Raw genomic sequence first — 72,089 nt, forward strand, 5'->3', positions numbered from 1 at the left:
ACAGTTACACCAGCCAGTTTTGCCTTTTTGTTGACCAAACAGGTGGAACGTCCACATGCAAAATGTGTTTTGTCAACTGTGGGCAAAACTCAGCACTTTTGTCGGCAGTGTTCTGCCTCTCAGCCCTGTGGCCATAACGCTGCTGTCAAAAGCTGTGTGGACACCCTAGTGGGGCCTTCTCTTGACAGGGCACCCAGAACAATGGGCAGCCCTGCCTGCCGTGCTTCTGGGTGCCTGTTTTGTCCAAAGGTTAGCGGGGTAGTCTGGCTGCTCTGTCAACAGAGTGGAGCGCTCTTCCGATTGGCTTTTGTGTGTGGCCGCACGCTGTGGACAGCAGTTTTGTAGGGAAATCCCTTCTGACAGTGACTTTTGTGAACAAATCACTGTAATGCAAGGTTTTCCAAACTGGGGGCATTTTCCAAATTCCACGGGGGGGCAGTGCAAGGCAACCCAGCCCCACCATCAGTCCCACCACCTGAAGAAAGAGCCAGCCTTTGCTTCCGGATTTCAGCCCCTGCCATTTTACATGGGTGACCCAGCGCAGCTGCTATAAAAAGCAGGCAGCCGGTAAAGACCCCTGTGGCGCTAGCTAACTCCTGCAGAGGTGAGTGTGGGTTAAGTGGGGAGGAGGGGGGGAGGGAGTTAGATGTGGGGGTGCCCCACTCAGGTGAGGGGGGATGGGGTAAGAGCGGGAGACTGGTGCTGCCTGGCTTTGTGAAAGGGGAGGGGCTTGGGTGAGTGGCTTGTGGGACTCACAGGGCTTGGGTGGCCTGCCCTAGCATCGCAGGGTTCAGATGGCTTGGGCTGGCAGCTGGCCCTGGCAGCACAGGGCTCGGGCAGCCAGCAGGTGGGCGAGCAGCTGGCCCCGGTGGCTGGCGCTGGTGGCGCAGGGCTCGGGCAGACAGTTCTGGTAGCGCAGGTCTCGGGCTGGTGGGCAGCTGGCACAGGCAGCTCCGGCAGCTGCCACAGAGCTCAGGCGAGAAAAACTATTTGTGCTTATTTTTAATTCGAAGTAACATTTCTATATCAAGTTTTTGTGTTTATTTTTAATTACAAATTGAATCTTTTGTTAAAGGGTTGGATGATGGTAAAGAAGAGGTGGGGGGACATGAGGGTTTCTCAAAAATAGAAAGGGCTGAGAAGTTTGGGAACCACTGCGTAGTGTAACCATAGCCACAGAAGAAAGAGACATACACAAAAATAGGATTTCCAGATCTAGCAGATTGTAACAATAAAAAATGATAAAGCTACAAGAGGTATTTTGTCCCAAGCATAGCTGAGTTGTGCATAGTTATATTCATAACTAATTTTCCATAGAGCATGGGAGGGGTCCACCAGACGCCCTGCCACCACGAAGTGACCAGCGCAGCTTGTAACTAGAAATGCACAATTAAAAATCTCTGTCAGGTTTTGCTGATATCCAGTGTAAAATCTTTTGGGACGAGCACAATGAGATTGTCCTTGTGAAAGTTATTTTCAAAGAAGTCTGGCTTTCTTTACAACCGGGAAACTTCCATTGTCCAAATTTCATTTATCTCAAATGTGCCAGATTTTTTGCCAAAGTCAAATGAAATTTGATTTTTTTTCAATTTTCCCCTTTCTCGTTCTTTTTTTTCCCCACTGAATGCAAGCGAACAAATAGTGTGTCGATATTTCCCAACACACTGTTCTGCTCTTTTTCTCCTTTACACTTCCAGCATTTAAAAGTGTCCTCAAGTTTGAGAAAAAAAAAAGTCAGAGTAGGGCAAATAGGCCTTGGGCCTTGTCTGCACTTGGAAGTGTTGGTGGAATAGATATACCACTGGGCTGTGTCAACACGAGCCCACTCCTTTCGGAAGGGGCATGTTAATGAGGGAGTTTGAAAGATGCTAATAAGGTGCTGCCATGAATATGCAGTGTCTCATTTGCATAATGACGGCCACAGCGATTCGAAAGTGCCACATATGGGAAGAAGGAGCTTTTGAAGACTGGGGGGGTCGTTTCAAAAGGCCCCCGGCTACATGAGCGGTGTGCCATTCAAAAGCAGCCCCCGGCTACATGAGCAGTGTGCCATTCAAAAGCAGCCCCTGGCTACATGAGCGGTGTGCCATTCAAAAGCAGCCCCCGGCTACATGAGCGGTGTGCCATTCAAAAGCAGCACTGTCGAATCACCGCAGCCACTCGTATGCTAATGAGGTGCTGGGTATTCATGGCAGCACCTCATTAGCATCTGCCGAACTCCCTCATTAACATTCCCCTTCCAAAAGGAGGGGGCTCGTGTAGACACAGCCTTGGTGCTATGCTAGCAAACTCCATCAGTTGAGATACAGCTTAGAACTCTTTTCTGGTGTAGCTTAAACTAGCTTTCAGAATGGCTATAGGGGCAAAAGAGTTTTTAAAGAAATGCAGCTGGTTTAGGGCTATTATACAATTGTGTCAGTAAAGGCTGTGAAGGTTGGGGGAATCACACCCCTAGGTTGGCCAAACTCCCACATTTCACACTTTTAAAGTTTTGTAAGCAGGCTTCATAAAATGTATTTCTGCCTCGGTAAACACACATTGCTCACTGCAATCGCTGTTTAACTAATGGTGTGTAGGGTGATGCATGGATTCCAAGGAGCCAAAGTCAAAGCATATCACCCTATTTTTAGTATTAATATTCATGAAGCCGTTCAGAGGACATTTGTAAGCAGTTGCTGAACACCTGGGTCCCCTACTGTACTAAATGAGTCATTGACATGTGGAAAATGAAAGTCTTACAATGTCAGCAAGTCATGAGCAGAGAGACAGAGAGATTCAACCAGACTACGGGACTCCAACTGTAAGGTTAAAATGTATGACATTTACGAAGTGGAGGAGAGGGCAAAACAGAAGAGAAGAAAGAGTGGCAAATGAATATAACAAGAGGAATTGCCTGTAAAAAATTGTGCTTAACTAATGTCATAGCTTGTAGGTGAGGGGATGTCCTCTTTTTGCAGAGCTACTGTGCAGTGGGCATCACCTGAACTAATTGGAAATATTAAATTAGTGAATTTAGAGAGTAAAGTTGATGTCATCAGTACCACTTTAAGGAGACTGGCCTGGTATGGCCTAATCATCTACAATGTAAACTCACCTGTTAGTGACATTTTAGCAGGTAAACTGCCTAACATGTCACAAATTAGGAAGGCAATTTACCTAGAGGGACTAGTTGGCAGTTAAACCAGTCTACTTTAATGTAATCTCTGAGGGACAAGAACAGGATGTTTCTCTATTTTTACTGAGCCAAGTGTTCAGAGAATCTTCAGCCACTAAAAAATATATAAAAGAACATACAAATCTCCAAGCCATGGGAGATATCAGTTTTTCTTAAACTACGTAGCATGTTGGCAACAGGAATGAACTGCAATTAGGAAAGACAATAATTCAGTTAAATAATATGTTCGGCTTGCAAAGTGGCTTTAAAGCGCTGTGGGCTAAATTCTGATTTCTGACTCCTCTGTTAATCCAGAGTAACAGGACACAGAAGTCAGTGGAATCACCCTAGATTTACACCAGCGTGTTAAAATCACTGTGATACAGGAGGATTTTTTAGCGCTTCTGTTTTGTTTTCAAGCATTGCATTGAAAACCACTGAATGGCCTTACTGGGTCAGACAAAAGGTCCATCTGGGTCAGTAGCCTGTCTTCCAATAGTGGCCAATGCAGGTGGCCCAGAGGAAGTGAACAGAGTAGGTAATTATCAGGTGATCCCTCCTCTGTCATCCATTTCCAGCCTCTGACAAACATAGGCGAGGGACACCATTCCTACCCCTCCTGGCCAATAAATATTGATGGACCTAACCTCCATGAATTTATCTAGTTCTTTTTTGAACCCTGTTCAGTCCTGGTCTTCACAACCTCCTCTGGCAAGGAGTTACACATGTTGACTGTGTGCTGCCTGAAGAAATACTTCCTTTTGTTTGTTTTAAACCTACTGCCCATTAATTTCATTTGATGGCCCCTAGTTCATACGTTAGGGAACAAGTAAATAACTTCCTTATTCATTTTTTCCACACCAGTCATGGTGTTATACAACTCTATCATACCCTCTCTTAGGTCTCTCCTCTCTAAACTGAAAAGTCCCAGTCTTTTAAATCTTTTTTCATATGCCACCCAAATCAAACCCCTAATCAATTTTGTTGCCCTTTTTCTGAACTTTTTCAAACGCCAATATATTGTATTTGAGATGAGGTGACCATCTGTCCACCATATTCAAGATGTGGGCACACCATAGATTTATAAAAGGCTGTAAGAAAATCTGTCTTATTCTCTATCCCCTTTTAAATGATTCACCACATTCTGTTTGCTTTTTTGATTAAGTGGATGTTTTCATTGACTGGATGTTTTCAGAGAACTAGCCACAATGACTCCAAGATCTCTCTCTTGAGTGGTTGGTTATAGCTAAATTAGTCCCCATCATTTTGCATGTACAGCTGGTATTATTTTTTCCAAATGTGCATTATTTTACATTTATCAACTTTAAAATTCATTTGGCATTTTGTTGCCTGATCACCTAGGTTTGTGAGAACCTTTTGAAGCGCTTCACCATCTACTTTGTTCTTCTCTTGAGCAGTTTAGTATCATCTGCCAGTTTCGCTACCTCACTACCCATTTCTCCAGATTATTTGTAAATATGCTGAATACGATTGGTCCCAGTATAGACCCTTGGGGGACACCACTAGTTACCTCTCTCCATTCTGAAAACTTACCATTTATTCCTATGCTTGGTTTCCTGTCTTCTAGCCAGTTATCAGTCCATGAAAGCACCTTCCCTCTTATCCCACGACAACTTACTTTACTTACACTGCTTTGCCACCATTAACTGAAAATGGGGGGAAACCTGAAATAAAATTAATTATATTGGTAGGAAATAGGGTGGGAGCAATTGGCCATAACATTAAGGTGCATAAATTAACAAGTAAACACATACTAAAGAAATAAAGTGGTGATTTGTAGTTTCATTATTAGTGAACAATCAGTGTCGGCACATAAAGATTTCTTGCCATCTGCAAGTAACAGCTGAGCTGCCCCAAGCAGTGAAGCATGAAGCCTCGTATCCCTGGTATATTTTTGGCTCACCTCATTTAGCCATGGGTACTTGTGTGCTCTCTACAAATGTTGAATCCTTCCTTGAATTTTGCTTGGCACTTTGTCAGTTCCACAGGAGGGAGTATTTATTTTTATTCATTTTAAGTGTGTTGACTCTCACTTGAATTGTCTTTTGTATTATCAGAAAGCATATAGAGAAGAGCAAGTGACATTCTCCATGTTTGTTGTTATTTTCCCAGATCCCTATTCTTCCTCTCCACCCATGGAAGATTTTTCATGCCTCTAAGTAATTTTCATTGCCTTTCTCCAGACTTTCTGCTATAACCTTTTTCAATGGGGTTGACCGGACCAGGACCCTATTCCAGGTGAGGGTTTGCCTTTCATTTATATAATGCTATTATTACACTTGTGCTATTGTTCTCCAACTGTTTCTTAACACAGTCTAACAACTTGTTTGCTTTCTGGTCCACCTTTGAGTACTGAACAGAGATTTCCACTGAACTGTCAACAACAATGACAAAGCCTATTCCCAGAGACGCTCCTGTTATTTTAGAACACATCAATTGTATGAATAGTTCAAATTAGACTTTGTGACCTGTCTAGCCGTAGAGATCAGAATCTGGGTCTGTGAGTGTAACCATTTTTACTGTAAAGCTTCAGTTCTTCACGATGCTTGTTGACGCGATCCTTCACAAATTACATGGAAGTGACACCTGTGTCATTCAAATGACAATTCATCTTGTGCAAAGAAACTTGGGAAAACATTAAAGGAGAAAAAAAGGAAGCAATAAAACAGGAAACTAAATGGAAACAAGTTAACTTCTGCCAGGCTGTGGGTGCCATGCGTTTCTCTCTTCTTCCTCTTGGGACTAAATATATGGTTCCAAAGGTCCAGCAATTTATCTGAGTACTTAGAAGAAGATGACCTAGAGTGACGAACTCTTTTCAGAACTGGATGCCGATTCACTGCAGAGTGTGATCGGCTCTGACCCACCTGTCACAGTGAAGACAAACTGAAGCATTGGAGCAGAAGGAACTTCTACTTGGCCTTCAAAGGGAGCCCTATAAGGCATGTCTACATTGCAGTTAGACACCTTTGGTTGGCCCATGCCAGCTGACTTGGGCTAAAGCCTGTTTGTCATATAGATGTTTGGGCTTGTGCTGCAGCCCAAGCTCTGGGACCTTCTCACCTTAAAGACTCCCAAAGCCCAGGCTCCAGCAAACCTGTATATCTGCACTGCAATTAAACAGCATTTTAACCTGACCCCTGTAAGCCTCAGTCAGCTGGCGTGGGCCACTGATGGGCTTTTAGGTGCAGCATTAACAAACCTATAGAGATTTCTTAGCAGTAATCTTGCCTAAAGGGCATAGCTAGAGAAGGGACATAATCTTCTTGCTAAAAGAATATGGGACAAAGGTATTCTGGGCTCTCTTCTTATCTGGATGGGAGGGATGAATCATTCGGAGCTCAGACTGTGAACAAAAGTTAAAGGAATTAAAGTGATCTGAGCCTTAAAGTTTGGTTTTAGGACTGGCTGAAGACCACAATAGGGTTGAAGGGGTGAAGCTTCTTGTATCCAATCCAACTCACTTTCATTGTGGTCCTCTGAGTTACGAATCTGATCCAAAGCTCCAAGAGGTTAATGGCAATCTTTCCCTTGACTTCGGTGGGCTTTGGATCCTATCCTTCTTCGCCACCTACTTGGCTTCGTTTGCTACATTTTGCAGAATGCAAAGTCTACAAGGAAAGTAACAAAATGTTTTGTTCCCTTTTCCATGGCTTTTCCTCAGTTATGGAGAAGGCAAAACAATGGTAAAGCCAAGGGATTTTTCTGACATTTTTCAAGTGCCTCCTCCAGAGGACAAGGCTCATGAAGAGAAATGGAAGAAAATGTACCTATTAAATGGAGTGGGAATCAGCAGTATGATTTTTGAAGGATTCTGGGAATTACAGCCACCATTATAAGAGTTAAGGAATAATGAAGAAAGATTGAGCTATAGAGAAACAATTTGTCTAGTGTTCAGGTAGGTGTGCAAAGATACTGCATTCCCTGAATACAGGGGAGACTGCTTCAGAAACGAAATGCAAGTGCAGGGTTATGGGGGTGAAATGCAGAGAAAAGTGGCTGAGCCTTGAGTAACTAGTTTGTTTCTAAAATTCTGTTGCCAGCCTGGCATTGGTGCAGTGAGTTAATTTCCCAGTCACTCATCACCTGATACCTAAGTTTGTATTCATCTGAGGTTGCCTATGAAATTAGCCTTGGTGACACTCAAATCTTCAGCACATTTATCCACATTAAAAAAAACAGGGCACTATTTATCATGATTAGCAGCCTCAGCAGAGGCTGAAATGGCCAGTAACACAGGAGGACAGAGGTGTAGCACCAGAACTACTGGCTTGATCCAAAGGATACTGAAATCAACAGACAGACTCCCATCGAGTTCCTAGCTGTGAGGCTAGAAAAGGCGATTCTGGACTCATATCCTGACCTCTGCTCAGCATAGGCTAAAACACTCAGCCAGTCATTTCTGCAGCACTCCCATAATTTCAGAAGGTATTTGATTTACATATTCAGAGAGTCTAACGTCAATGGGGCTGTTGTGATCATCTGATCTGATCTCGTGTATACCATGGGCCTTAGAACTTCCTAGAGCAGAGCTTTTCGTAAAACATGCCATATTAATTCATTGCCAGCAATGGAGAATCCGCCAGCACTTAAGTTCCCTATAAGCTACCTATTTACACTTCAGGAGTGTGCAGGACAGGGATGTGTGGTAGCTGAGGGAGGGCCGATTCATCCCCACCTCTGGTCTCCATATAGCCTGCCCTCCAACCTGCTGTGGTCTGGCCACCAGCCCCCAGCTAGGCCCCTGACATGAGTGGCCTGCAATGGCCAGGGCAGTCCAGGTGGCCCAGCCCCAGCTCTGGCTTTGCCATGCCCAGGGTGGCCCAGCCCAACACTAGCCCTGACTCTGAGCAGATCCCAATCCTACCGGGGCAGCTTAGGTGGTTCAGCCCTAGCCCAGGGCCCTGATCCTGCTGCAGCAGCCCACCCCAGTCCTGACCCTGCTGTGGCCAGGGAAGCTCAGCCCTGGAGCTGTCATGGCAGGGAGATGCTCACTTCTCCCCAGCCCTCCCTAGCCCAGGTGCTGCTGTGAGAAGAGATTGATGGTGGAGTCCTCTCTCCTTGCAGTAGCCATGGAGACCCTCCTTTCATCCCAAACCCCTCCTGAACCTGGCCCCACTCCATAGCCTGTACCCACCCCCCAGCTGGAGCCCATACACTCCAGCACCCCAACCCTCTGTCCCAGCCCTGAGCCATAACTGCACCCCAGAGCCTGCACCACCAGCTGGAGCGCTCATAGCCTGGCACCCAAATCATCTGCCCTAGGCCTGAGCCCCTTCCAACACTATGCATCCCTTGTCCCCGCTGCTGCCCCATGAATTTTATTACATACACCATTATGAAGGTGATGTGATATCTCACTGCCCTATTGGTACCCATAACAAAGGTCATTCCACTCAGGGGTGGAAGCTTAGAGTGAACACTGATCAAGTCCCTCAGTTAGTTGACCCAATATTTAATTACTCTTCCTGATAAAACAATGAGCTGTCCCATGGCACCTTGTAAACCTCTGTTAGTCCTTTAGGTGCCATAGGACTCCTTGTTGCTTTGGCTGATGCAGACTGACACAGCTATGCCTTTGAACCTTCTGACCGCTAAAAATGTGCACCTCGTCTGCAGTCTGACTTTGTATCCGTTCAGTTTCCAGCCATTGGTTCATGTTCTCCCTTCCTCGGTGAGACCAAAGAGCCCAGTTTTCAACATTTAGATATTTACAAAGTATAAATTACGTCACTTCTTAACATTCCTTTTGTTAAACTACATAGACTGAGGTCTCTGATCTACCATTATAATGCTTGTTCTCTGATCCTCTAATTATTCTTGTGGCTCTTCCCTGGACGCTCTCCAATTTAGCAGTGTCTGCCTGGAATTGCGGGCACCAGGCCACAGTGCTTCAGCAGCACTGCCTCCAGGGCCAAAGGCAGAGGTAACATCACCTCTCTACACCTACTTGAGATTTGCCTATTTCTGCGGATGAGGATAGCAATAATCCAGCTCTTTTGACTTCAGCTTCATGCTGGGAACTCATGGCCCCCTCATTATCCCCCATGATGTCTGAATTGTTTTCAGCACTTCCCGGGATAGAATTCCCCACCTTATATGCATGGCCTGCGTTCTTTGTTTTGAGAGGTACACATTTACACTGTGGCATTAAAATGCATGTTGTTTGTTTGAGATAAGTGTAGTAAGACGAAGGCCTAAAATATAAGCCACAGGCCTTGTATGAGGCCTGAAACCTAGGCAACAGTGGTCAAGACTTTGCTAATGTAAAGCATAGTTAAGCTGTGAGAAAGAGGCAGGCCCTGCTCGCTGAATTTGGCAAGAACAGGGCTTGAATTACAGAAGTACACATTCCCAAGAGGTACTAAGCACAGGCCATGAATACATAGGCTGTGTCTACACTAGCTCCCAACTTCGAAGGGTGCATGGTAAGTAGGGTGTCAGGAGATTACTAATGAAATGCTGTGGTACATATGCAGCAATTCATTAAGGTAATTCTCCCCCGTGGCAACTTTGAAGAGCAAACTTCAAAGTGCCGGCTTGCATGTAGCCACAGCTAACCCATGGGTACTTCAAAGTGCCTGGGCTACTTTGAAGTCCCTTTACTCCTCAAAATTTTGCCTAGGTTTCAGGCCTCATACAAGGCCTGTGGCTTACATTTTAGGCCTTCATCTTACTACACTGGTCTCAAACAAACAATATGCATTTTAAGGCCACAAAATTTTGAGGAGTAAAGGGACTTCGAAGTAGCCCAGGTACTTCAAAGTGCCCACGGGTTAGCCGCACTTACACGCAAACCAGCATTTTGAAGTTTGCCACTTTGAAGTTGCTGCAGGGGAGAATTAGCTTAATGAAGTGCTGCATATGCACCGCAGCACTTCATTAATAATCTCCCGACACCCTATTTACCATGCTCCCTTCGAAGTTGGGAGCTAGTGTAGATGGACAGTCATAGTGGTTTGGGGAGCATTCATGCAATCTACTTATGTCTGGGGTTCCACATGCTGTGCTGAGTTATAGCAGTCCCTGGATTTAACTGACTACACAGGCTGGAGAATTAAGGGTGCACAGTGTTCCCCAGTTCCAAGTTGCACCCCATTTATCACAGTTAAACAGAAGCTACTAACATTAGACATTTTTAAATGCTCATCGAAGAGTTTTAAAAGAACTGACTGAGGAGGTTGCTGAGTTATTACTTGTCAATAAGGCTTATACCTTGAGGGAAATTTCAGAAGATTGGAAAAAATGTTATGCTATTTTTTAAAAAGTGCAAATGAGATGACTCTGTTAATTAGAGACAGTCAGGTTGACTTTGGGCCCTAGGACTTCCATAGGACTTGATTAGTAACAAACTTTAGGAGAGTAATGAAATTAACGCAAAACAACACGCTTTTTGGAAAATAGATCCCATCAAACTAATTTAATATCTCTTTTTGAGCAGATTACAAGTTTGGGTGATGACGGTAATTGTGTTGCTGTAATACATTTAGAGTTCTGTAAGGCATTTGACTTGGATCAACATGATATTTCTATAGAGAAAAGCACAAGATACCTCCTCCAAGGTCTCCAGCCTGGAACCCCTGTATTGTGCCATCCAACCCTAGTCAAAAGCCTGACCAGAGTAATTTTATTACCTTTGTCACTAGCAAATGTACAGCATATTTCAGTAGTAGCCAAACAGCAAAATCTCATAATTTCACACACATACGGATGCTATTCATATTTTGACAGAACAAGAGGTTTCAGCAGACCATGACTCATGCTTGTATCACAACCATATATGAAAAATGAATATGGGGATTACAGCCTGCCACTCTGAGGTAAAGTCTGCCACATTTACAGCCTCCAGATATGATACTAGACTGTGAAGTGTGTTATCACCATATGATGCTGCTCCATCATCTGTTTCCTCCCAAAGACAGTACAAAAATATGTATCAAACAGCTCTGTCTATTTTGCATTATGATTTAGTCATCTACTTCTAGAAACTAGTTCCAGCAAATGGTATTCTTTACTTTATGTGCTTAGTGTTTTGCACAGTTAAAGAGCTTCTGCACTGAACCTCAGAGATGGTTGGATTTTGATGGTGGATGCGAGCTTCTCTAAAGGAGTGTGCTGATTCAAGGTTGTGAGAGGCTTTGAGATCTTTTTTGAGGGGAAGATACATTAAAAAGGTAAGTCATTAATCATTAGGGACCACTTCTTGTACCTAAGGCTATGTTGCCACTAGATATAGCAGTCAAGGGCTGATATGCAATTTTAGCTACACCAATTGTGTAGCTAAAATCGACTTTTCAGTTGTTGACTTGCGAGGCTGCCTTCACCGAAGGTTGACAGAAGCATTCCTCCCTTCAACCTTCCTTAATCCTCGTGGCTTGTGAGGAGTTATGGGGTCAACGTTGACCCTGGAAGGTGCCATTTAGCGGGTCGATCTTCCATGATAATGTAGATGTAGCCTTATACATGATGAATAGCATCTTACTTCCAACTGACATCAAAGTGAATAAGTCGACCATAATTTAGCCCTGTCTTTTAAACTCTTCAGCATGGGATGTTTGGGCTAGAAAACATGAGCACGTGCTTTTCCTGCTCAGTAGCAAGTAATATTCAGTCTGGAAGTTTCTTACCATTTCTTACCAAGTTTGTTTCAGCCTTGTAAGGAGCTGCTACCACCTGGAGGACCTGAAGCTTATTAGCTGCTGCCCAGAGCTGTTTCTGTAAAGAACATCATATTCTGATGATGAGACTTGAATTTATTTCCTTTACTGGAAAAACAGTACGTATCAAAAATGAAATGCTTGCAAATAAAATGCCAGCAAGGAACTAATCTCTCTCGCTGTCTTTTAATCAGTTGGTTCATTTAATGACACCAAATGCTTTTTAACCAAGGGGGATCAGGATTTGATATCTGTAAATGCTCTGAGGCTTGAGTCGGTTCATGGTGTGTTATGTCCCAAAGCAGCAGGAGGAGAGTAGCAACTTACTTTACAAGCTTACTAGAGGACACAAAAATTGAGCAAGTTTTACAGTTTGACTCACGTCCATGGCTGCCATCCACAACACACCTCTTCTCTAAGTTTCCAGATAATGAATGGTAATCTTCACCATTAATTCTCTGGCACAATGCTGTTGATTTGAGAGAAATGAAAGTTATTCAGGAAAAGAAATTCAGCATCACACGAACGTAAGAATGAGAGATCATTAAAAAAGGATAATGGAGCTGGTGCCATTAGTGGAGAAGTAGATACAGAGTTAGATTGTCACTTGCCAATTACATCTTAACTCTGCCATGAAGCCACTGAGAGCTCCATGCCAGTCCCAAGCCTTTATGAAGGAGGAGGGTTGGTCAGATGTGTTTCAATGCGCTGACCATCAAACAACAATACGAATGAAATCTGATGCAAGTACAACCAAATGTTAAAAGATGCTGGCTCGGACGTCGCATGGATAAACAAGGTCCGCGATACCAATCGAGCGATCGGGGTTGGGTTGATTAGTTGGCTACTGAAAGAAAATTACACCTAACACATATGCTGTCAATTGGAACATGGAACGTCCAAACGCTGTGAGCAATTGCAAAATTAGAGCTGCTTCGGAAGGAAATGGAGAGATATCGATGTGATATACTTGGACTGGCAGAGATGCGTTGGATGGGATCAGGAGACATATGCGGCTGCAAAGTCATTTGGTCAGGAAACAAAACAAAGCATGAAGCAGGAGTTGGATTCCTTCTTAGCAAAACAGCTAGAAGAGCATTATTAGGATACTAACCGGTGAGTGCAAGAATGATGGTTGCATGATTCGAAGCAAAACCATTCAAAATCTCAGTCATTCAGGTGTATGCACCCACGTCAGACAGTACAGAGGAAGAGACTAAGCTATTTTATAAAGACTTGGCAAAGACGGTAGAGGAGATACCGAAGAAAGATGTGTTGATCATCGGAGGAGATTGGAATGCGAACGTTGGAACAGATAATGAAGGTTGGGAGAGAGTCATGGGAAGGTTTGGATATGGAGAAAGAACGAATGAGGTGAGAAACTGTCAGAGTTTGCCACAGAGCATGAGATGGTGATTTGCAACACAAGATTCCAACAAAAGAACTGTAGGAAGTGGACATGGCGATCGAATGACAGGAAGTCCAGGAACATGATAGATATAATTTTGATAAGAAGATGGATAACATCAGTACAGCAGTGCTGAACTTTCCAAGGAGCGGATATAGAATCAGACCACAGTCTACCGATCGCAAATATCAAGATAAAACTCAAAAGAAGATGTAAGACACAGTTAAAGAAAAGAAGAGATGTGGCGAAACTATATGAGGAAGAAACAGGGAATGCGTACAGAACACCGCTCGAAGAGAAGATTAAGAATATCACCGCAGAGAAAGACCTAGATAATAGAGTCACAGGGATAGACATTGCTATAGAAGAAGTGATGGAGCAGACTGTTCCAGAAGAAGAAAAGATCAATAAGAAGTGGGTTACCCAGAAGACACTGAAGTTGGTTCAAGAGAAAAGAGCATTGAAGATCAGAAGAGATGTTTCTGAGATGGCAGAACAGCAATATAGGATGAAATGCAATGAGGTAAGGAAAGCAGCCAGAAAGGATAAGGAGAAATGGTTAGAGAAGCAATGTGAAGATACTGAGAGGTATTACGGCAAAGGTAAGACCAGGGAGGTGTGTAAGACAATTAGGAATACTAACAGGAAATGGCAACCAAAGCAGATGGTGATCAAAGATGAGAATGAAGAAGTGCTCATGAACAGGGAGAAGATTGTGCAGCGATGGACGAGATATTGCACTGATCTATACAAAGCACCGTTGTACCCAAGTGTCTCAGAGAGACTGATTGAAGAATTGAAAGAGATATCTCCCCCGAGCATCGAGACCGAGACAGATATTTCAAAGGAGGAAGTAGAAAAAGCAGTGAAACGACTAAAGAACAATAAGAACCTGGGAGATGATAAGATCATGGGAGAAATGATCAAATATGGCAGAGAAAGCATGATTCAGGAAATACACCGACTATGTAATATAGCATGGAAAGCAGGGAAGGCACCTAAGGAATGGACAAGATCTGTGCTCGTGACAAGACCCAAGAGAGGAAGTGTATTGGAGTGCAAGAACTACAGAACGATTGCCCTAACAAGTCGTCTCGGTAAGGTGCTGATGATGATACTGACTGAGAGATTAAGATCGCAGATAGAACATATAGAAGACGAGCAAGCAGGGTTCAGAAAAGATAGATGTACCATACAGCAGACATTGGCACTAAGACTGATAGTGGAGAAAGCTCGACGAAAAAACAAGAACGTATACACTTGCTTCGTCAATTTTCAAAAGGCATTTTACAGTATAGATCAGAAAGTGACTTGGGTGCTGTTGGAGTCATATGGAGTGGATAGCAGACTAACACGGTTTTTGAAAGATATCAATGATAATGCGGAGGCAGCGGTGAGAACATGCGGGGAGTTGGGAAGTTGGTTTAAAACAAGTAGAGGTACGAGAAAAGGAGATCCAATATCAACAAGTATCTTCATCGCACATCTGGAGAGAGCGATGGACAAGATCAAGGAAGAGGTGGAAGGGATATCTGTGCACAGGAAAAGAATTAACAACTTGAGGTTTGCGGATGATATAGGTATCATTGAGGAAGATAAGGAGAAGCTAGTGAAAACAGTGCGGTTGTTAAAAGAAGAAGGGAAGCAGTACGCATTGATTATGAACATCGATAAAACAAAAACAATGGTATTTGGAGATAAGAAAATAGGAAGGAAGATCTGTGTGGATGGTATTGAACTAGAAAATGTAAAGAAGTTCACATATCTGGGGAGCAACACAACATATGACCTAGACTGTACGAAGGAAATAGCGACTAAATAGTGAAAGCAAGAGCGAGTTTGAAGGCAATGGACAAGATCTGTAAAAGCAAAGCAATTAGCTTAAGCATGAAGCTGGGCGTCTTGAAAATGTATGCATTCAGCAGCATGTTGTACAGATTTGTGAGACGTGGGTGATAATGAAAGATTTGAAAAGAAGAATATTGGCATTCGAAAGGAGTTGTTATAGAAAGATTCTGAGAATAGGATGGATGCAGAAGGTCACCAGTGAGGAACTATATAGGAAGATACAGCCAAAAGAGAACCTGCTGAAGAAGGTTATAAAATGGAAGCTACAACTATTTGGACATATTTGTAGAATGAACGGCGAACGAAAAATCAAGACCCTGGTATTCGGCATAATGGACGGTTCGAATAGGAGAGGCAGACCCCACAGAGAATGGATAGATGACGTAGTAGATTGATGCAGAGCTAGTCTACAGAAACTAAGCCACTCTGCTCTGGATAGGGAAAGATGGAAGGAAATAGTGAGAGGGGCATCGGACACCAGCGGGCGCTGAGCACATGGTTATTGATGATGATGATGATGAATTACATCTTCCTGTCCAGCCTATACCACTAAACCCCTAAGGAACGATCCCCACTGGGAAAGATCCAGAGCCAAAGCCCAGTTTGTTCCTGACCTGCTCCAGGGAACACTGAGTACCTCCTTACCCTCTACATGCACAGGCCACCTAACTCCTGCATAGCCCAAATGAAAATCTAGCTCATCATTTATGCTGTTGAAGCCAAGGGATATTCTGATTAACTTTCACCCACCTGCCCAGTCCGGATGTAGCCATGGGGCTGAATCTGACCCAAGTGTCACCTCACATTCCACATTAATTGTATGTCTTTTCCAGTATTTCACACAAAGAATTCCAGAGCTCTTAGAGTTTGGGACACTTGACCAGTGTCAGGATGATACTGATATTTAAAAGCAAATGAGTTTATAATGGAGTTGACCACTTGAAAATAACATTTCAAGCCATGAATCAGAAGGCCTGGCAGATAGCATTGTAAAAAGCAATACAGCCAAGACAGCACATTCTCTATAGTGCTATTGCTAATATATATTAAATGAGAACAAAGTAACCTTTTCACTTGAGCAGCTTCCATTCTTCTCTTTAGTGTGATAAAATAATTCCACTTTTTGACAATCTCCAACTGAATCATAATGACACATCATTAGGGTGACAGGGCAGAACTCTAAGATGCTGTGATTCTGCTTTTACGAAGCTTTAACAAGGCAGGGTGCTAATGAATTTGAATGATATTAAAATTTGTTTTAAAAGAGGGAGTTTTTTAATTGTATAAAAATAGTTGTAATTATCAAGCATCATATTATTAGGTCAGATTCTCCTGTCCCCCATAATAATGTTAGGATTATAACCTGTGTGCCCTCTATTTTTCCCATCCCTGAGTGGAATAAATTTTCTGTGCACCGAGGCATGTTCAGGTGTGCACCGTCAATAGAAACACATGCTGCTAAGCAGATGGGCATCACCTGAATCTCTCCTGGGTGGCGACTCAAGCCATATAAATATTTTAGTATAAGCTTAACTTTGAATGTTGTGATGCTGTATTTCTTTGCTGTAATCTGAAAAAAAAATTGCAAGGCACCACAGTTTATTTTTCAACCATTGTACATGAAGTCACCAATAGAAATACTGGTGCAGCAAACAGCATTGGCAAGGTGCATGGGGGGGGGGAAAGACTTTTTATGTGAATTTCAACTTTATGAATACTAGGTTTTTGCACAGGCTGAGTTGTTACCAGTTTTATATTAACCATAAACTGAAGATAACTAACCCTGCATACAATAGCTCTGAGTTTACTACACCTCAGTCTCCACTGCATCATGTAGGAGTCTAAGCAAGGATTTGCCATGTTAACTGAATGTTCATCCTCAGGCCAGCTGTCAGGGGACCTTCTAGCTGCTGAGCCACACAACATGGGACAGATACAGGGGATAGAGATGTTTGAATATTTTTTATCCACACCTTTTTTTTTCCGAGAGGTGCAGGAAAAAAAGAAGTTTTTTTGGGCCACTTGGAAAGTTTTGCCTGAAAACATCTGGTTTGGTCGCCATTTTCACCCTAAATGAGACACTCAAAATTTTCAAAAAAATTTTCCAATTTTCAGTCTTTCAGTCTAGAAGAGCTCATTATCTCCTGTGTGTGACAGGCCGTACAATTTCATCCAGTTATCCCTGTGGTAGCCTCAACAAGCTGTCTTTGGCTCAAGCATAAACAGAGTGCCACCCAATCTTGGGCTGAAGATGGCAATGGATGCAGAAGAGAAGGTTACTTACTTTAACTATGGTTCTTTGAGATGGGATGAAGATGTCTAGTCTACTTAGTTGTGTGCGCTCTCAGCACACTGGAGACAGAGACTTTTGCCTGGTAGTACCTGCAGAGGGGTAGCCTTTATGCTCAGGCACCCTGACAGGGGGATGGGCAGTTGCATGGAGGCCTAGTGTTTCTAAAGGACTCAGATCCCCAGCTGCCACTTGGAGAGTATTGTGCTATGGGCCAGGTGGCACTAAGGGCTGACAGCCTTAGGCCGCACCCCTTCTGCCCTTAGCCATACCCCTTCCAGAGGAGCAGAGCTGCTGTCCCTCTCCCTCACCCCCCAGCACTCCTGCTTCTCCACCTCACACACAACTGGGGGCGCGGAATGAGGAGCGACCTCAGGGCTCCCTGCATCCGGGGCACCTTCCCCACCTGAGCTCCATCAGAGGAGGGCAGACAGCAGTGGCTCCGGCTGCTTACTGCACTGTGCCCACTTGCCCAGGATGGTCCCAGGGAGCAGCTGGGTGTGGTGCTAAGAGGCACAACAGTTTGGTGCCACACTCCTTCGAAGTGGCTGCTGACGCCACTAGCCTCAGAACGTCCTCGGCTAACAGTGAGGACAGAATGGAAAGGCAAAGCAGGTCTGCCAGAGCCCAGTATACAGGCACAGCGGTTACAGTCAGTACCAGCATTGTCCTTGCTGGTACCAGACTCAACGGATGTGTGGAGGCTGGAACCAGAATCAACAGCACAGAGGTTCTGACCTTCCTGCTGGGTACAGGGAGAGGGTTAGAAATATCTGTGCCATCCTGCATACTACAGCCAGTCCCAAGTTGTTCTGCGCTTTTCCTTGGGTAGGCAGAGGAGCTGCCCCAGGACCTGGAGTAGTCCTGACTGGTCTCATGAGAAGACTATCACGTCTGGCTCTTCACAGAACACTTGCCCCTGGGTGATTTTCAATCCAAGGGGAGCCTCATTAATGACTTAGGCTGCATGGACTGTTGAAGCAGGGGATGAATTGCCTGTATAAAACCCTAAGACATGATTGAGAGCTGTAAGACAGCCAGGGCCAGGTATGTGTTAGTTAAAAAATGATCTTTGTGAGGACTCAGAGCATAAAACAAAGCCCAATTGGAAATTAGCAGAGCACATTTTTCCTTAGTGCACTAATTCTTGTTTATGTTTTTGGAAGCCATCACCATAAAATTTACAATCCGATTACAACACCCAGCCTGAAAGAATGGTTTGCTGTGCTATTCTTTCCCATCACTGCAAAAAAGAACGAATTAATGGTGTGTGATTTGGCTTTTTCGTACGACTACGTCCCAGTGTTGCCAGATCATTTATAAAAGATGTATTAAATCAATTGTTAGTAGAGGTTTTGCAACAGAAATAGGACATAGACTAAACAGGACAAATTGATCAATAATGCCCTCCCTTGAATATACATGAAATAACACAATAATAAAGACATTTCATTGTGTATTTAGCTATACTATACACAGAAAGGTGGGGCTGGCTCATGGCTGAAGTGCTGGCCTGGTATTCCAGGGAGCTGGGCTTGATTTCTGGCTCTGCTACAGGCACCTTCTGTGCCCTTGGGCAAGTCATTTAATCCTGTGCATTTGTTCCCTACCTATGAAATAAGGAGAATGTTTCCTTACAGGCTTGTCTATTTAGATTGTTATCTCTTCATGCCAGAAACACCTTTGCAGCTTTCCTGAGAGGTAGGTAAGTCTGACTTTATCCCTGCTCTGCTACAGCATCAAGTGTAGGGTCCAAGAGGGGTGACACAGCAACCTGCTTAGGCTAGGGCTGCAAAAACCTTAATTGCTCCACGAAGCTGCTCCATTACTGACACAGCTGCTATGGGTCATTGCAGACCAGAGACGATGTAGGCATGTCCTGACCAGGGCCGCAGTTAGCCCCTCTACTGGGGGATGGTGCAGGTGGAGAGGGGACTACGCTAGCTATCCTAGCCAGAAGTCTGCCGATGAAGCCCCCTGTGCTGTGGCCCTGAGTATGTCTGCATTAGCTGCAATCAGACTGAAGCACAGCAGTGGGGGAGTCAGGTTCTGAACTGGTATAATTTGGCCCATTCGCGGCAATGCAGCAACAGTGGTTCAATGGTGCTTGAGTGCTTTGCTGAACCCACATCTTGACTAGCAGGCTCAAAGCCCAATACAGTGCCAGTCCTGATGGCATTAATCCTGACTCACTGTCACAGTACAAGTTGAACCTCTCTCATCTAGCACCCTGGGGACCTGACCGATGCAAGATGAAAGCATTTGCCAGATCACAGGTCAATATTATCTAGGACATTACCAAACACTTCCACTGCTTAGTGGGCTCTTAGAAGACCTATAGGGGTAAATTACAGCTAAATAACAGCACAGAACACTGAGCACTAGGACCAGTGGGAAGAAACTTTATGGGACCGTGGGAAACTTGGCCACACCCATGATAGGTGGTTGTCCGGCTACCAAAATCATGCTGGGTTACAGATGCTGCTGGCCGAGAGTTGCGGTTTACAGAGGTTCAACCTGGAGGAGCAAGGGCGTAAGCCAGTTGCAGCCCCATCATTGCACACTGACAGGTTTGCAGATGTGATAGACCTCGTACACTTATTGGGACACAGCAAATTGAGAGACCCACTTGGGGAAGGAGGAATGCACCATCCATCTACCTTTCCCCCCAGAGTTTGATAACCCCAATAGCTTGCCTGATGTAGTCTGACAGTAAAGGGAGGAGCTGCATTTTGGAAAGCAAACACACCTAAGCCTTCTACATTTCCTGTCTGGGGCACAAACCCTGCAAAAGCGATGCCCAGGGACAGCACCAGGGAAGTATGACGTAACTACTTTGGAGGAGCAATTTTTTTTTGTCTTGATGAGTGTACGACAGATGTTTGCACGCACTGTTCCTAGAGGACAATGCCTGGACTCCTGTGTGAGCGACTTCTCTGTGTGCACAATCTAAACCCGAGCCCCCTGATTGTTAGCTGCTCAGAGTCAAAGGGAGTTAAGTGTGCAGAATGATTCCAGAACCAAGCCCCAAAGGACGCATTGTTTCTACCTGGAGGAGCCTTTGCCGCAACATCTCAATCATGTGTAAGTGGCAATACACTTCTAATGGGAGCTGTCACGGTTCACCTGCACTATGGCCCTGTGCCTGATGCACATACAGCTCAGTAATTGAGAAGTTTTTCTTCCTAGTTCAATTTTCTCCACCCATGTCTCAGTGGAGAAACCAAGGTCTGGGGCCTTGCAAAAGGCTTTGGCTTTTTTATTTTCTGATAATATTGCTTTAAAATATAAAAATTCTCTTTAAGCCTGATAGTTCTCTAATCCGTTAGTGGGCAGAAGAGCAAAAGCAAAGGAGGTATCAGAGGACCTAGGCTCCTACAGAAATTAAATTTTAAACTCATTCCATTGCAAAGTAAGGATGGTGCTCCTTTGAGCCTTGACCTTGACTTTTTCTCAAGGTCTGCGCTGCATGCTTGGAGATTTATTCAGGCCTCGGCTACAGCACATCCATAGAGGATAATGGCTGCATGAGCCAGCATAGCTATACTGGCAAATTGAAACAGATGTCAGCCCAATTTTGTAGATTTTCAGATTTTTTTTAAGGCATTTGGATTTCAATAGAAAAGCTGAAGCTGGGTGGCTGAATTGGAAGAACTAAGGCAGAGAAGGAGGTATGCAGATAGGGCTTTCTGGGACACTGGAGAACCGTCCCACTTCCATTCCGACAGCTCTTGTGTTGTTGAGGGTGAAAGACCTAGGGAAGGAGAACATTCAACTGGAGCAGAGGGAAACCATCTGATAGTTGGGACCATCCTTCCAGATGATGATGTGGTCTCCTCTCACACTGAGGATAACTCTCCAAAGGAGGGAACTCAAGTCATTAAGAAAAGGCAAGTGTTAGTAATGGAGGATTTGATCATTAGAAACATAGACAGCTGGGTTTGTGATGACTGAGAAAACCGTAGGGTGACTTGCCTGCCTGGCGTGAATGAAGGTTGTGGAGCTCTCGAGACAGCTAGATAGACTTCAAGAACAAAAAGTCTTGTGGCACCTTATAGACTTTTAGAGCATAAGCTTTCGTGGGCAAAGACCCACTTCATCAGATGCATTAGTGGGGGGGCAGGTTCAGAGGGGTATTTAAAGAGTGGGGTCCCAGTAAAGGGGGAGGGCCAGAGCCCTCCAAAATATCTGTTAGTCTATAAGGTGCCACAAGACTTTTTGTTGTTCTCGAAGCTACAGACTAGCAGGGCTACCTCTCTGATATGAGATAGACTTGTGTATGCTGGTGGCCATGGTACCAATGACAAAGGGAAGGACAAAGGTTCTGGAAGCCAAATTTAGGCTGCTATGAAAGAGATTGAAAGCCAGGACCTCTATGGTGGCATTCTCAGAAATGCTTCCAGTTCCACATGCAGGGCCAGGTAGGCAGCCAGAACTTCAGAGTCTCGGCGTGTGGTTGAGATGATCATGTAAGGAGAAGGTGTTTAGATTCATTAGGAAATGGGGAAACTTCTGGGTCACAGAGCAGTTTTTAAACTAAGGGCTAGGAGAAAGCTAATGGGTGCAGGTGGGCACATGAATCAGAGACATCTCTTAGGGGAGGGTCTATCAATAGGGATTCTCTATATTCCAGTAAGGAGGAAAGGATTAAGGATGATAAAATATGGGTAAAATCAGATGAGAAACAATCAAATGAAAAATAAATAATCTAACATACCAGAAAGCTGTGAGCTTCTTAATGAGGATTTGAAATCTATAACCCTCTGTTCCTTGATCAAACTTTAACTAGACAACAGTAAAAAGATCATATGGTTACATTGAGTGGCTATTCACACAACTTTTGCCTTTAATTGGACAAGCAGGTGTTGAATGATACCTTGCAGACTTCACAGCAGAAGCAAGTACCCTTAATTAAATGTCCATCAAGGCTTTTTCAATGCCAAGTCAGATTACCTGAATTCCAGGTGAAATAGGTGTTCTAAAAGTTGCACAGATGTGTGTTTTAAATGCTCTCAGGTCCTTAAATTCCACGTTCAAATTAACCAATTGCATAGAGGTTGATGACATTGTTTATTAGTCCACATTTCCTGGGAATTCATTTTATTGAACAGTATCTTTAATTTTTTAAATCTTTTAAATAGCAGGTAAGTTTACAGTTAGGGAGACTAATCAAAACAAGCCCCATGCTTAACATATCATAAGGAAACAAATAGCTGACCCTTTGAAATCACATAACCCATGTAGAATACGATCAATTTACAGACTTGTATATACACAGTAGTCATGCATGGGGCCTAGGACTCCTCTCACAACAGTATCAATCAGGAGTAAGCCAACTGAAGTCAATGCCCATACATCAGGGTTACTGAGAAGACAGGCTCATAGCATCCAAGGGCAGACAAGGCACTCAATGAGAGGAAATGGAGAATAGACTTCTGGCCATTTTATAAATATAAAGCAAAAAGGTTCTAGGCTAATCTTTCTTCCATCAATTGAGATGAAGCATCCATTATTCTTCCTCCGAAGGTATGAGTGACTTATACAGCCTGAATATAAGCAGTAGACATCTGAAAATCAGGCCCTTAAAATTCAGGAGGCTTGGCCTCTTGGAAAATTATTACATTTAGTAAGTCTTGAGAGCTGCCTGCATGTAATGACAAGTCATTCTCATTTTTCATCAGCAAGAACTAAGTTACAGGGAAACAGAAGATAAGCAAACCAGAAAACTGTGAAAAGACATCACTGTAGAAGTTGTTTGCCTTTACCTAATATTTCCATTCCAACCTTTTAAAATATTTATTCAAAAGCACATGAAACATTAAACACCATGGCCTTAAAACAAGTTTTTAAACATTACATTTGCATAGGCAAAGTAGAAACAGCAGCTTAACTTATGTTTGGGAATACTCTCACTTCAGAGGCAGTTGCACAAATTAAGTTTTATATCAAGGTACGGCTACACCCCACCCCCCCCATCTGTAAGCACCACAGAGTTTTAGACTAGGAAGAGCTGTCTTCCTGTATCAGGGTAGGTCTACACAGCAGCCTTATTTTGAAGCAAAGTATTCTGGAAGAGCTATTCCAGAACAGCTTATTATGAAATAAAGGTGCTACACACAACAATGCATTTCAAAATAGCACTTAACTATTTCAAAATACAGCCTCTACACACAGAGGCAGCATCTACATTAGCAAGTTCTTTCAGAAAGGCAGGTCCTTTTTCGAAAAAGCAGGCAAAGCATCCGAACACAAGATGTTCTCTTTTGATCCCAAATCAAAAGGTGGCTCTTGTTCCAGAAGCCCCCTTCCACTCCTTGATCAGTAAGAGCACCTCCTTTCGAAAGCTTGTTTTGAAAAAAAGCACATGTAGACATTCCATGGGTCATTTTTTCCCAAGAGTGGTCAGTCCTCATGGCACTGGATTTTTCGATCCCTGACCCATTTTTATGAAAGACCAGGGGCTGTGTGGAAGCTCTCCATCAAAAGAGACCATCAATCTTTCAATCTGCTTTTGTGTGTGTGTGGACACGCTCTTTCAAAAGATCGCTGTAGTGTAGATGCGGCCATCGAGCCTATTTTGAAATAAAGCCATTGGTCGCACTATGGCTTATTTTGAAACAGGTGCTGTTAATGCGGGGAATAGAGCCTATTTCAAAATAAATATTTCAAAAAACAGGTGCTATTCCTCACAGTTTGCCAGTTTTGAAATAAGCCAACAACTATTTCAAAATTATTCCAAAGTAGCGGGTGCATCGTGAAGACGCTTAGGACAGTTATTTCAAAATAACTTTGCTGTGTAGACCTACCTGAAGTGAATAGCTGGCTGCCTAGCTAATGAGTGGAAGAGAGAAAAGTTGCAATGCTTAAAACAGCATCACATGCAATCGAAAACAAAACACTAGTTTTCAGAAGTAGAGGAAGCATTGTATCATGGGATAAGTGCCATTGATTTCAGTGGGAGACTGCTACAATCACTTGTGTCCCTAAAATGGATTTCATGAAGCAGTCTCCTAGTGGCAACAAATTACACTGAAGGTGCACGACAGTGCATGTCATGCCTTCTAATGATGTGGAAGCAATCACAAGTTGAGCAGCAGAGTCCCTGGGGAAGCAGCAGAACAGCACTGAAGGAAACAACTATTAATAGGGGCAACTGAGGCAGTGGTCTCACAGACTATTGGTTAAGAGGCATGCTTATATTCTCATAAATTAAGCTTTGTAGCTGTAATCGCTCTCCCCCATATAGCAAATGTTTAGATTAAATTATGGATAGGTTGCAACCTCAGCATGTCTCACAAGAACAGTTAAGAAATTACTATAAAGTCTAACATAAGAACAGCCATACTGGATCAGACCATTTGTCCCTGTAGCCCAATATCCTGTCATCTGACAGTGTCCAGTGCCAGGTGTATCAGAGGGAATGAACCAAACAGGACGATCTGTGTCTTGTCCAGTCCCAGCTTCTGACAGTCAAAGGTTGTGGGGCAACTACAGCACGGCATTGTGTCCCGTGCCACCTTAGTCGAGAGCCATTGATGAACACATCCTCCAGGAGATTACCCAGGTTTTTTTCAACCCAGTTGTATCTTTGACTTTCTACATCCCATGGCAACAATGGGTTACCTGTATGGAGTAGTACTTCATTACATTGGTTTTAAACCTGATACAGGATGAACCTCTCTCACCTGGCAGCCTTGGGACCTCACCACTACTGAATGAGAGAATTTGCTGGAGGTCAATATTGTCAAGCAGCATTGCCAACACTTCCACTGCTTACTGGACTCTTAGACGTTTAGGGGTAAATTAGAATGAAACAGCACAGAACACTGAGAGCCAGGACTGCTGGCTGTAAACAAGCTTTCTGGGACCATGGGAAACTTGTCCACACCCATGATGGGTGGTCATTTGGCTAACTAAAAAATGTGCTGGATTATGGAAGTTGCCAGATGAGAGACTTCTAGATTAGAGAGGATCAACCTGTATTTTCATTGCATACCCCTGGCCCTGAGTTATACAATGGAGTAGCTACCTCTTCTCTGGTCACTTTACACCATTCACCATTTTATAGATTTCTGTCGTCTGCCTTACTCAACACCCGCTTAAGATGAACCACCCCAGTCACAAACTCTCCTCCTCCTCCTCCTCTAGATGACCTATACAAAAATATTTTTGTTGCCCTTCTTTGTACTTCTAAGGTCTTTTTTTCCCCGACGTGGTGAAAACCAGAACTGCCTGCAGTACTGAAAGTGGTCAGTCCATGGCTTTATAGATGGATTTTATATATTCCTAAGAGTTAGTTCACAGAGTATTAGTATTGTCTGCTGCTGCAGCTTGAGTATGACTTTGTCAAACTACCCACGACTGAGCTCTCTTTTTTTTTTTTTTTTTTGGACAGATAGAGGCAATTTAGATCCCCTCATTTTAATATGGATAGTCGGGACTGTATATGCCAAATGCAAATTTCAATCAGGTTTAATCAACTTTGAAATTCATTTGACATTTTGTTGCCCAGTAACCCAGTAAACCTTCACTGTGCTTTACACTTGACAACTGAGTAATTTTTTACTCTCCGCAAACTTTGGCACCTCACTGTTTACTCCTTTTCCCAGATCATAGATTAATATGGTGAACAGGACTGGTCCCAATACAGATCCTTAGCAGACACTTTTTCTGAAGGTTCTTTCTAGTTCTAGTGTTCTACAATTCATTTCTGTCTGTCCTTTTTCCTCTTTTACTCAGGTATAGACCCATAAGAGAACCTTCTTGCTTATTCATAACTACCTACTTCACTGAAGACTTAAGAAACCTGCAAAAGCTTTTAGAAACTCTGATGCCAATGTGCTATTTCTCATACCACTTTCAACCATCCAGGGACAGTCCTGGGGAGGGTTACCCATAGTCTAATCATACAAACCCAAAGACTCATGCCCTGCACCTGCTCAACCTCTTCCAAAGCCACACACCTGTACTGCCTCCCTTCCCTGAGATCCCACCCTACTGCTCTCTCCCAACCTCTCATTCATGGTCATCAGGCTGGAGCATGTTCTGGGAGGGAATGTGAGCGGTGGGGTTGTGCGTGCAGGCAGGGATCAGGTGCTTACCCAAAGCAGATCAAAAGCTACTTGCCCATCCCTCTGGCAACAGCTACTAAGGAGGGAGAGGCCTCCAGGCATTGCTGCCTGCAGACACTGTCTCTGCAGAGTCCCTTGGCCACTCTTCTGGGCCAATGGGAGCTGTGGAGTCAGTACACAGGGCACAGGCAGCGTGTGGAGACTCCCTGCCCCTGCCACCTCACCTAGCAACATAAACATTACTTATTAGTCCCCAGAATCTCATGGCTTGGCTTACATAGCTCCAGAAGATCGGGTGTGATTCCCAGAGATTCCTGGTGGACCTGGATTAGCAACCCTACTCTTAGGACAAGATACTTTTGCAAACTCATCTGAGATAGGGATTGTGTATTTGTACCTCGTAAACAGCCCACTTTGTAAATACCAGGGGAATATAGGCATAAAGGGCATAGTAGATTTCCAGAGCTTCAGGACTGAAGTTTCCTAGACTTGAAACAACAGTATTACAAAACTTGGTCCTCACTGACCACAGAGTAGCAAGACATACTGCATAGTTTATTGGTGAAAACCACAACTACAGCTTTAAGTAACAAGGACAGGAGGTTCTGGAATAGAATTTTTAATCACCATTTTTTTTTAAAAAAAAAAAAAAAGAAAGAAATGTTACGTAAGCAGCTAATTTTGGTTTCCCTAGCTGATTTTATTTGTTTACAATGAAAGTAATCCTAAATTCAGTCATTTCTTCTTCTAACTTGTAATTCTCATTTACAAGCACTCCATTTGCTCTATTCTCACACAGAGACAGGATGCTCACATGTAGAGCTGGTTAATCATTCACAAGAAATATACCTCAGCAAACTTGTTTTCAGCTTGTGTTTTTTTAACTGCATTCCAGTGCTAGTACTAGCAATATATCAAAACATTCAAAGCAAAGGACCATCAAAGGTAATAAGCAGAAAAAGAACTTGATTTCCAAGTAAGTTACATACAGTAGGAATATGCATTTTCATGGGAAATTGGTGTAAACTCTTATGAGCAAAGATATAACTGACATATCAATTAAAGCATTTATGGGGCATTGCTCCATTCTAAACAATTGTTTCAAATGAAATCCTTGTCATTAAAAAGGAAGACAAATGTCCTGAGACTCTCCCCAGCAATTACACAAAAAAAAGAACCTCCTCACTAACATGGGGTGATGTTCTGCACAGTTCAGCAGCTCTAAACAGTACATTGGATGAATATCAATATATCCACCCGGAAGGATCAGCAGAACACACACTGTGGATCCAACAGCAGTAATTCCGTGGACGGCATGAACTTTTGCCTCTGCTAAGATAAACTATTTACTAGTCAATAATGAGCAAGTAAGATTGCTTTGTTTTTAAAATGTGCGCTTGCAAAGCGGGTACCTTACTCCACTCAATGCATCTTTGAACAAGCTACATTAACTCAGAGTGCAACATGTATGTAAAGCTGAAGCTAAAAAAATGCTCTCACCTGCTTCTGCATAGGGTTATGCTATTTATTTACTTTAAGAGGAAAAAATGCTGTCTGTCTGTCTTGCAATGAAGAAAAAATTAAATCACTGAGCTTCAGGAATTCAAGAATCAAACTTAGTGGTAGGTTTATTAATTACAATCAGGTGACCACTTCTGAAAGAGACATTGTGGCTTTAAAGTCAAATTCAAAACCAAGCATCAGTCACGTTCAGGTAGCTCAAAATTAGTGGACGACAAATACATAGAGGCAAGGTGCTGTCTTGACATTTCTGTGACCATGTTCCAAGGGTTTTACAGCAGTTTTCTCTTCTCAAACTCCTTCAGGCAGAGAGAGAAAGAGAGAGAGGACATTACAGTCATGACAAGAGATTTTCAAAAGTTCTCAGTATCTCTTTAAAAACACAGGCAAAACAGACCAGAATGTACACCCTTAGAAGAAATGCTATTCCAAATCACCCTTGTTTGGGTCTGCTACACATTCTCCTGAGACAGGTCCAAGGCTTTATCTTCTCATTTACAGATGCACTCAACCTTATTTGCAAATTGAAAAAAACATGGCTACTCACCTTTGTAACTTGTTCTTCAAGGTGTGTTGCTCATATCTACTCAGCTAGACTGTTGTAAAGTTTTACCCAAACTGCTACCTGTTGGGTCGGCTGTGGAACCCTGTGGAGTTGCACCACTACAGACTACTACAGATGATCCTACTGACCCGTCCACCCCTCAGTTCCTTCTTGCTAGCTACTCCGACAGTGGAAATGGAGAGTGGGTATTGAATAGACGATGAGGAACACATCTCAAAGAACAAAAGTAACTGTTTCTTCTTTGAGTGTTTGCTCCTATCTATTCAAGTCAGGTGATTCAGAAACCATACCCAGAAGGATGGGTCAGAGTTAAGATGTAGCTAACTCAAGGACCGCAACTCCAAAGGTTGCATCCAGTCTCGATTGTTGCAAAATAGCATCATATGATGTGAAAGTGAGCACAGAGGACCATGTCACAGCTTGACAGATTTCCCAGAAAGCAACATGAGCCAGGACAGTGGAAGACAATTGAGCTCATGTAGAATGTGCTGTAACAGGCAGCACAGAAACCTTAGCAAGATCATAGCACGTTTGTATACAGCATGTGATCCAGGAACAGATGTGCTGTGCCAAAACTGGAAGCTTTTTCATACTATCAGCAATGGCCACATACAGCTGCCGTGTCTTGAGAAAGGGCTTGGTCCTATCAATGTAGAAGGCAAGCACCTGTCTCACACAGAGCGCAGCGTCTCCTCATGTGGGAAGCTGCAAGGTTTAGGACAGAAAAATGTCCTAGCTAGTATGGAATCCAGTGACCACTTTTGGAAGGAAAGCTGGGTGAGGGTGGAGTTGAGACTTGTGCTTATGGAAAACAGCGTACAGCATTAAGGCCCAGAACTCAGACACCCTCCTGGCAAAGACAACAGCCACCAGAAGGGCTACTTTCCAAGATAGGTAAAGGAGGAAACACGTGGCTAAGGGCTCAAAGGAGGGGACCTGTGGGCATGGACGTCCTCCCCCAGATGCAAGTCTGAGATGGCTACACCAGGTGGACCTTGAGAAAAGAAAAGGCAAGACTCTGCTACTTCACAGAAACAAGGTAATTCAACACCTGTGGGACAGAAGAGGACAGAGGCATGAATTGTGCTCACGACACCAGCAGGAGACGCATGTTCACTTAGCCAAGTAAGACTGCCTCTCAAAGGGATATGGGGAGAGAAGGGAGATCCCTTCCTCACCTGCTGACTGCTACCACTAACAATTATTAAAGGAGAACTATGTACTCAAGAAAGAGCTAGGGAGTCATGCCCTAGCAACAAAGTACTCAGCCACAGGTGCAAACAGCCACCACTGGTAAGAAAAAGGAACTGAGGGGTGGTCAGGTGGGCTGGGCCATATATAGGGCTCCACACCAGCACCACTCCACGATAGCAGACAGGGTAAAAGTTTCCAACAACCATGCATGTGGCACATGCACTTCTCACTTGAATAAAATTTGAGAAAACATTTAAAGAACTTGGCTTCGGTCGATGCTTTCTTAGAATGTAGTACCCTGAAAATATTGACAGTCTTACACATTACTTTTATAATCCAATGCACCTGTCCATGCCAAACAAATAAGACTTCCTATTCAGGGAAAATTAGTATATATTATAAAAATCCCACTCCTGACTATCACAAATGAAGGTGATTTCTGGAATTAAAGATGCTTCAGAGCTTTGCTGACAAATTTTGGAAAAAGAAACCATAAAATATATATTCACTTCTCATAGTCATTAAGTCAAGATTCCCTAGCTGATAATTCCCCTCCCACTGCTAGCAAGATGGATCAATCAGAAGTCTGATACACCAGTAGGGAAATCTTAGTAGCAAGTTAAAATTGGGAGAGTGGATTCCACAGGCGAGAAGGAAGAAAATTGCTCCCCCATCTCATATCCCTGAAAGAATACATCGCAGGTACACTAGGGAGAAAAGAATTCCACTGTAAAAACAGTAACAGAGGGAAAGCCGTGCTAATCTATATACTATCAAAACAAAAAAGTAGTCAAGTAGCACTTCAAAGACTAACAGAATAATTTATTAGGTGAGCTCTTGTGGGACAGAGCCACTTCTTCAGACCATAGCCAGACCAGAACAGACTCAATATTTAAGGCACAGAGAACCAAAAACAATAATCAAGGTGGACTAATCAGAAAAAAAAAATTATCAAGGTGAGCAAATCAGAGAGTAGAGGGGCAGAAGGGGGGAGGATCAAGAATTAGATTAAGTCAAGTATGCAAACGAGCCCCTATAGTGACACAGAAAATTCCAATCTCAGTTCAAACCACGTGATAATGTGTTGAATTTGAATATGAAAGAGTTCAGCAGCCTCTCTTTGAGGGGTGTTGTGAAAACTTCTCTTCAGTAACACGCAAACTCTTGAGTCATTAACAGAATGGCCCACTCCTTTAAAATGCCGACTAACAGGTTTGTGGATCAGGAGTGTTTTTGTGTCTGTTTTGTGCCCATTAACTCTTTGAGAGAGTTTGAAGACTGTCCAATAAACAAAGCATCTGGGCATTCTTGGCACATGATGGCATATATGATGTTAGTTGAGGAACATGAGAATGTGCCCGTGATTCTGTGAATAACCTGGTTAGGTCCAGTAATGGTATTGCCAGAAAAGATATGTGGACAAAGCTGGCAGTGGGCTTTGTTGCAAGGAAAAGTCCCAGGACTGGTGTTCCTGCGGTATAGACTGTGGCTGTTGGTGAGAATCCTCATAAGGTTGGGAGGTTGCCTGCAGGAGAGAACAGGCCTGTCGCCTAGGGCCTTCTGGAGTGTGGCATCCTGATTAAGGATAGGTTGTAGGTCTTCAATAATTTGTTTCAGTGGTTTGAGTTGGGGGCTGCAGGTGATGACCAGTGGTGCTCTGTTCTTGGCTTTTTTGGGCTGATCTTGGAGTGGCTGGTCTCTGGGTATTCGTCTAGCCCTGCTGGTTTGTTATTTCTCCTGGTGGGTAATTCGGGTTTATGAATATTTGGTAAAGATCTTGTAGTTTTTGGTTCAGAGGCTGCTGAACTCTCTATTTAAATTCAACACATTAACACATGGTTTGAATCGAGACTGGAATTTTCTGGGTCACTATGGGGCTCGTTTGCTACTTGGTTTAATCTAATTCTTGATCCACCCCCCGTTCTGCCCCTCTAGTCCGATTTGCTCACCTTGATAATTTCTGATTTGTCCACCTTGTTTACTGTTTTTGGTTCTCTGTGCCTTAAATATTGAGTCTGTTCTGGTATGGCTATGGTCTGAAGAAGTGGGTCTGTCCCATGAAAGCTCACCTAATAAATTATTTTGTTAGTCTTTGAAGTGCTACTTGACTGCTTTTTTGTTTTGACTGTGAGAAACCTCTAACACACTAATTCATGAGCCTTGTCCAAATATACTGTCGTCAAGATACCCGTTATCTCTGGCTGCACTCAAACATTCTTGCAGTGAGTACAACAGCACTGCACAGAAACAGCAGCCTGCATTTCAGCTCTTTAAAGAAATGACTAGGAATGGTTAAGACTAGTAACTGATTCTTTGGTCCAGAGGGTGAACCAAAAAAAAATTTGAACATATTCTGTCTGGAACAAAGCAAATTTTCAGCTCAACTTCAATTTGAAACATCTGAATTTCAGCATGAGCACCATCATATTAGTTTAGACTCCTCTTTCATACTTAAGCTGGGGGGTGGGGAGAATAAATGGGATGGAGGGAGAGTGTTGTCTTAATAGGCATTCCCCGCATATCACACCTGCCAGGCCAAAGCCAGTTGAGGTGTGTTCTGAGTGTACCAAAGACACTCAGGAGAGGGAGGTCGCTCCCTTGTAACCTTCAGCCTTGTGCTTAGAGTATTCCCAGGGAGATTTAAGTTCAAGTGCCCCAAGTCCTTGCTGTGAACAAGGCATTTCAAGTTAGGTCTCCAATCTCTCAGGTGACTGCTAAAGCCACTACTGAACAAATTCACTCATTCTCTCTGGCCCAGTGAATTTAATTTTTCTAAAGAGGAACAGCTCCAACTGGTGAGACAGTCTCCCACACCAAAATACCCAATAGTTCAGTGGAAAGGGGAAATCCCTGCCCCTTGTCTCAGTATTTCCTAGCAGCTAGCTTAGACAGCTCTGTGCTGAGCATCTTGGCTTTTGATGCTCCCATCTGAAGGCCCCCAACACTCCCCGTGAGTTGTAGAGTGACCCTAAGTTCTAACTCAGGGCTGTGGAGTCCACCAGACAAGCTGCTTGAAAAAATTCAGCATTAGAATTTGTCGAGTGTTGCTGTGCCTAAGATGCTTTTTATAGATATGCAGGAAAGAGTAAAACTTCTGCATGAGGTACGTGATTGTTATGAACAGCATATGCATGTGCCCAGCAATGTGAATGAATCCTCAAGTCAAAATAATTCTCTTAAAAAGGGCAACAGACAGGTGTGAAAAAAAAGATACTCCATGCACAGTTACAGACTGATCCAGTATTTGTACTATGGAAAAAAAGGGAAAGGGCGTTTTATGACTGACAATCAGTTTAGGTTCACGTAACATTGAGCCGCTATAAACTAAGAATTGTGTTAGCCTGTTAGAAAGCCAGCTATAAAATTTTCTTAATTTTGCTACATGGTTTTGACAGATCATGATACATAAAGCCACTTGTGTGACTAAAAACTCAGCTGCAACTCTCATTTAGTGGCTTCTTTTTTGTTCAGCAGAGCCACTACCTGTCGAGATGCAGTTTTAAATAGACTTAAATGAGGAAGCAGACTATTATACCCATTCACTGAGAAGAAGCTAAAAAGGGACACAAAAGCAAAAGGCAGCTTTTAAATGTCTGTTTTTTCCGGTTATGCTAGCAAGATCCAATACATTCAAAGCACTTATGACACCCAGGTAACTAACCTTGTGCATAGTGCTCCCCAGCTGAGCAGGAGACATGCTGACAACAACACCAGCACTTTGAAGAGCAGAAATTTTCTCTTTAGCACCACCTTTTCCCCCAGCAATGATTGCCCCAGCGTGACCCATTCTTCTGCCAGGAGGAGCTGTGAGACCAGCTATGAATGACACTACTGGCTTGGCATTTGGACCCTGGGGTGAAAGAGGACACACTGTTAACATGAAAGAGATGTACCACTTCTGGCAAGTACTAAACAGGAGGATGTAGGGAAGCAAGAACTAGACATCTAGTGTCGGAAAATCCTGCAGGGAAGTGCATGGAGGCACTGGTCCAGGGTACTTAGAATGGCTTCTCTCAGAAGCGTGTTTGTGAAGAGCATCACAAGTATAAAACAGTTTTTCCTACAGAACAGCCATATATGGGTCACAAAACAAGCAAAAACATTAGCTGTGTTGATGTAACCATCTTGTTCCCAGGATATTAAGAGACACAAGGAGTATGAGGTAACATCTTTCACCGCACCAGCTTCTGTAGGTGAGACAAGCTTTGGACTCTATGGAGCTCTGCTAGCAGACAGCATGGCAGAACTGTGATCCAATGTTTTTCCTCTTTAAACCATACCTAACTGCATTTTTCACACTTGCTAGTAATGTTTTTTATTGAATTGAGAACTGAAACACAGAGCTAAAGTTTCTCTACAATGGGAAATGCTTAAAACAAGATGCACAGTTAATAGCCTCTTGAAATGAATGGCACATTCTCTTAAACTTACAGAATTATTTTCTTTCAGGAAATCTGCTGCATCTTCTTCAGCATTGCCTCCAATCTCACCAATCAATATTATGCCCTCTGTTTGGGGATCCTTCAGGAAGACATCAAGACAGTCAATAAAATTAGTTCCATTGAAGGGGTCTCCTCCAATCCCTGAAAGGAATTAAAATGCAAATATGAGCAAATGTGAATGTGAACAACTAATACAAATTATTTTACCTATTAGTTGTACTAGAGGCCCCCAACAAAGATGTGACCATCTCTGCAAGGTACTGTACACACAGTATTAGATAATCACTTCCTTATATTCACAGGGGAAGAAGGGGATTATTAATCTCATTTTACAGATGGAAAACAGACATGGGAAGCTTAAGTGACTTGCCCACAGGTCATATCAGATGCATGTGGCAGAGTTGGGATCCTCCAATTTTTGCAATCACACCAAACTACAGGTTTAAAAAAAAAAACAAAAAAAAACACAAACCGGTAGTGGCAGGTAGTTCAAGCATTAATTATAAAAAGAATAAGGGCACGTTTTCACTGCCTAGGTAGGTATGTTTTTATAGTGTGATGGACGGCTAATGCAAGGTAATTCACTATCCAATCCAAGTGGAGGCAAATACAAGTAATTTTAAACTTGGTGCAGCTAGGCAAGGTCAGCCTTAGGTGCAGTGCATAGTGAACTCACCTAGCAACATAAAAATTAACTGGTAGGATTTTATGGGAAGATAAGGGACCTGCATTAATCATCTCATTTTATATATCAGGGACAGAGGGAGAGCATGCTTGCTAGCTCACCAAATCTTGAAGCTCAATACACAAAAAACCCCGAGCCTTTTAAAATTTTAGATCAATATACATGTGTGCCAGTTTTTGCAAAAAGAGAGGTGTAATGAACACGACAACCCTTATTAAGGTTTAAGGAAGGTGCTCAGAACGGTCAGTGTGAGGATGTCTGCCTTGCCACTGTGCTGCACAGAATAAGTGAACAAAAGAATTTCAGACAAGCAAACTGACATTAACAGTCCAAAGAAAACTTGTAACTACCACATTTTTACTTCACTGTACTTACAAGCCAGAGGATTAAGATAATCTGTTACTAGCAGGCATAAAATTAATGTACCAATGTTAATACTTAGACATTAGAAAACATTTATAAAGTTTGTGGATGATAAACTCCAAAGGGCAGTAAGTGCTGTGGATAATAGGATAAAAATTCAAAATGACCTGGACAAAGCGAAGAAATGATCTACCCCAAACAGGATAAAATTCAGTAAGGACAAATGCAAAACTTTCCATCCAGGAAAAAAAAAAATCTGTTCCATACAAACAAAATGGGAGATGGCTGCCAAGGAAGGAGAAAGAAAGGGATGTGTGGATATCAGTGGATTACAAGATAAAGGCTCAGTGTACATCTACTACATGTGAATTGGCAGGTGTGGTCCCAGGTTAGGTAAATGTACCACTCTTGCTCTGCTCATGCTAGCACTTAAAATTAAGGTATACTGTTATTTTTAAGCATTAGCTCAAGCAAAGCTAGGGCAGGAATTACACCTATCAGTTCAAAGGTAAACATAATCTTAAGATTTGTATAATTTAAAAACACCACATTCAAAGCAACTCTGGTCTCCCATAAATTTCTTTGTGTTTGTGCTAAGAGCCATAACTTAATTAGTACATGAACATGTAATCTTTGAGACAGGGACTGTCCTATGTTTGTAGACCACCTGCCACAAGAGGAAACGATCCTGCACAGGGCCTGAAGGTGTGTCTATATTATAAGCAGATGTCACAAGTATGTTCTACATTTTCCAGTAGTGTAAATGGGTGAAACTGTTCACACTAGAAAATTTGATCCAAGAACTTTAGCAAGAAACTATATTTTCCATAATGTGCCTTAAAATAAAATTAAATGCTGTAGGTTCCTGCACAGTTCTCCATGCAAGACTGCTTGGGTCACGCTTTTGATTAACTCAGAATACGAGAGAGTTAGTTATTAGAAAAGGGGATGTTAGGGTCTCTTAAGTTGAAGTTATTGATGCAAAGTGCCCGAGCCAGATTGGTAAAAGAGGTGTAACATTTCTAATCAAAAGTAGAAGGCATTCAATAGTTTCTGTAAGCTACTTTGTTGTAGTTCTTACACACTGACTGGGTCTGTCTGTCTTTAACAGAAGAGGTTTGGTGGAAGAAACCCACCAACACAGAAGGACTGTCCCAATCCAACTTGCGTTGTCTGATGTACAGCTTCATATGTCAGGGTGCCAGACCTTGAAACAATACCTTAAAGGAAAAGGAGAAGATGGATAGTAACATATGTAATGAGCTGGCTTTTGAATATGCATTAGTACACATGTTCAGGGATACATCTTAGAAGATTATGGACAGTATTCTGTATTTCCCAGATATCCTTGAGGGACATGAAGTCTAATACTATATAGTCTTTAAGATTAGTTACACATTCCCTGCTTTCTTTTTGATCAGCTTTCCTGACATTCAGCTGTTAGTTATCTAAAGCTATCCAAGCAGCCAACACACTGATCAAGACAGCATTCCTTACAGCAGAGCTTCTCACATGGAGCCAATTACAAAAGCAGACTGACAACAGTTTTTAGGCTCAAGATTAATTTGTAAATCTTGATGCCTGTCATGACGTAGCAAACCAAATTTTAATACCAAAATGGCCAGTTTACTAAATATTTCTTATCACAATATACACACTAACAGAAAGTACACCATGTGTACCAGTGTGGCAGCTTCTGCAGCTCCTGTCCAGTAGGCCTGGCTGGGTGTTCTTTCCTGCTCCAGGGACTGGCACCACTGGGCCAAAAGTGCCATTCAAGACTGATCCAGCACCTTGGCTGGGCCTACAGAGGGACCACATTCGTGAAGTGATACTGAGCCTTGGTACATAAGATTTCAAGGTCACCTACTTAAATTTGGCATGGCTGGTCCCATCATGACAGAGGCAGCTAGGCCAAACCCGAGCACCGAGTCCAGCCAGTCTCCCAGCACTAAAGTCATAGAAGCCGTTGCTAAACAGTATGTTGTTGTCCATGTGATAGCTTTTGCACTCCTTGCGGAATGTGGCTGTAATTCAGTGGTAGATGAAACAAAGTACACTTTTATATAAAGCGTAGCTACACTGTTTTCAGGCATTTTAGGGATCCTCTGCGATGCAGAGCACTGCATACATGTAAAAGATCAGCTGGCATGTTTGCTTCTTTAGCTTGTTCTACAACTTAACTGAGGCATTATTGTGCTAGAGACTGCACATGCAAGAAGCTCCTTCCTAAAAAAGCTTAAAATCTAGGATGACAACATACAAAATGCTAGTTCGGGTGAGAAGCGCAAACGTACGTGTATTACGCATTTTGGTTTAAACATCAAAAGTTTTCCAGAGCAGGGAAGACAGCATCTGGGTTTTCTATGTACAATAGACCACCAAGTTACGCATAGATTGCGCTCCTGGGCAGCCACGCATAACTCAAAATTTTGCACAAATTGGGAGGAGCAGTTCACAGCTCCCCTCCACTTGCAGAGCCAGGAAACCGACAAGCACTACACTGGTCAGCTTCCCAATCCCCAGGAGACACAGGGGCTGGAAACCAGGCTGACATCTGGTTCTCACTTCACCGCCACTCCCAGGGACAGGAAAACCACTCCTGTCAGGGGCTGCAACCTGACTGTAGGCTGCCACCCCTCACAGGAGCAGGGAAACCGTCAGTGGTGGCAGCCAAGAGTCAGGCTCTCGGTTGCCGCCCCAACAGCAGCTAGTCAGTTTCTTTGCTCCTCTGAGAGGCAGGGAGCTGGCACCTAGCAGCCCAGAGCCAGGCCCCAGCTCCCTGCCACCCGGAGCCAGATACCAGCTCCCTGCCACTCAAAGTCACGTTAACCCAAGATACGCACAAGCTGAACATGCATATTTCAGGGTTCTACTGTACTGGAAATGGGTAAAACAAATGTTAGAGAAGAGAAGGTAATCAGACAGATAGAAACAAATAGCACACCAATATTTCAGTCTAATGGCTTTGACAGGATAACAAGCCTTCTGGATGGGGGCAAGAAGGTGAGGGTGGTGCAGAGGGAATCAGTGGATGTGGTGTTTGTTTATTTCACTGAGGCTTTTCAAATGGTTTCACATGACAGCCTCAAACAAACTAGGGAAATACAACTTGGATGCAACAACTATAAAGGTGGGTGCACAAGCAGGTGGAAAACTATTTGTAGAAAGCAGCCGTGAGTGGTTCAAAATCATGCTGAAAGGGCATATTGTGTGGGGTCCTGCAGGGATCAGTTCTAGGTCCAGGTCTGTTTGACATTCGTTCATTGAGGATTTAAACAACAACAGACTACACGTTTATAAAGTTTATGGACTATAACAGTGGTGTCCAATAGTAATTCAAGCATCACCACACTTCTGGCTGTGGTCCTTCCATATTTGCCACAGGTGCCCCCTCCCCCAGAGCCAGGCTCTCCCTGTCTCCCCCCAACCCCAACTGAATGCTGGTGACTCAGTAGCCACCACTGAAGCTGCTGGGTCCGTGCCACAGGAGCCACCACTGGTGCCACATGCTTGTCCCATCAAGCGGTGGGGCACATGCATGGAGCAGGCAGAGGGCACTCCACATGTGTGGCTCTGGAGCTGCATTTAAAGGACTCCAAAAGCCAGATCCAGAGCCCGGAATCGCCACACTGCAGTGTCCTGTTCACCACATGTGGTGAGTGGCAAACATATTGGACACCGAGGGACTACAAGCTAAAAAGGGTGATAAGTGCTGTGGACAATAGGATTAACATTCAAAATGACCTAAACAAATTGGAGAGAAGTTCTAAAGGAAGCAAGATGAAATTCAGTAAAGAGAAATGCAAAATATTCCATTTAAGAAAAAAAATCAGTCCCACATATAAAATGAAAAAGGACTGCCTAGAAAGGAGAACTATGGAAAGGGATCTGGGGATCACAGTGGATTAACAAGCTAAACATGAGCCAACAGCATAACTGTTCGGGGGCGGGGGGGGTGTGCAAAACATTTTAGGATGTATTAGGAGCTGTTGTAAGCAAGACAGAAGTAATTCTGCTGTACTCTGTGCAGTGTAGGCCTCAACTGGAGTTGTGTCCCTAGTTCTGGGTGCCACATTTCAGGAAAGGAATTGGAGAAAGTACAGAGAAGTGCTACAAAAATGTTTCAAAGTCTAAAAAACATAACCAAGGAGAGAAAATTTTAAAAAATGGATTTGTTTAGACATGACAGTTTTCAAAGGATGTAATGGGTTGTTACAACTAGGTTGTTACAACTGCTCTCCTTAACCTCTGAATGTACAGCAAGGAGCAACGAGAAGGCTTAGGAAAGCCTTCCTGACTGTGAGGGTGGTTAAGCACTGAAATAATTGCCTAGACAGGTTGTGGACTCTCACAGAACCACAGAATCATAGGGCTGGAAGACCTCAGGAGGTCATCTAGTCCAGCCCCCTGCTTCAAGCAGGATCAAACTCTACTAAGTCATCCCAGCCAAGACCTTGTCCAGCCGAGACTTAAACCTCAAGGGATGGAGAATCCACCACTTCTCTAGGCAATGCATTCCAATGCTTCACCACCCGCCTGGTGAAGAAGTTTTTCCTAATATCTAACCTACACCCTTCCCTCTTCAACTTTTGACCATTACTCCTTGTTCTGCCATCTGACACCACGGAGAACAGTTTCTCACCCTCCTTTTTAGAGCAGGAAGTTGAAGGCTGCTATTAAATCACCTGTAAATCTTCTCTTCTGTAAACTAAACAAGCCCAAATCCCTCAGCTTATCCTCATAGGTCTTGTGCTCCAGACCCTTAATCATTTTTGTTGTCCTTCACTGAACCTGCTCTAGCAAATCCACATCATTTTTATACTGGGGGGCCCAAAACTGGACACAGTATTCCAGACGTGGCCTCACCAGTGCCGAATAAAGAGGAATAACTGCTTCTCTAGATCTGCTCGAAATGTTCCTCCTAATGCACCCCAGTATGCCATTAGCTTTCTTGGCTACAAGGGCACACTGTTTACTCATATCCAGCCTTTCGTCCACCATAACCCCTAGGTCCCCTTCCATCGTACTGCTGCTGAGCCAGTCGGTCCCCAGCCTCTCCATCATTGAAGATCAAAAGCAAGTTAGACTGTCAGGGATAGTCTAGATACTACAGGTCCAACCTCCCTGTCCTGGCACCCGTGGGACCAGGGATTTGTCAGACTGGGGTGGTCAATTCTGCTCCGCTCCCCTCCCCGTCCCTCGCAGCTTCCTGACTCCCTGGCTCCCCCACAGGCTCCTCAACTGCCAGCTTTCCAGCCTAGGCTCCCTGGCTGCTGCTGGCCCCCACTTGCTATCAGACCAGCTGTGGCTGCCCTGCCCTTAGTGCCTGATGCTGGTCTGGCTGGTCCCTTCGCTTCCCAGCCCCAGGACTCTGGTTTTGCTGGATGATGGATGTTGCCAAAGAAGAAAATGCCAGATTTGAGTTTCAACCTGTACTTAGTTTGGCCCTAAGTGCAGGGAACCAACCTAGATGACCTTTGCAAGTTCCTTCCACTCCTATGATCCTAACTTAAATCTAGTTCTTGTGAGCCTAACTGCACTGCTACACAGTGAACAGGTTCATCGAGTCTGAAAGAATAAGGTCATTCTTTAATTGTGATCAAATATCCTTTGTACAGCTGGAAATCAAGCAGCAGAAAACAGATGTGTTTTATTCTGTATTTCCTTAGATTATTATTAAAGCAGGTTACTATGTGAGTTTCAAAAATCCTTCAGAAATTGCAGAGATTGGTGGGGTGTGTGTCTTATCAGGACAGCAAGAAAAAAAACCCAAGGAGCACAAAGTCAGGGAGGGGGTTTAAAGCCCAGGTCTAAACTCACAGGATTCTTAGAAGACTCTTGGCTGTGCCTCCATTCGCAGTGGAAAACGCAGTGCAAGAAGATTAACTACTTCATAGGCCTTACTCTGGATTCTCTTTTTCAAACATTTTATGAGTACCTGACATTTCGTGCAGACACTCAGAAGAGCTCTGATTCAGAAGGGAATGCAAGACAACTTGAGATGATACATTTTTTTAACAGTTATAAAGCATTGGTTTGATAGTACCTACAAATGGCACAACTGCACTCATCTTTGATTTTTCAATTTCAGGTTTATGGCTACTTTTGAAGCCAGAAGTGTGAGCCGAATGCTAATACTTGCTTCTGCTTTCACCTTCGAATTTGCACTGCAGTGAAGGCAAACAAGAGAGTTCAGCAGTTTTGCTAACATGCTCCTCTCCACCTGGTTTTAATTCAGGATGACCCATCTAACAATTCGGAAGCACCTTAGTGCATGCAAAATAACTGTCAGAAGCGACAGCAGATTGTACTCAATTCTGAAGCCAAGCCAAGTGTACTTGGTTGCAGTGGCCTTCCCCTCACTCTGAGGCAGAGGAAGCCTCTCAGACCTTGATGGGCAGACCCAGAGCACCAGTGCCCCACCCTAAAGCAAATGGCACTGGGACCGGAAGTGCCAGGGGGCGCCCGGGGCTCATTAAAAGGCCAGTCTCTGAGCCAAGCAAAGGCCTCTTTGCTGGGCTCTTGCAAGTAGGAGCCAAAGAGCCTGCACCAGACTACTAGTCTGGCCTGTTGGCCATGTGGACCAACCCCAGAGCAGCTGCCGAACCTGCCAATGGCCCATTACCCAGAGTTCCCGGATCTACCTGGGTCCTCAGATGCACTGCAAGCCCTGTACCAGAGGTCCAGGACCAGGCCAAGCTTGTGAGCCTACCATTGCCAGCTACCCCAAAGACCAGGGGAAGCCCAAACCTGCGAGCCACCCACTGCAAGCTACTCTGAGGACCAAGACTGGCCCAAACCTATGAGCTTACCCACTGCCAGCTACCCTGAGGACCCGGACTGTCCTAAGCCCGTGAACCCACCTGTTGCCAACTAGCCAGAGACCACGGATCTGCCTGAGCCTACAGTCCTGCCTCCAGCCCACTACCCCAACAATGTGGAAAAGCACAACTGGCTGGACTTCCCTGCAGATATGTACCCAGAGGATGTACGACTTCCCAATCTCCCAGAGGACTCGGGATGGGAACCTGCGCCGATGGAGGCAGAGGTAGGAAGCAAATCAGGCAACACTTAGCCAGAATCAGGCCGATCAGCTGTCTCCAAAGAGATATTCAGGATTCTCCTGAGCAAGTGTTAATGATATTGTTCAAGTGTCTTTAAGTGATGCTTTTGAAACCTGGACAACATACATACGTACAATAGTACTGGAACAACTACTGCACAGTATACAAGGAGCTTTGTCTTGAAAGAGACGTCCCTGTTCTCGAAGATCCTTTGTCGCAGGAGAGCAAAAGCAGAGCTTGCATGGCTCAAATGATGCTGGATTTCTGCATCAGTTGACTTTAGCAGAAAGATGACTTCCAACTTACGGAATGTGCTCCGCCTTTTCCAGAAGTTCTCTATTGATTTCAAGAGAAGGTACATGAGACTATCACATCAGTGAGGGTTGGTGGAGCACCTTGGTTTTTTTGATGTTCAGTGTGAAGCTAAGATTTTTCACATGCTTCAGTGAAGACACTTAAGATGTTCAGCATTACATATTGCATCAAAGACAGGGCCAGGAATGGATGTCTGGAGTCTTGATTGCTAATCCCCTTCTCAAAAAACTAGAAATATTTTTTTAAATCTACAGCCATAAACGGATTCACAAATAGGAGGATGATGACATTCTTCTCATTATTGAGCGAGAAGAAGGAGGAGGAATGCTGCAGCATTGATTCAGTTTATTTCCTGCCTTCCCCCCCAACCATCACTACCACCAGTACACACACACCCTGCCTCCTAGCTTAAATACCTGAATAGGATACATATTTATCAGATATGAGACTCATCACCATGCTATGTAAGTTCTCACAAATCAACTTTCAATAAGAAGCCTATTTTCTCTCTCTCTTCCCTGGATAGAAGTTCCCTTCCCTCTTAAAATCCTCAGTGTTGAGAAGATAAGCATTTAGGAATTCAGTTCTTTAAACTCCTCAGATAATGTTTTCATAGGCATAGCTCCTTTTTAAAAAAACCAAAGCAGTCACACTGCCTCAAGAATCCTTTATCATCACTCGCTCGCAATACTTTTGGTCAATATCTGTGGCAAAATCAGAAGCTTCATCACCAAGATGGTGAACCTGGCTCTGACCACTGCTAGGTGTGCTAACAAGTTGTTACACCGTATGTCTGTTGCTTAGCTATAAATCATGACATGAAGCAACATAGCAACATATTTCAGCTTCAGCGGATACATGAATATGCAATGAATACTTACCAATTCTTCCTTTCTTGTGAATGTGGCCTGGCATGATACCAATTTTGCATTCTCCAGGCTAAAATAGTAGAAATATCAAATACTTTAAAAAAAAAAGTCATGAAAATATTTTTGAAAATTCACTAAGGATGGTTTAGTCTCCAAAATATTAAAACAGATGTTCATTTGAATCACTTACATTGATGACTCCAGGGCAATTTGGGCCCACTAGTCGAGTCTTATCCTGACGGATCAGTCTGTGTTTAACCCGAACCATATCTTGCTGTGGAATACCTTCTGTAATACACACTACTAAGGGCATTTCTGCATCAACAGCTTCGTTAATTGCGGCAGCAGCAAATGGAGGAGGCACATATATAACAGAGGCAGTGGCACCTGTCTGTTCTTTAGCCTGAAACATGCATTAAACAAAAAGCATATTAAACATTCAGTAGCATTAAGAATACATTGGGCAACTAACTTGTTAAACCTATTTAAAGATTTATAACTACAAATAAATCAAGTTTCAAAGGCTATGGTCACCAAAGTTCTGTGCACAACCTGAATTTAACTGATAACAGGAGTTGTAAATGGAAAAGCTGCAGAACTGCCTCCTTAAATAGGCTCATTCAAGGGAGTTTACACCACATACAGCAAAGTGCCCTCTTCAGTTCATTTAATTCAGTGATTTATTTATCAAGAGCTAAAAATCATGAAGACTATTTGGTTAACTACTCAATATAAAATACAAGCAAGTTGACACCAAATGATATCTAGACCTTATTTTATGTGGGCAAATGAAAAAGCGACTTAGAATGGAAACTCAAAACCTGCTTGACTGGTTGTGCCCATTGTAATACAGACACTATCTAGGTTTTATTTCTCACATATTTTTAAACCAGAAATGTAACCATGACTCCTCTCAGATTTTGTCCCTCAAACTCCATGTGCCAGAGAAGTTCCAGCCTGTTCAACTTTACAACCTTAACACCCCCAATTTTACTGTCTAGTAGTCCATCTGATACCATAAGATTACCTCTTTAACAGAGTTGAAGACTGGCAGGCCCAGATGAGTTTTTCCTCCCTTCCCTGGGGAAACTCCACCTACTAGTTTGGTGCCATATTCCAATGCCTGTTGGCTGTGAAAGGTGCCCTATTTGAGATACATAGGAAACTTCAGAAGAGTCAAACCAGAAAGAACACTTTTATACCCTCTTTAAATAAAGCATTTAAAAATGCTTTCAAGGCATATACGCTAATGAAGCTAAGCTATGGAACTGAAATGATCAACAAGACAGAAAGTAAATTCAACACGCATGTCAAACACAGTGTAAAACAAACTGCAAGTTTTGTATAGGACATCTAATAGGCTCATTTCAGTGTATGCTAAATTGCAGCAAGTTTCTCAAACATTCTCAAGTGTAATATTATAAATCAAAATGTTGTTTAAAAAAGGAAAATCAACTATTTACTACTAAAACTGTTAGGAATACCAACATATGGTCATGTGTTTATATAATCTATGTAGAATCAAAACAACTGAGCAACAGAGAAAATAAAAGTTTAGAGTGAGATTACAAGAAATAGGGAATTATCTGAATCTTGAAGAAAAATAAAGGTGACAATTTCTAGATAAATGGAGGCAGCACAAGTGAATAAATGAGGGCAGAGGAGTGTGTGATCCACAAGAGAAGAAAGTAAATTCCCGAAGAGATCAGAAGTCAAAGGGAAACAGGTTTATATGGAAAACCAGCTGCCAATAATGGAAATCTCTCACTTTCTGGAGAAAAATAGTAGTCTGCCCACAGCATTATGTACCTTTGGAGTTTTGTTAAATTGAAGGAATCACTACCAAGCAAAGGAGTTGCAAAGTGAATTGTAAAACAAAATAATAATAATAATAATAATCTGGACTAGTTTAAACACAAATTAAAGGTCCAAAACTCAGGGCATAAACTCTTCATAAAAATGAAGGAAAACCAAAAAAAGCTGATTTCACAAGTACAGTGCATACAAACTTTTCCACTGAGAATTCAAACAAAATTTACTATATTATAAATGGAAAAGAGAATTCTGGGTATTCACACAAAAACAAAGGCCATCATCTGAGCTACATATACACAACATATAATTACTTCAGAGAAAAATTCTGTACGATAAAGAAGTCTGCATACTTTTGTTCTCAAAAAATCAGTCTGTGGAAGCTCCAGAACTGCACTGGGAAGCCCAGGCCACTGGCTGCATGCAAGTATAAGATCATCCTGCAACCCTCCGCCATCTCCCCATCCCCATGAACTAGGCCATGATGAGGCTGCACCCAACCCTGACCCAGCTCAAAGGTGCCCCAGAAACATCATATGTCCCTGCCTCTCTGCACTAGGGAGGATACAGATGTCCAGGGGCTCAAGTGTGGGACAGTGTGGTACGAACAGCTCCTTGGGGGATGTGGATGCACAGAGGCTTGTTGGGTGGGTTCCTGGTGCAAGGGCAAAGGGACTCTGCACTGGGGTCCATGTGGGGTTGGTTGGGGTTTAGCAGAGGTTGTGTGTGTTGGGGATGGAGGACTTGTTGGGGTGGGATACCGGTGCAGCTGTTTGGAGCCCCAAGGGGTGGGAGGTAGATAGGCCTGCTTAAAAACCATGGGCTTTCCAGATGCTGTCACCAAGGGGACACTGCATGTCAGGACCTCCCACCTTCCTCCAACTCCTCATTTGTCTCTCCAGTGTCCAATGTCCCTATTGCCCTCCTCCTACCCCAGTCCCCTTCCTCCACTGGCACTCACAGGAAACAGGATGAATCCCAGCACACAGAAATGGACCTCAATGGGCACTAGGACCCAAGCAGTAATGTCCAAAGGGTACATGCCCTTGGCTGGGCAGCTCTGTGCTCACAAAAATGGGGGCAGGGACTCTGGCAGGACCATACAACCCATGTAACTCCCCACACCTCCCCTGCTTAGGACAGTACTCCCCAAAAAGCTACATGCATGAGCTTCCCTTCTCCCTCCCCTTTCCCTTTGCTTCCCCATTATTTTCTGATGGGAAAGCAAAGAAATCTGCAATAGGACTTGAATTTGGTGTATGTGCAGGGATGCAGAAGTCCCCCAGAAGTAATGTAATGTGATATCATGGACATAATAAATAACTATTTTAAAGTGCAAGTTAAAGTGTTAAATGACCTTCAACATACACCATGCCTTTTTTCTTTATATAAGAGCAGTTAAGCTCCAAAATCACAAGGTATTTAAGTTGGATCTCCCATGCCAATGTTTTTGGCAGCACAGCAGAGGCCCACATTTTATGTTCCAAATCAGCTTTCAAAAATCACAAACATGATGAAGTACAAGAAATCAACACTGCCAGTTTCTGCTAATTCATATCAATGCATTTCTGCTATCTAATGCAGGTTTTCCTCCTCATTCAAATGTTTAAAAAGAAAGAAAGTGAGGGAAAAAAAAAGGATTAAATTAATTAAGGTGGCAACAGCTATTATACAGATTCCCTGGAGAAAAGAGACTACTCAGTTTAAAACAAAAGGCATTGTCTCAATTATACAGCATTTCAATGAACAACCATTAACCAGAGTTGCTAAAGAGCCAAGAAACTGAATATGAGAATGAATTGGATTGGAAACTTCAGGATGCCAGGTTGCTGGTGGAATCTGAAAATACAAAGGATAAGACTTGTACAAAGCTACCTCTTTTTCAGAAGAGACAAAACTTCAGTTAAACTTATTTCGTTTAGAAACAAGGATGAAAGTCAGTCGTGTCAGACAGTTACAGAACTATATGCAAGATATGGTTTCAAGTGCAGCAATACATAATACTTGAAGCAAATTGCTTCTGCCGTAAGGAACATTTCCCATTATACAGAAGATAATTCAGCCGGAAAAAAAAATTCAAAGCAAAAAACAAGAAAACCATTTTCATAGAGAATGAATATTTTCCTCATAGAACTTTTTAAAGAAATACCTTATATTGGATGTGGTGACAGGGCTAAATACTGCAAACATTGATAAAAAGTCTGCATTTGCCAGAAGGACAGGAGACAAAACAAAAATTAAGCTGAAAATTCAGGACATTTGTTACATCTCTTGGCTTATCAATTTGTTGAATTTAAGGAAGCTATATTAAGTATTTCATATATGCCAAAAGAGATCTACATACCTGTTTGCCAGTAAAACCTTGGCAGATAACCTTTGTACTTTTACTGATATTAAGATTTTTCCGCGTGGCCAAATAGGAACAGTGACGTACTCCATTCTGCTGCACTGAAAAAATAACAGAACAATGTTAATAGTCTCTTGTGTTTCTAGAATCTTTCTTCACCCTTCTATATGTTCTTACAAATATTGCTGAACTACACATTTCAACACCTCGTGAATCAGACACAAATCCATTTTACAGTTACACAAGGAAAGAAACAAGTACGAGGCTTGGATTTTTAGAAAGTTTTAACTCTGGATGCCCTGTTTTAGATACCCGCCGCCTGGGCACCAAGACTGCTGGGGACATATGGCTCCATTGTCTTTGCCTGGTGTGTGGATGCTCAGCAGGTGAAGAGTCAGATGCACATTCTGAAAAGTTTGGGCCTAACAGAGGCCACTTAAAAAAAAGTAACCTAAGACTGACCCAGGGCCAGAGAGCAAGAAACTGTTAGAACTGGGAGTAGAGCCTGTCTCCCAGTGCCAAAAGCCTAAGCAAAATATAGCCTCCAAACTTACACCTTAGCCAGTCTGAAGCATCTAACACGTCAAGTGATGCTCCACAGTAGTGAAGTACATTGCCAGTGAAAATTCAGAGAGAGAAGCTATTTTCCAACAATTTCCTAGCTCCTGGTGATCAGAAAACAAACTCAAAATCATACTTGTAGTCCTGTAGAAAAAAGATTCTGCCTCAACATCAACTTAATTTTCCATGCTGCTTGCTGCTGCTTCTTCCCCTCTGTATCTTTAATACACTGGAATCAGTAAGACGACACCAGTGAATACAGCATGCCTAACTGCTTTCCTGTTGCACAGCTAACGCATTCTACTGTTTCATTACAAGATGAATGCACAGTTATATATGGCTTTTTTTGCAAAAAGACCAGCTCCAGCAGAGAATTTCACTCTCCCACTGATTTCCTCACCTTGATAATTTTTTTTCTGATTTGTCAACCTTGATTACTATTTTTGGTTCTCTGTGCCTTAAATATTAAGTTTGTTCTGGTATGGCTATAGTCTGAAGAAGTGGGTCTGTCCCACGAAAGCTCACAATAAATTATTTTGTTAGTCTTTAAAGTGCTACTTTACTGCTTTTTTGTTTTGACAGCATGATTTTAGTTAGAAAGATAACCATGCATCATGGGTCCCATAAAGTTTGTTTACAGCCAACAGTCCTCACTCTCAGTGTTCCGTGCTGTTATTTTGCTCTAACTTACCTCTATATGTCTTCTAAGAGCCCAGTAAGCTGTGGAAGTGTTGGTAATGTGCTAGACAATATTGACCTCCTGTCATCTGGACAATTCTCTTGTTTGGCACCGGTCAACTCCCGAAGGTGCCAGACAACAGAGGTTCAACCTGTATTTAAAACCTAACCACTTATAAGCTCCCCTCCACAAAGAGGCTAAAGAAGCATTAATCCCAAGATTTCTTTTTGAAAGAGCTTTTTAAAAGATTCACAGCTTTACCTCCTTTCAGCTGAAATAAGAAGCAGGGCTAAGCCAATGCCAAAAAACAGTTTCAACTAGTGTTGTTACTCAGCCTTAAAAAGTTGCAGAACAGCTTTTCTTGCTGTTATTTAGAACCGTGTTCATTTTATGACTGGCTGTAAGAATCAAGCCAGTTCTGAACAACTGCAGATTCAAGATCTAGGAGAATTCATTAAGAGGAATCCAACACAGAAATGTGGCCCGGGCAGCAACACCATAAGGGCACTGAAGACACTTCCTTGCAGGAACTGAATTAAGGGAAGAATAGAAAATGCAGTCACTCCAATACCTAGGGGGTAACACAAACTCTTTCCCTACATCCCCTTGAAACAGTCAGGAGGTTCTGAGGAGGCCATAAAGGAGAGAAATTATTCCTTCTCCTTTCCAAGATCTACACAAAGTAGTAGAAAGAGACTTTCCAATTTCACACGCTTCTTGGAAAATGGAGCCCCCCTACACAGGGCTCACAGAGAAAACATGGGCAAAACTCCAGAAGCTCCCGCTGCATCTTCCTCCCTTTCCCCGGCCCCTCTCATTTGCTAGGAACAGAAGAGTTGCTACTGGACAGCCACTAAAACCCAATCTTTTTATATCCCTTCAGCTATGTTCAGTCCTTGACCTATTTCACGACAAGTAAGAGCTCCAAACTATCAGATGAGGGAGAGACAAGACCAGTTAGATAACAATTGAAGGTTTTGGGGAACCATTTCTCCCAGCAGATTCTGTTATTTAAATTGTAATTTTCTCCTCTTAAAATTAAAAAGTAAATTTGAATTTTATATAAAATGTTAAGACCTAAGCCTATTATCTTAAAACATTTAAATAAACTAAATCCACACACTTCTGTTAAAAACTAACTCAACAGCTACTTGTTTGTATAAAAAAATTCGGGCAAAAATTAAATTTTGAAATCAAGTTACATAAATATGGCAACAGGTCAAATACTATATTAAGAGCTTGTTTTGTGTAATAAAACTAATATGCTGTTTTCTGTGTTTAACTTTGCAATTTGACACATCAAAGTGGTTTTGTCCTGGGTATGTTAACTCTTGTCTTCTCAACCCCTTCTGAAACAGCCACACAAAGTGGTTGTGCATTGCTTTCAGCTGACAACATAGCATTGTAGTGATAAACTACATGAAGTCAAAGATCTATAGGGCACATGTGACTGGTACAGCTTCTGCAACCTCAATGATCAACTGATGTTCTTGGTTTAAAACTGCAGTCTCTTTTCCTAGGAGGACTGCCTACCATAGCAAACAATCCTATGTAACCAGACTGCGCAAATTTAATTCCTTCAAATTGCAGAGTACAACAAAGGAGGAGCCTAGCAATACAGCTATTTTTCCATCTTGTTTAGTAGCTGGGCTTGGGTCCCACGCTAGTATTTGCTGGGTAGATTTTCAAGAACTGCCTGTCCAAGAACATTTACTGGGTAACTCTCTTCACAGTTACCCTTCTAATGCACGAGAAGAGGCAATCTCAATTAACCAATAAGTCATCAGTCCTCTGAGGAGCTGTTTTAAACAACTTTCACTCCATATTTACTTCTAATTTCAATAGAAGATTATATTCCAAAGATGCTTCAAGTTTTACTAGAAGTATTCGATAGACTTGGAAATCCCCAGAAATACATTTGACAAGAGTTTAAGAGTTTAAATAGGCCGGTCTTGAAGGAATAACTTGAATGACCCATATAACTCGCTCAGTTGCATTGAAATGAACTAAGGCAGCCAAAAGAGAAGATGCTCCCAACCTGGAAAAAACAAAACAAAACCAACCCACATCACCACACAACCATTTCAAGACACTGCAATGAAGCCCCTCAAAAGTACGTCCTTTAGTGACTACCTCTATGGCAAACAGCCACCTCATGTAATCATTCTCCTTCATGCCAAGAGAAAGGCACCCCAATAGTGGCAACTCTAATAGCTGCCTTATAAATACCAGAGCCTAAATATATTTATCTATGTATCCTAATGTTGTGACTGTTGTTTCACCTCCAACAACTCCAGGAAGATCAAGCTTTTGTGTGTGTGTGTGTGTGTGTGTGTGTGTGTGTGTGTGTGTGTGTGTGTGTGTGTGTGTGTGTGTGTGTGTGTGTGTGTGTGTGTGTGTGTGTGTGTGTGTGTGTGTGTGTGTGTGTGTGTGTGTGTGTGTTTTGTTTTTAGTGGGTATTTTAAAACAATGCTTCACAAATTGTCACGTGGATACCCCCTGCCAGAATTCTGACTCATTTCAATTCAGTCATGCAATAGCTTTACTTACAAATACAATGTTTGCCAATATACATAAGTGAGAAGTCCCTAATGCCTCAATCTTCCGTATACATGGTGCCCAATTCTGACCTTTGCCAATCATCAGTATTTCACAAAGTATTTCACAATTCCTTGATTTAAATGCCAAATCTCTACGCTTAATACAACTGAGGAGATGTTGCAAGATCATCAAGCACAAACAAGAATAAGTTCGTTCCTGTCTTATGATCAAAATCAGCAAATGTGATCCAAGTAATTCTTACATCATTGTGCAAAACAGATGTATTAACTGCGTTGTCACACACCAAAAAATAAGTTCAGTCTGGTAGTCCCTGTGCAAAAAGTACTATGTTAATCTGAAACTGAGAGAAGAAATTGTCATCCATTGTAGAGCAGAGTTGTATAATGTGGTATGTTGTTGGCTGAAGAGCAAACATTCTATGGTAAATTCATTCATATCTGAAATTCTATCATCCTGAACTCAAACAGCCATTTTCACCATAAATACATACAGTAATCAAGGTGGACAAAAAAATTATCAAGGTGAGCAAATCAGAGAGTAGAGGAGTGGGGGGGGGGGTGAGAGTCAATATTTAGATTAAGCCAAATATGCAGAAGAGCCTCTATAATGACTCAGAAAATTCCCATCCCAGTTCAAACCACGTGTTAATGTGTCAACTTTGAATATAAAGAGAGAGTTCGGCAGTCTCTCTTTCAAGAGTGTTGTGAAAATTCTTCTTCAGTAACATGCAAACTCTTAAGTCATTAACAGAATGGCCCACTCTCTTAAAATGCCAGCTAACAGGTTTGTGGATTATTGAAGAATTTGAACCGGAATGGGAATTTTCTGATTGACTATAGAGGCTCTTTTGCATACTTGGCTTAATCTAATTAGTGACACTTTCCCACCCCCCCACCCCTCTACTCTGATTTGCTCACCTTGATAATTATTTTGTCCACCTTGATTACTGTATGTATTTATGGTGAAAAGGGCTGTCGTTGTCACTATAGGGACTCGTTTGCATACTTGGCTTAATCTAATTCTTGACTCCCCCACCCCTCTACTCTCTGATTTGCCCACCTTGATTTTTTTTTTCCTGATTTGTCCACATTGATTACTGTTCTTGGTTCTCTGTGCCTTAAATATTGAGTCTGTTCTGGAATGGCTATGGTCTGAAGAAGTGGGTCTGTCCCGCGAAAGCTCACCTAATAAGTTATTTTGTTAATCTTTAAAGTGCTACTTGACTGCTTTTTTGTTACGGAAGTTTTTTGTGTGTGTTTTGAGGGAATTCTGCAAAGAGGTTTAGTGTGTGCTGGGTAACAGCTCCTCAAGAATAATATTTAAAAAAATTAAATCAACCTGTAATTCAACAAATTCAAATACCTAAAGTTCCAAATGGGAAGGTTTGGTGAAACTTCTGTTCAGGAGTCCAAACCTCTGTAGAGCAACACACATAATACAGTAAACTCATTTCAGTGCTACTTGACTGCTTTTCTGTTTTGATAGTATATATAGACTTGCACGGCTCCCTCTCTGTTACTAAAAAACTTCAGTGAATGTCCTTCTTCCTAATGCCTTCTTCAAGTTTTCTAAAAGGGAGCAGAAAGAATGGAAACTTATTTGGGTTCCAATCCTGTAACTTAAAACACATACAGGCAGATATATGTACCTGCATAGAGTTCCAAAGAATTCAGTGGGGTTTCACAGCCTGCCCAGATGCTATCAGTTGTACAACAGAAGAAGCCTGACAACTAAGACATTCTTGAATGGACTCCACAAGAACGTATTCCTGTGTAGATCTCTGCTGACTTCAGTCTGTTTATTCAGCACTCACTGCAGGAACACTGAATAGCAAGACTGGAAGAGACCTCAAAAGGTTATTAACCCAACTCCCTGCACTCTAACTAGGACTCAGCATTACCTAGACCATCCCTGACAGGTGTTTGTCTAATGTGCTCTTAAAAATCTTCCATGGTCTCCCTAGGCAATTTATTCCAGTGCTTAACTACCCTGTTAGTATGCTTTTCCCAAAATGTACAACCTAAAGCTCCCTTGCTGCAGTTTAAGCCCACTTCTTCTTGTCATATCTCTGGCTACGTCTGCACTATCATGATCTGTCCACAGATGTTACTGTCAGTAGAGCTCTTCCGACAAAACTTTGTCATCAGATTGCATCCATACATAAGAGTAGATTGAAAAAGCAATCCCCTCTGTTGACAGAGAGCAGCCAGACTGCCCGGCTGCTCTCTCAACAGAGCCCCCAACCAGCAACTCAGCAAACCGGGCTGCCCAGTGAACCAGAAGCCCAGTTTGTTGACAGAGGGCCCCCAGGAGCATCTACATGGCTTTTGTGAGTTATTCCTCATCGCGGAGAGGCAAAAAGCTGTCAGCGGAAGTGCTGAGTTCTCAACCTACTTACACAGCATGGAATGGAATAGAAGAATTACTCCTTGTTTCTTGCTTACAACAGTCCTATTACTACATCCCAGAATGACGGTGGTTTTTTTTTTTTTGTTTTGTTTGTTTTTGTTTTTTTTGGGCGGGGGTGGGGGGAGAAGGGAGCAGCAATAATGCTACACTGTTGACTCATATTTAGTTTACAGTCCACCATGACTCCCAGATCTATTTCCTCAGTATTCCTTGCAAGGCCATCTTTTCCCAAGTTGTGTGTGTCCAACTGATTATTCCTTGATAAATGGAGTACTCTGTATTTGTCCTTGTTGATTTCCATCCTATTTACTTCAGGCCATTTCTCCAGTTTATGCAGATCATTTTGATTTTAATCCTATTCTCTGAAGTATTTGCAAACCCTCCCTATTTGGCACTGCCTTCAAACTTTTTAAGTATATTCTCTACAGCATAACCTAAATCACTGATAAAGATACTGTATTGAAGAAAACCAACCCCAAAACAGATCCCTGCAGGATCCTACTCCTTAACCCTTACAACATGTCTATGAATCACTGACAACTATTCTGGGAATGGTTGTCCAGACAGTTTTACACCTATCTTATAGTAGCTCCTCTGAGTTTACGAAAAAGTCCTGCAAGAGTGTACCAAAAGCTTCACTGAAGTCAAGATATACCTCCCCACCACTGCTAAGCTTTCCCTGACAGGGTAACAAGCCATCAGGTCTACCTGTGTCTTTACAGTGATGCAGTGAAACTTGCTACACACCTACCTGCCAACTACACAGTAAACAAACTGTAAAAATAAAAAGAATGATTTTACTGATCTCTTTCACTTAGAGTAATCTTAAGTGTTTACTTGTAATTATTATAACCACACAAAGTTTTCAGACAGAACTGTGATTTCTCAAGTTTATTTAAACTTCATAATTTATTTTACCTTAAGGAAATTTAATTTGTTCCAATCCTAATTTATTCAGGGCTGGCCTTATGGCATACTGAACTCTCAGTCATAAGGGGAAAAGAAAAATAAAGGTATCTTAAGAAAGAGTAACAGATGACCATTGCCAATTTTGCTTAATGGCACAGTGCCACCCACCACCCTCAACAATTGGACCTTTGTAGCTATACTGTGCTCACCACTTACAGTACCATAAAACAATTACGTCCTTAAAGGATGTTTTATGCCATACATGTTTACTGAAAACCGTACCTTAGATTTCGTTCTTTAAACAATACAGGCTGTCAGCAACAGGTGTTCAGCTTAAACCAGAAAAGGACGCGTAACAAGGACTCCCTCACCTTTTCCGAAAGCTAGACATTTTGCTCAATGACACCCATGCCTGCACCATTTAAAGTGCCCACTTATGGTTGCCACGCATGTGAGATTCCCTAACCAGGCACTGCAATATGACACCGAATACCCTTGTAGACTTGAAAAAGAGCTCCCTGTAACTCAAGAGCTGGTCTCCTTCACCAACCCAAGTTGGTCCAGTAAAAGATATTACCGCCTCCTCCCTGCACCTCTGAAACTGAAAAGCAAGGGCGTGAGAAAAGCCCTGGAAGGGGCGTCAGGAGACCAGGACTCTCTTCCCGGCTCCGCCCTCACTGGATCACGTCCCCGCTCGGTGAGCGCGTTCCCCAGCCGTCAAAGGGAGACGGCGATTCCAACTTCACAGCAAAGTGCTCCGAGGCCTACGGATGACACCCCTTGGCACGGGGCGGGGATTACTTCCACTCCCCCACCCCCCGGCCCAGGCTGTCCGTTTGGAGCCCCGGTCCGCGCACTGTACGCCGAAAACCGAACGAATCACGCTCTCCTGCCACCCGGAACTGCGGGCACCCCCGTCCATCCCTGGCCTGGGGGGGACCCAGGCCCAGCTCAACAAAAAACAGCAGCAGGCAGCAGCTGCCCGCTCTCCCCCGCCCCACACAGATATAAGGCCGGGGTGGGGGGGGGGGACCAAGGCAGCCCTGCGGGGCCTATGGAGGGAGGAGTCCAGAACAGGGAAACGGAGCGCGTAACCCCAGCCTCAGGGAAACACCCTCCCCACCCGCAGACCCCGCCGGCCCAGCTAAGGGAAGGGGGAGTCGCCGGCCGCCCCTCGGTGTCCGGCCCAGCTGGTGGAGGAGGCCCCGGATGCCTCGCGGCCAGGGCTAGCGCGCGCGCGAGGCGCTGAGGGCCCGACCTCCACACCGCGAGGGGCGCGGACCCCCGACAGCTCGAGCCAGCGCGAGACTCACCGAGCAGGAAGCGGCCCAGCAGGCGGGAGGCGCCGTTGCAGTGGGACATCGTCTCCTTCGCCAATGACACGGGGCCCCGGCAGGCGGCTCCGCGCGCGCGCAGACGACCACAGAGAACGCCGGTAGAGAAACCGCCCCTGCTTCAGGCTTTGCCACGCCAGCCCCGCCCCGCCCCGGGACAGCGGGGCTCCGCGCGCACCCAGCCACCAATCACACGTCCAGCCCCGCGCGGCGGCTTCGCAGGTGGCGGGGAGGAGTCCTTGAGAGCTGTGCACAGGACCCCGCGGCGCAGGGGATTGTGGGGATTGTAGTTCAGTGGGAAGGGCGAAGGGATAGTCGGAAAAGGTTGCAAAAGGAGGTTTTCGTGACGGACCCAGACCAAACCAGGGCCCCCTCAGAGGGACTGGGGCACCGCCCATGCCAGCACCAGTGCAGCTTCCTGGCAAAGCAGGAAGCTTTGGTGTGAACAGGACTATGGGCTTCCACTGTTTAATACCACGTGGTAGGCTCAGTCCTCTCCTCCAGCAAGCAACAAGTGCGAATTTAATAATCTGAGTAGACTCATTGGGTGGATCCGATCTGGACCCCAGCGAGCTCAGCACTTTGTTGGACTGAGACCTTAGTTTGGCCTGGTCTCTATGTAGAAGTTTCCCTATAGGGGCCAGGTTTACTATCTATACTTTTATGAAAATAAAATTCAACCTAAACAAAGGAAAGGTGATGAAAACTGCCCCGTAGAATAGCCAATTTCCTTGTAAAGTTCGAAGAAATATAATTTTAAAAGATACTGACCAAATAATAGAAGCCAGTGTTCTCTATTAAAAGGAATTCTGGTTACTGAGAACAGATCAGCAGGGAGCAAAGTGAAAAGAGGTCATCATCACAATCAATGTAGCTAGCAAAGATTGTGTACGTGTTTATTTATTTTTATTGTAGTAGTGCATAATGGCTCCAATCAGGAATCAAGGTCCAGTATGCTAAGCCTTTACCCAAAGAACATACAGCAAATATAAGGGATAACAGCTGGATATAGCAACTCAACGGATGCAACAGTGAGATGATCAGAATCAGCAAGAGTCACAGCATACAAGCTGCATAATCATTGTCAGAAGGATTGGAGAGTAAATAATTTTGAAATTAATTGAGAAATAATTGCTAATCCTATTCCTTACACACTATGAAGTTTACTGATTTGGCTGGCTTTAGGGGTGAGTGAACATGGTTGGCTAAATTAAGTAAAAATAATGAGAAGTCCCTGGCACCTTGTAGACTGACAGATGTTTTGGAGCATAAGCTTTCATAGGCAAAGACCCACTTTGTCAGATGCAATATCTGCTCTTGTGAGATTTGTAGCCCAGTGTTTGAACACTGAAGCAGTTTGAGTAACATCCAGACGAGCTGCTAAACTTCTAGGTTGTCATCTAAAGCTTTAAAAGTTCATTCATGCATTATTTTTTGATATACCTGCCAGAGTCTAATATGGAGTAAAGCAACATAGAGTACTGCCCCATTTATTTATTTTATTTCTTTGTTTCAGTCTTCATCAAGAAGGGCTGATGGAGACTGGGTGCTTAACATAGTGAATGCTAGTGGAAACAGGTAGGTCAAGAAGTTAAAATAGGGAAAGAAAGAGTTAAAAATTACTTAGCAAACTTATCAGAGAGGTAGCCGTGTTAGTCTGTTTTTTCGAGAACAACAAGAAGTCCTGTGGCACCTTATAGACTAACAGATATTTTGAAGCATAAGCTTTCGTGGGTAAAGACCCCCCCCCCCCCCGCTTCATCGGATGCATGAGTCGGGGAGTGGGTTTCAGAGAGGTATTTAAAGAGTGCAGTCCTAGAGCTGACAAGGTCTATTCAGTCAAGGTAGAAATGGCCCATTATCAGTAGTATGTATCAAAATGGAAAAAAACAAATCGGATCAGACAGGGGGATGTGGCCCATTGTCAGAGTCTAATGTGGAGATATTAACACCCAGGGCAGAGAAGTTGCTTTTGTAAGGGGCCAGCCATTCCCAGTCTCTGTGTAATTCTTGGTTGATGGAGTCAAATCTGCAAATAAGTTGCAGCTCAGAGATTTCTCTCTCCATTTGATTTTTGAAATCTGAAAGTAGCAGGCCTAAAACAAAGAAATTTAAAAAATCTGGTATAGTTTGTAGATTGTCAATAATGTGCTGGAGGGTTTAAGCTGAGGGCTGTAGATGATGATAAATGATGTTCTATTATTTACCTTATTGGGCCTATCATGAAGCAGCTGGCCTCTGGGTATTCAAATTTTATGAATGCATGGTAAAGATCTTATAATATTTAGTTTCTGTCAGTAGGATTGGAGCAGATAGGGTTGTATCTTAGGGCTTGGCTGTAAACAATAGATTGTGTGATATGTCCTGGATGGAAGCTGGAGCATGTAAGTAAAAGTAGCGGTTGGGGGGTTTCCTAGCATAACACCGATGGACCCAGGTTGCTGGCCCCAGGGATAGAACTTGCAAGCAGAGATTCTAAAGCGCTGCACTCTACCACACGAGCTAAAGGCCAGCTGGCTTGCAGCTGAGGCTGTAGAGAGAGACTTCACTCACTCCAAATGAGGTCTCAGTGCCTCTGGGTACTGCACCAGTATGGAGTGGTATTAATTTTGACATTGTTGCTTTGTACTGTAATGTCCAGGAAATGGATCTCTTCTCTGGAATAGTCAAGGCAGAGGTTGGTGGCGGAGTGCAAATTGTTGAAATCCCTGTAGAATTCTTCAAAGGTCTCCTTACCTTTGAAGTCCATATGATGAAGATATCATTGATGTAGCATAAGTAAAGGTGGTATGATAGGGGACAGGTGCTGAGGAAACATTGTTCTTAGTTATCCATAAAAACATTGCCATACTGTGGGGCCACATGGGTGCCTATAGCAATTCCACTGATTTGGAGGTATAAATTGTTCCCATATTGGAAATAGTCATGGGTGAGAACAAAGTCACATAGTTTAGCTGCCAGATGTGCCATGTTGTCATCTGGGATTGTGTTCCTGATGGCTTGTATTCTGGCTTCATGTGGAATATCAGCGTACAGAGTGTCTACATCCACAGTGACAAGGATGGTGTTTTCAGGAAGATTACAGATGTTCTGTAGTTTCCTCAGGAAGTCAGTGGTGTCTCAGAGATACCCTGGAGTGCTGGTAGCATAGGGTTTGAGGGGGGAGTCAATGTAGTAGGATAGTCCTGCTGTAAGAGTGCCAATACCCAAAATGATAGGGCGTCCAGGGTTTCCAGGTTTATGGATCTTGTGTAGCAGATAGAATACTCCTTGCTGGGGCTCTGTAGGTGTGTCTATGTGAATTTGGCTCAGAATTGAAGCAGAGAATCCCAGTCCAGAGAGATTCAACCTATATCAATATCCCTTTTGGAATGGATTCCAGCAGTATTTGCAACATTGCCACATACAAGAGTAAATGGACTTCTCTACTACTATTTCAGATTCCCCTATTGCTGCATACCAGGATGGCATTAGCTCCTTTTGGCCACAGCATCACACTGGGACCTCATCTTCAGTTGCTTATCCACCCTGACAACTCCCAAGTCTTTTTGCAAAATCTGTTCTCCCCAGGACAGTCTCCCATCCTCTAAGTATGCTCTACATTCCTTATTCCTAATGCTAATCTTTACATTTATATTTAGCATTATTAAAGCATATATTGTTTGCTTATGACCAGTTTACCAAGCAATTCAGGTTTTCAGTATCAGAGAAAACCCATCTCTCTTCTTTATTAACCATTCCCCTAATTTTTGTATCATCTGTAAACTTTATTAGTGATGATTTTATGTTGTCTCCCAGATCATTAACAAAAATATTAAGTGGCACAGGGCCAGGAACTGCTCCCAGTGTGACCCAGCTAGACGCACACCAGTTTGATAAAGACTCTCTATTTTGGGAATCTATCAGCTAGCCACCTATTGGTCCATTTAATGTGCACCACATTAACTTAATATCGTTGTGGGTTATTTTTCATCACAATGTCATGCAGTGCCCAGTCAAATGCCTTACTGAGGTCATGCAGATTATGGTAAGACTGTTACCTTAATCAGCCAAAATTGTAATCTCATATGTAACCCTTCTATTAATGCCAGCTGCCTGCCAGAAGGGCCGGGTTCAACTCCTGGGGGGTTTCCTATCAAGGATACAACCAACCGGCCCGAGCCCCCACCCAGTGGCCTGGGACAATCTCACCACACTTGCTGGGTGCCTGTAAGGCAGTTCTCCCCCGCCTCGCAAGCCCAGAGTCAAAGATAGAAACAGCTTGTTTAATGACCATAATCTACCCCAAGTTTACGGTAACATATGCAGTATATCTAAGCAAAGGAGAGACAAACCCCTTTAACAAGATACCATCCCCAGACGCTATAGAACCAAGGCTCTTGCTGGGGCTCTTGGCCTTTACCCCACACACAATTACAGGGTGTACCTCTCGCGGTGCAGTCCCGGACCCAGAGCCCACAGATACGTCACCAGGGCAGTACTAGATGTCCACTTGTCTGCAGCATCCCACTGACTGCCACCTGCTGGCCGCTGGCTACTCCTCCTACCAGCCACCTGCCAGTCGTGCTGTCCACCGCTCCCCCTACTGGCCGCCCACCAGTCGTGCCATCTGCTGCTCCTCCTACCAGCCACCAGCCGGTCACCGTTGTCCGCCGCTGCTCCCTTACCGGCTACCCCTGCTGCTCCTCCTACCGGCCACCCACCAGTTGCCATCATCTGCTCTGGGGCATGGCCCTGAGGCAGAACCCTGTGATTTCAGCTCTGCGTGACCTCAGCAGCCACACTGTGATTTCAGCTCTTAATATCTCCAGGGGGGGAGTTTCATGAAAACTTAAGTATCCAGCTCTATCTTTCAACAGGTGGGGAGGGCTACTCAAGCCAGGTTTTAACTATGTGACCAAGGCCCAGCCAAGACACTCAACAAGCCAAGCCAAGCCAAGCCAGCCCAGCCCCACCTGCCTTGTATTCTTTCTCTTTTACAGTGCTTTAAACGAGGGAGCCCTGTGTTTGTGTGTAATTGTGTAATCAATGTCTTACACAGCTGTGGTGACTGCCCTGTCCCCCACGACAACCCAGAACATTGGTGAGATCCCACAACTCCCACACTGAGTGTCAGCATAAATTGTGATTTTACAACAATGTGTTTACAACAGACAAAATCTCATGGCTCACTTGCTACCCATTAGGCTTTGCCTGAAGGGTATCACACATGCACACCTTTGCATTCTCATGCAAATGATCTCTGGGAGACACATTCCTCCCAGCCTTCAGCAGCATTGCGTTCCTGCTGCCACATTCCTTTCACATAAAAAGCAAATATCAAGTTAGTTTGACAGGATGTATTTATTTATTTTCTATAAACCACATTGACTGACATTAATTGAATTGAATTGAATTGAATTCTCTATTGAGTCTGGTATAAGTTGCTCCCTTATCTTGCCTGGGATTGGTGTCAGACTGGCAGGGTTATAATTACTGATTTACTCTTTTAAAATATTATCACATTAAAGTTTTCTTCCAGTCTTCTGGAATTTGCTTGGTGTCCCAACTCCTACTGAAAATCAACATTAATAATCAAGTAAAGTGCTCATCCAGCTCTTTAAATTTCTTCAGTATAAATTATAAAGACTTGCTGATTTTATGGTGTCTAACTTTAGTGGTTGCTTATAACATCCTCCTGAAATATTAATGGAATGGAAAGAGTGTTAGCCTATGATATGATTATGCCATTTGTTTCCTTTTCCCAAATACATTGCAGAAATAAGTTTTAAACACTTCTGCCTTTCCTACATTATTATTGATAATTCTACCATTCCCATCTAGTAATGGACTAATACCATTGTTAGAACTCTTACTGTTCCTAATATACTTTAAAAACTCCTTTGTATTGTTCTTAATTCAGCTAGCCACATATTTTGCCAGGTGTCTCTTTGTTTCCTTTATCTATTTCCTTCTATTTTTAGCTTCTGGTTTACATTCATTACTATCAACTGCCTTCCATTTGATATTTGTATATATTTTTCCTTTTTATAGCTGCCCTCACAGTCCCACAAAACCAATTCTGCTTTCTACCAATACAGCCTTCTTTCTTGATTGTGGGAGTGTGGCTTTTCAATATGTACTAAAGCGTTCTGAAAAAAATCCCAATTATCATTCACATTTCTAATTAAATTCTTCCTACTACTGATATGACTCCTAATTGTTTTCAGCTTTTTTAAATCAACCCTTTTAGAGCTTGCAGCGTATAACTGGAGTGGGTTTTATTCTGTTTGCAAATTGTAACTGATCAAGTTACAATCACTAAAGTACCATCAGTTTTTAGTTCTGTGATCAGTCCCTCTTTATCCCTCAGCGTGAGGGCTCGTACAGAAGGCCCCCATGTTGGATGCTACTTTTCCTGAATTAAGAAATTGTCATCTAAAATATTTAGGACTATCAAGGATATGTTAGTACTTTAAGAAATAATACAGTAAACCCTCGATTTTACAGACCCCGATTTAGTGGACTTTGTCGGCAGCAGAATCTGCTTAATTGGCACCCATAAAATCCTAAATCCTGCCCCCCGCCCTCCCCAAAAGTGAAAGGCAACTTACCAGAGCCACTGCCTCCACCTGCCAAACGCTCCACAACAGCCTGGATTGGCACTACAGCCCCTACATGCTCCTCCCACCACAGATGGGGTGAATATGCAAGCAGACCACTTGCATACATGCCCCACCCCTGATGGGAAGAGCGTGTGGTGGCTCTAGTAGCGGCTGCCTGGTGGGGTCACTCTGGCCACATGGCGGGAACCCTCTGGCCATGCAGTGGGGACTGTTGGAGCTGCACAGCAGGTCCAGCAGCGGCGGTGGGCTCCGGTGGCTCCTCCAGCAGTGGCAGTTCCAGTGAGTCAGGGGCTTGGTTTTTTTTTGGTGGGGGAGGGACTGGTGCTGGGGGAGCTGGGTGGGGCGGGGGCAGTAAGCCCTCCTATTGAATGGACTTTCCGATTTAACGGACACCTATCCCCCCATTAGCCCATGAAATCGAGGGTTTACTGAAAGCCAACGGGTTAAAAAAATGTAGGGACTACTTCAAATACAATGTATTTCTGTCTTTCCAATCACTGCAAGAAATATAGGCCAGCTAAAGAGCAGAGTTTTTTCTTGTTCTGTTTTTGGTTTGGTTTGTAACTCATTTACGAGTAGGAAACTTCATTTTAAAAACAATGCGAAGTTTGGAACTGAACCTCATGAATAAGCCCACCTGGAGACATAGCTGGATGCCACTTAAAACCCCAAGTGATTTCTCTCTCTTGCCTAAGGCTTGTTTTTAACCTCATTTGAAAGCAGATATTCATGCTACTAAGCACAGGATGAGGCAGAGAATTTGTCTTTTAGATAGTGGCAGGCAAGTGGAACAATCTTCTGAACATTTTCTACATGAAAACTCCATCAGCAGGAGCAAATGCAAGTGCGTCTTATGACTTCCACAATAATAGCTAATCACATGAAGAGGAGTAAACCCACTCCATGACATAAATGCCACTCATCTGATGCTGTCTTGAATTTTGAGCTGCTAAATAATTAAGGGCCTTATTCAAAGCCTATCATAATGGGCAGGGTCTTAGAAGCAGGCCTTGAGGTATTTTGGAAGAAAGCCCTGCAGTTCAGTAGAAAGCCAATAAAAATATCATTGGAGAAGTTCCTGCTCTGTGTCATCTGGGAAAAGATGTAATATCTGCACCTAGATGTAATGTTTGTTTATACCCTATAGCTAGATAGATCAATTTGGACTGGATTAAGATTTAGGAGAGCTGCCACACACCTCCTGTATGACTTGAAATAAGTACCTTCATCTCTCTATACAACGGTTTGCCATCTGTAGAATGGAGATAATACTGTCTTGCTATTTCGAGTGTAAGCTCTTCAAGGTATGGACTATCTTGTGCTTGTGTACAGCACCTAGCACCACAGAGCTTCAGTCTTAGTCAAGGCAGCCAGCTGATACTGTTGACACAAGTAATAGAAATGCTATGGGCTGGTAGCAAATACATGCAGAACAGTGTGATTGCTTGCAGCTCCTGATTTCTAGTCCTGATTTTGCCACTAACTTGCTGCATCTCCTTGGGTCTAGTACGGTACTTGCGTTTAAAACGAGGCACCTAAATCCATTTGTAGATTCTGAAATAATAGATCTATTTATAAAGTGTGGGTAACACAAAGTGTTATAAAGTTAAACTTATGTTTATAAAGTGCTGCCAGCTCTTCGGATGGAAGATGCTTTAGAGGACCAAAATAAAAAAGACTAGATGATGCATTTATTTTGTTTCAAAGTGTCAGTTTTCTTTTTATTTAGTTCCCTATTCCAAGTCATTTTCTGCTCATGTTCAAGTTTGAATGGCTGGTGGATTGGGAACAATCTTGCAACTTCTAAACTGAGCAAATTGGTTCCGGGAGACAATACACATAGAAGCATTTCCACCCTGTCATTTTCACACAGCATTTTTGCAGAATAGACTCACATTTGAAAGCACTACAGGTTTTTGATTGCTGCCTACTTATTCCAGCCGCCTTTCTGCATGGTGTGGTTTTGCATTTTATGCTGATCTTTTTGGACTTTGGGTCTGATTCTCTTCCTGTGAACAGGGCCCCTTGACTTCTCTGAGTTGACACAAACATAAATGAGAAGAGGCTCTGGTTGTTTGGTTCCAGTTTTGAGATCCAATTGGGCTTATTACTAACTTACTGCAAATGACAGGTTTATTTTTGTTAGGTTACCCCAAGGGCTTCAGACCTGCACATTCATTCATTAAAGGTCAAATTATGGAAATGTAGGGCTGGAAGGAATCTTGAGAGGTCATGTACCTCAGCCCCATTCCAAGTAAACCTAAGCCATCCATGGCAGGTTTTTATCTAATCTTTTCTTAAAACTCTCCAATGCCAGTGATTCCACAATCTCCCTGGAAAGCCTCTTCTAGAGTTTAACTAACCCTATAGTTAGAAAGTCTTTTCCTAATATCTAACCTAAATCTCCCTTACTGCAGAGTAAGCTAATTGTCCTATCATAAGTGGACCACTATCCTCTTTATAACAATCCTTAACTTAGCTGAAGGCACATTAACATGTGGTATGAACAGAGACATCAGCTCCCTCATGCATTACAAGGACTGCTTCCCTTCCTTTGCTGCTCATAATTATCTCAGATGGGACAATTAATGTCCCCCCACCTCTCAACCACCTTCCTTCAATCCTATTTGATTTGTCAGTTTTTATTGCAATTTTTTTGGTCCTCTGCCTTATAAATGGCAGCCTATATTGGAAATGAAATTGATCTGTGAAGTGGGTCTGTCCCACAAAAGCTCATCACCAAATAAATCATTTTTGTTAGCCTTTAAGTGCTACATTTCTGCAGCTTTGTTTTATTTGAAGGCTGTTATCCAGACCAGCTCCATCTTCAATTCTCAAGACTAAACATGTCCATTTTTTTAAACCTTTCTCATATACCAGGGTTTTTTTTTTTATCATTATTCTTACAGCATGTTGCATCCACCATGAAGGTGCAATCACATAGTTGAGTAACACATCTAGGCTGAGGGGCACCTACGTACTATGCTGAAAAATTTCCAACAAACCAGTTTTCTGTCTGAAAATGCAGATTTGACAGAAATGAAACGTTCTGCAGGACTGTTATAGTTCTCTTGAAACTTTTGATGGAAACCAATCTGGCCAGCCTGCCTGGTTTCCTTCCTTCTCACTGCCTGTCTGCCAGAAGACTGACAAGAAATTAGGATGGCTGGGTTCCCAGCTCTCTTTGAGTGGGCTGGGGCAGCTTCCCAGGTGGCATACCAGGTGGGCCAGCTGAGCAGATGTCTGGCCTATTTTTAGGTGTATTTTATCTTACTTTATTTTTATGTTGCTTTTATTTTTGTATCTTTGTATAGTGGTATTTTCATTTTATTTTGTATTTTTGTATAGTGGTATTTTCATTATATTTCATATCAATAAATATATAAAATAAAAACAAATCTATGTTTCATTTTATGTTAGACAATTTACCTGGTGTGGCTCACATCCTTAACTCAATTATTTTTTCTTTTTTTGGAAAATAAAATGTCCCTGCTCCATTTAAATCATTGCTCTGAGGTGGGGCTGAAGATGAGGGGTTCAGTATTCAGACTGCCTCTGGGAGAGGGAACTACACCAGCTCTCTCACCACAGCAGCTTGGAGCCAGGCAAGAAGCGCCTCTCCATGGCCACTGCAACTCCAGCGGGCACAGCAGGGGGAGGGGTGCATGTTTCCTGACTGAGGCAAGTCCAAATTAGGCTGGGTGGAGGCTACCTGTCCCCCAGCAGCAGCAGTTCTGGGACAGATCTAAGTTGGATGCCATGGTTGGGGAGGCGGAAGCCCCCACCCCTGACCCCAGCACAGGGCTGCGATGGCCAGGGAGGGCAGAGGAGGCCCCATCTCCCATGGCCCCAGCACAGAGCTGCCATATCTGAAGGGAGGCACAGCCTCCCACCAGGCCAGAATGGAGCTGCTGCAGCAGATCTGTGCTGGGTCTGGAGAGCAGAGGTGACACTCTGCATTCCCACCCTGAGCCCCTGCCCTCCCTGAGTCCTCTTTCAACATTCACCCAGTTATGTCAGTTTTGAGGCCTGTACTGGTTCAGAGATTGTCTCTTTTTTGACTGGTTTTATGAGAGACAAATCCCATTCCAGGCTCATCCCACTTTTCTGGCACAACCCAACCCTTATCTTGATTGAAGGTATGAGGAGAGGCAGCTGTATGCCAAAGTTGGTGCTCCTAGCTCTTACTGTATAGGCAGAGTTTTTGAGCAGACAGACAGAAGGATGAATGGACAGAAACTCTCTCAAATGTACAGTAGATTAATTATACATTATATTATGAACGTTAAGTCACTAAATGCAAAAACATGTTTCAGTTTCATCAAAACAAAATGTTTCAATGAGGTCAACATGACAAATTATTTCAAAATGAATTCAAACATTTCTTTTTTTTCCCCTAGGAAATTTCAAAATTTCAGCAAAGTTGACTTGAAAGGAAAAATATTTTGGAATTTCCAACAAATGCCTTGTTGGGTTTTAACCTGCTGTATGCTACTACTCCTACTATTTAACCCTTGTACTCTGGGTGGAGCATAGGTCATGTACAAGCCTCCTCCATGTCACTCTGTCTTAGGACAAAACTACTAGCTAGCTCCAGGTGTATCCCAGCTGTTGTTCTTCAGTCTCAGTAGACCTTCTCCACATTGTCCAAGGTCTTCCTCTTTTGAGTTTTCCTTGCGGGTTCCATGTGAGAGCTTGATGGACTATGCTGGATGATGTTTTTTCTGAGAGTGTGACCAAGCCATCCCCTCTTTCTTCTCTTGATTTCTATGTCAATTGGTTCTTGTGCTGTGCTGTTCCAACGCTCCTCATTTGTGATGAAGTCTCACCATCTGATGTGAAGGATGTACCTCAAGCATCTGTTTATGAATGTCTGTAGCTCATTATTTGAAGACTTTTTAGAACACCAGGTCTCACATCCATATAAGAGCACACTCTTCACATTTGTGTTGAAGATCTGCAGTTTTGTCTTCACAGGTATTATTTGTGAACTCCATACGGGATGGAGAGTCTTGAATGCAGCTATTGCTTTCCCTATCCTGGCACTGCTATCCTTATCTGTTCCTTCATCTATGTCCCCAATACTCCCCAAGAAGGTAAACTGCTTCACATCTTCCAGGTCATCTCCTTCCAGAGCGATGGTGGTGTTGTTGGACTGGTTGATCCTCATTGTCTTGGTGTTTCCTTTGTTAATGCTCATTCCAGTCACTGAGGCAGTTTTTTCCAGTGTTGTGATCTTTTCTTTCATGTTTTCATGGTGTGAAAGGAGGATGACATCATCAGCAAAATAATATTCCTCCACCTGTTTGAAAAGTGTCCACTGAACGCCTTGTCGATGGCTATCTGTTGTCCAGTTCATAATCCAGTCCATTGTGATTAAGAACAGGAAAGGTGACAATAGGCACCCTTGTTGCACTTCCCACGGTATGCTGAAGGATTCTGTCAAGACACCATTGTGAACAACTTGGCCTACAAAAGAAGAAATCAGTCTCCCTCTTGTTTACCTGTCATGACCTCAGCACAGCCCTTGCATGATATCAGTAGATCTTTCTGTTTGGAGTAATACCTGCCACCCTTTCGTCCTGTTTTCCTTCAACATTCATTGCGGTAGGTGATTGTAACTTTTATGAACTTTCACCCACTTTCTGATACAATTGGAGTAGGCCTAGTTGGTCTCGTTTATTACAGCAGGTCCATTCATCACATCTTGCCTTTATGGAATGAATGTTTTATTTGCATTGTAAATTCTCATCTCTGAGTTGTAAAACCTGCAGGCCAAGGACCTTTCCTTCTGACAGCACCTATTTGTTATGCACACGGAGTGCTTTACATAGGATATAGAGAAGCAGCTTTCAACTTTTTCCGTTCTCCGACCTCATGTTTCAAAAGAAAAAAAATGTTGGCACCTCACTTGTACCTAGCAATAAAGCAAGAAAGGGTGATCATGATCTCAAAGGACCTGTTCACACACCCCTTGAAGTGGTGACCCCTAAGTTGGGAACCTATAATGAGCTGGTGGTCAGGGTGCTGTACGAGAACTTACGAGATCTGCATTTCATCCCTAATTCTGACAGAGAGGTCTCATGTTATCTTGGGCATATTACAATGTGCCAGGTTTTCAAAGGTATCAAAGTACATGCTTGGTTGGATTTTCAAAAGCACCTATGCAGGTTAAGGGCCAAATTCCCAGTAACATTAGTGGGATTTATATGGCTAGGCTTTTTGCAAATCCTAGCAAGTGTCTGTTTTCCTCTTTAGGCAATGCCTTTGTCCCTTAATCACTTTGTGTCTCTGTTTTCTGCCTGTAAAATAGTACTTTCCTTTTTCCTACCCTTTGTCTGTCTGGCCTGTTTAGATTGTAAGCTCTTTGGAGCGGGGACCATTTTTTTTGTCTAAGTACCTAGCACAATGGAGTCGTAATCTCGGTTGTATCTGTGGGATCATCTGTAATGCAAACAAGTAATAATAAAAGCAAGATGAAAGAGGGACGAAGCTGGGATGAGGCCAGGAGACAGAAGGTATAGTCCATGTGTTAAATAAAACAGATGATAGATTTTATTCATGTCAGAGATCATAGGCGCAATACAATTTATAGAACAGCGTCTTACTTGGAATTCTAGATGAGCTTGTCTCCTAATACTCATTATGGCAAAAAGACCTTTCTTCCATTCATAACACATTGTTCTGTGTGCTCCAGTCCTGCAGTCCTCCTGTCAAAGACTTAGGAATTCTTTGGTGAATGCATACACCAGAGTTAGGATCTAATCTTACCAGTTTTTACAGAGAACTATCCCAAGCTTCGTAGGGGTTATTGGAGATTGAGATCCAAATACTCAGCTGGAGTAAATCAGCAAATACTTAGTAGTAAATAACTTAGCTCTTCTAGACCATTTTTTCTTAACTAGATCTAAAAATGCCTCACAATTGCTTCTTGACACCAACTGAGGATTTAACCCTGAAAAAAGAGTTTTATATGAGATGATAAAACAGATGTGTATTTCATTAACTCTGTTGTAACCATCACCCTTAGCTCTGGGTGCTCCACACATTAGCCGTGTCTACACGTGCACGCTACTTCGAAGTAGCAGCACTAACTTCGAAATAGCGCCCGTCATGGCTACACGTGTTGGGCGCTATTTCGATGTTAACATCGACGTTACGCGGTGAGACATCGAAGCCGCTAACCCCATGAGGGGATGGGAATAGCGCCCTACTTCGAAGTTGAACGTCGAAGTAGGGCACGTATAGACGATCCGCGTCCCGCAGCATCGAAATAGCGGGGTCCACCATGATGGCCATCAGCTGAGGGGTTGAGAGACGCCCTCTTTCCAGCCCCTGCGGGGCTCTATGGTCACCATGTGCAGCAGCCCTTAGCCCAGGGCTTCTGGCTGCTGCTGCTGCAGCTGGGGATCCATGCTGCATGCACAGGGTCTGCAACCAATTGTCGGCTCTGTGGATCTTGTGTTGTTTAGTGCAACTGTGTCTGGGAGGGGCCCTTTAAGGGAGCGGCTTGCTGTTGAGTCCGCCCTGTGACCCTGTCTGCAGCTGTTCCTGGCACCCTTATTTCGATGTGTGCTACTTTGGCGTGTAGACGTTCCCTTGCAGCGCCTATTTCGATGTGGTGCTGCGCAACATCGATGTTGAACGTCGACGTTGCCAGCCCTGGAGGACGTGTAGACGTTATTCATCGAAATAGCCTATTTCGATGTCGCTACATCGAAATAAGCTACTTCGATGTAGGCTTCACGTGTAGACGTAGCTATTAAGAGCAAACTAGTGGTCAAGTCACCCCTATGGATACTCTAATTAAAATACTCACTCTTCCTTACCACAGACACCCATCCTAACCTGATGCTAGTTAAAGGCCTGAGTGAACAGCTAAGATCTGAACTAGCCAGCCTAAGGTCCTGGTGCAGCACCCAAAGAAGCAGGCATTTCAGAGGCAAGCACCATTTAAGGGCACCATTCTTCCACCTTTCACCAAGGCTATAGCTTAAAGGGCTAATAGTGTGAGCAACCCAGTGACTTTTCTTCCTGTAAGTCCAAGGCAATGGGTCATTAAGATATGTCCCACGTGAAATGTAACAATCTGGACATGTATCAGAGGGGTAGCCGTGTTAGTCTGGATCTGTAACAGCAACAAAGGGTCCTGTGGCACCTTATAGACTAACAGAAAAGTTTTGAGCATGAGCTTTCGTGAGCAAAGACTCACTTCATCAGATGCTGGTCATGGAAATCTGATGGATTTCCATGACCAGCATCTGATGAAGTGAGTCTTTGCTCATGAAAGCTCATGCTCAAAACTTTTCTGTTAATCTGGATATGAGCAGTCTCAGAAGGGTAGCCAAGTTAGTCTGTAGTGTCACAAAAGGCAAGCAGTCCTGCAGCACCCTAAAGACTAACAAATTTATTTATTAGCTTTTGTGGGTAGGACCCACTTAGTCAGATTTTCTTACCCGCAAAAGCTCATTGCCTAATAAATAAATTTGTTAGTCTTTAAGGAGCTACAGGACTGCTTGGTTTTTTTTGAAGCTACATGGCTTCAAAACTAACATGGCTCCCCCTCTGAGATTTTGTAAGAGAATAACTTTCAGAAAGACTTGCTTACGATTGTCTCTATTTTGTGTACAGAAGGTAGGCAAGAATAAAATCTCAACATCTCAGTCCTTTAAGAATGGTCCAGAGGGACTAAAACATCAGCTTTGTTCTCATCTGCCGTCTGTAAATGTCACAGAAAAAATCACAAGTAAGGAGTCCTTCTAAGGGGATTAGCTACTCCTACTCCTCCAGTGCTTGGTGGCTTGATTTTTTTGAATGACAAAGCTAAGGTTGAGATCACTTGCTAAAGAATAATCTGGAAACAGACTTGTTATGGCTACAGAGATAGCTAGCAACATAAGCATGCTGATATTATGGATATGTTTTGATGCCACTGTATTGAGCACAGTATAAAACCAGAGAGAGAGAGAGAGAGCTCATGGTAATGCTCATGACTTTACCATTGTTCCTTGTCTGTATAATTCAAGTTAGCATTACCAGTGGACAAACATCTAAAGATTCGTATTTATTTCCTACCATCCAGATGATTAGCCAGAGCATATATTGTTTAATTACATCGCTGTTATTGTTGTATTTTAAAGCCAGAGAGATGCATTAACTGATGTCAAGATATGAAAAGTGGGTTCCGCAGTATTTCTACTCTTCTCAGCATGCTTTACCAATGGTGAGCCAGATGGTGAGGCAGGGCTGGCTCTGTCACTTCGAGGGGCTTATCAGAACTGACACAATTTAGTCAGTGAATTTTACTGGGGATGCCTCAGTTACTCACACTGTTAAAGAGGATGATGATGTTTGATGGACTTTGGTAGCAGTTCAGTGGTCTGGAGCAAGTGGAGTTTTAC

General features: G+C 43.1%; 1 protein-coding gene across 1 annotated transcript; it reads right to left on the reverse strand.

Annotated features, from left to right (window-relative positions):
• Positions 1–26,958: 26,958 nt before the first annotated feature.
• SUCLG1 (succinate-CoA ligase GDP/ADP-forming subunit alpha) lies at positions 26,959–56,265 on the reverse strand. The gene is made up of 9 exons (XM_074992261.1): positions 56,063–56,265; positions 47,627–47,730; positions 44,498–44,614; positions 43,661–43,873; positions 43,483–43,540; positions 36,356–36,439; positions 34,161–34,312; positions 33,391–33,579; positions 26,959–28,269 (listed from the first exon to the last, which is right to left on the reverse strand). Exons 1-9 carry the CDS (start codon positions 56,109–56,111, stop codon positions 28,243–28,245), a joined length of 993 nt encoding a protein of 330 aa, XP_074848362.1. The 5' UTR covers positions 56,112–56,265; the 3' UTR covers positions 26,959–28,242.
• Positions 56,266–72,089: the final 15,824 nt, after the last annotated feature.

The sequence above is a fragment of the Carettochelys insculpta genome, chromosome 4 (assembly GCF_033958435.1).
Source record: "Carettochelys insculpta isolate YL-2023 chromosome 4, ASM3395843v1, whole genome shotgun sequence".
Classification (NCBI taxonomy): domain Eukaryota; kingdom Metazoa; phylum Chordata; order Testudines; family Carettochelyidae; genus Carettochelys; species Carettochelys insculpta.

Bases quoted from the DNA above. Each gene is read 5' to 3' on its own strand.
- SUCLG1 (XM_074992261.1), bottom strand. From the start codon at position 56,111: ATGTCCCACTGCAACGGCGCCTCCCGCCTGCTGGGCCGCTTCCTGCTC. The intron at 47,731-56,062 runs GTGAGTCTCGCG...TTATTTTTTCAG, and splicing joins GCTGGGCCGCTTCCTGCTCG to TGCAGCAGAATGGAGTACGT. The intron at 36,440-43,482 runs GTAAGTATTCAT...TTTTCCTTTAAG, and splicing joins TCACAAGAAAGGAAGAATTG to GTATTGTTTCAAGGTCTGGC.